General features: G+C 41.2%; 3 protein-coding genes and 1 pseudogene across 4 annotated transcripts; 1 reads left to right on the top strand and 3 right to left on the bottom strand.

The window, feature by feature from the left end:
- Positions 1-4083: 4083 nt before the first annotated feature.
- On the bottom strand, positions 4084-5840 carry LOC308415265 (melanoma-associated antigen 10-like; the record flags this gene model as incomplete). Its single annotated transcript, XM_080910255.1, has 2 exons — positions 4084-4992; positions 5823-5840. The coding sequence occupies 2 exons, from the start codon at positions 5838-5840 to the stop codon at positions 4084-4086; spliced, it is 927 nt and encodes a 308-aa protein (XP_080766381.1).
- A 17926-nt stretch (positions 5841-23766) lies between these two features.
- On the bottom strand, positions 23767-36158 carry GABRQ (gamma-aminobutyric acid type A receptor subunit theta; the record flags this gene model as incomplete). The annotated part of the gene is made up of 9 exons (XM_080909891.1): positions 23767-24519; positions 24768-25018; positions 25514-25666; positions 26021-26155; positions 26615-26697; positions 28305-28525; positions 29375-29442; positions 33997-34085; positions 36010-36158. 9 exons carry the CDS (start codon positions 36156-36158, stop codon positions 23767-23769), a joined length of 1902 nt encoding a protein of 633 aa, XP_080766017.1.
- Positions 36159-57706: 21548 nt separating this feature from the next.
- On the top strand, positions 57707-59448 carry LOC308415296 (heterogeneous nuclear ribonucleoprotein R-like; annotated as a pseudogene). The gene has a single exon. The product of its transcript is annotated as a heterogeneous nuclear ribonucleoprotein R-like (transcript).
- Positions 59449-70115: 10667 nt separating this feature from the next.
- LOC308415713 (ubiquitin-conjugating enzyme E2 variant 1-like) lies at positions 70116-70559 on the bottom strand (the record flags this gene model as incomplete). Its single annotated transcript, XM_080910807.1, has 1 exon — positions 70116-70559. One exon carries the CDS (start codon positions 70557-70559, stop codon positions 70116-70118), a length of 444 nt encoding a protein of 147 aa, XP_080766933.1.
- Positions 70560-72089: the final 1530 nt, after the last annotated feature.

Raw genomic sequence — 72089 nt, 5'->3', positions numbered from 1 at the left:
ATCCACACCCTCATCTCCTTCCATTTTCTCTACAGCATTTGAAATCAAATTTCCCATTCTGCCTAACCCCACGTCTGGGTACTACTTTGTGGGTTCTTCCTTCTTCCACCCTTTTCCACCCCTTTCCCCTCGACCATTTCAACCTCATAACACTAAACAAGAGAAAAAAGGACAGAGAGGAAAGAAAGGAGATCCTTGAATGAAGTCAGAAATCAGAAAGGGGGGGGGATGTTATCATTAGACTACTTCATGCTGATTAGTGTTCCTTGGAATAAGTTTGATCTTTGCTGTCAGGATACCTAATTTCTTCTTGTTGTTTCTTCTTTGTGCATTACTGCTTAACAAGCCAGGACAAAGAACAACTAACCAACAACTCGTCTATCTGGGCCCTAGCATTTATGTGCCCTCTGAAAAGTTCCCAGAATTCCAAATGTCACACAATAGCAGATACTATCTGCAGCTGGCAAAACCATGTCTCTGCCAGAGCATGAGGCAAATCATCTTCAGCTGCTGTGGACAGCCTGAAGCAGTCACATACCTGACACCTGAGATTAAAACAAACACATATAATACTTCTGTGTTTTTTTTTTTAAAAAAAAAACCTTCAAAATGCTTACTACATATGTGTGTGTGTCTGTCTGTGTGTGTGTATATGTGTGGTCTCTGTTAAAAGGAACTGAGGCATATTGGACTAAGGCACACACTAATGGCTTTATTTTACATTTTACATCAGCCCCCTCATTACAGACTCAGTATTCATATATAGGTATAGTCTCAAATACTGGAGGTACAGATTTTTGCATAGGAATTTTATAATTGGCACAATTCTACTTACAATAACAGTGATTTCATTCCAACCATGTCATATACAGTTGTGGAAAAGTTATAAAGAACTTCAGGTTCTTTAACTGTAAAGTAGATTTGTTGGGAAGCAAAGTACACCCAAAACATGCTATATATTAGAATATTAATATGTAACAGATATTACTGTCACACTATTTTCCTACTAGATGATCTACTATTTAATTTGTCACGATCCTTTCTTAAATGGACACAACTGAAACTTCTAGAATTTAAGTACTGTATCCTAGTTAGGGTTTCTATTGCTGCCATGAAATACCATAACCAAATGCTATGCAAGTTGAGGAGGACAGGGTTTATTTGGCTTACACTTTCATATCACTGTTCAATGTTGAAGGAAGTCAGGACAGGAACTTAAACATGGTAGGAACCTGGAGGCAGGAGCTGATGTAAAGGCCATGGAGGAGTGCTCCCTATGGGTTCCTCAGCTTGCTTTCTTATAGAACCTAGGACCACCAGCCCAGGGATGGCTCCACCCACCATGTGCTGTGCCCTCCCTCATCAATCACTGAATAAGAAAGTACTTTACAGGCCTGTGTAGAACCAGATCTTATAAAAGCATTTTCTTAATTGTAGTTCCTTCTTCTTAGATGACTTTAATATGTGTCAAATGGACACAAAACTGTCCAACACACCAACACATTATATATATATATATATATATATATATATATATATATATATATAATTCTTATTTCAATTCTTTTCATACAATATGTTTTGATCATCATTCCTTTTCCTTCTCCAACTTGTTCTAGATCCACCCACCTCCCAACTTTGTTTTATTATTTTCACAAATACACAAATAAGCAAAATACAGAACAAAACCCAACACACATAAGCAGAAGACCAATAAGACAAAAAAAATAGAGAAAAGAAAAAACTCAAACCCCCAAACCAAAGTAACCAAACCAAACCAAACTACCACCAACAAGCAACAACAACAACAACAAAAACAGAGCATTTGGTTGGTGTTGCCCAAGTATACATGGACATGGGTATGGCTGATAGACTCAGTGACCCTTAATTGAAGAAAAAAGAATTTCCCTTTGTCAGCAAGTATCAATTCCAAATAGCTTCTTTATTGGGGGTGGGATTTTTTTGTATCCACTTCCCTCCTCACAGTGCCAGACCTCATCTGGCTCAGTGACTTTAATATTACCTTTTAAGATGCCAGCATCACCTAGGACACAAGCCTCCCGGTATACCTGTAGGGGTTTAGCTAGATTATGTTAGTCTCTGCCCATGCCTGTGACTGGTTGTCTTGATTAAGTTAACTGATGTGAGAAGATTTAATGTAAATGTGGGAAGCACCATTTCCTAGCCTGGGCTGAGGTTCTGACTGAAAGGTTGCAGAACAGGCATTGTCATTCTTTTCTTTGTGGCTGTGGATGCAACTTGAACAGTTGCCTCAAACTCTTGTGTCCAGGATTTCTCCATAGTGATGAGCTGTATCCAAAAGTTGTGAGCCACAATACTTCCTTTCTCAAGTTATTTTTGTTATTTTCTGAGTGTTCTTCCATTTATATCACTGGGTAACTTTTAAAGGGAAATTTCTTTAGTTTTAGAGACTAAAAATACAAGAAACCAAGCTCAGCTCTGAAAAAGACCTCATAGCAGTCAACACTATAGGAGTGTGTGAAAGATGGACAGATCAAGAGTCCAGAGAGTGGTGTAGGCCAGAAGAGGACATTAGATTCTCTGGAACTGGAGTTATATACAGTTGAGTTACAGATAGCTGCTATGTGTATCCAGGGAACAAAATCTGGGTTCTCTGGAAGAGCAATTGAGCCATGTCTCCAATCCAAAGGCTAAGTCTTTCAATATCAGCCTTTGGCAAGAAAATACTTAGAGTCCCATGGTAATTATATCAATTATTCCTAAGAGTACAATGCTCCCAAAGAATTCCCATTTGACTCAACCTCTGCATCACACTGAGGACCACACTTCCTGCGCAAGATCTAGATGGTGATTCCTGTCTGTCATATTCATTTGATATCCAAAAGGAACTTTTTATGGGACTGGAGAGATAACTCAGTGGTGATGAAAACATACCCCCCCCCCAGAGGAGCCAGGTTCAATTCCTAGCACCCACAGCAGGTGTATTGTAACTTCAGAACCAGGATCATCTGACATCTTGGGCCTCCTAGTCCACTAGCACTGACATGTGCAGACCTACACATAATTACTAACAAGAAAAGAAAAATTAAAAACCCAAATAAACGAAGAAGAAGCTGTTCTGAAAATGGAAAAGGAACTACGTAGAATTAAAATATTCACTTCTAGGGCCTAAGGCACAGCATGAAATCATTTCTTTGGCATAAAAGGATGTATCATTTCTTCTTTATATGGCTGCTGCTGATAGACCTTACCATTTTATAGGTAAGGGCAGCTCTATCTTTTCCTGGTATTTCCCTGTGAACATAGGTCATTGTAAAGTACAGGTATTTAATGAATCAGGCAGTAAGTGAGATGACTTATTTGTATTGTAATTTTATTAAAAGAACTTGCAAAGCATAAACATCACACATTGAAATTAACCAGATCCAAACTCTATATATTTCAGTGAGCTTTTCTACAATTTGGAAACCTTGGAGCTTCACACTGGGGGTAACTTATTAGGATGTAATTCCTCATACATTTTCAAAAAAAATAAAGCACATTTAGGTCTACACATGTAACTTAATTTTACAGAGGAACATATTTTGTTGAAGAGGAAAATAAGAATTAACCTTTTCGTTCATTTTTCTCCATTTCTTGACATTGAATATATTACTAAGGTCTTTTATAATTCAGATTAAATTCATATGCAAATGTTACCTTATTACAGACCATAACATAAGATGGGAGGTTTTGCTACATAAAATAACAAAATTGGAAAAATACTAAGAACAAAAAAGTTTCAAGTTATTGTTATAAAATGGTGGGAAAGGATGTTATTTACTTACTTCCCTTAGCCCTACACTGTCTCTTTGTTACTTTAAACACTAACTGCCACTTTCAAACCCAGTGAAGAATTGGAGGCTTTATTCAAGAAGCTTCTGAATATGGTGGCACTAGAACTTGTATTGGCTATGGCAATATGTCACTTATGGTGGCAATTCTAAACAAAATCCTATGTTCTCTCAAAGCCTCTAAAGACAGGGATAGGAAAAATCTAGAATCCCTTAGTTAATCCTGCTGATCTGAGCCCAAAACTCTATGACATCTATACTTCTGGTTTCATCGTGGGCCCTTGGACGCCATAGGAACCCATAGTGGGGGAGGATCACTGTCAGGCACCAGATTATATATCAGGTACCCCTCCTGTACAAAATTTTCAGTGAAAAGCGTCTTGGAATTCCCAGCTACATGGTGATTTTCCATGGAAATTCCTCCTATCACATTTAGTGCTCGCCAGATCACATCTTCGTGGACATGGTGGTTATGCATGCAGGTGACACCTAGGGCCATTATTAGGATACCTGTCTTGGGCATGCGCCGGACATCAATAAGCATTCCATCATAGGTGATCCCCAGGGCAATGGCAAGGGCATAGGTGTGACCCATAGGGTCCACATCTATCACATCAATGCCAAAGACCAGCTTCAAACCCTCAGAAGCTTCATTAAAGATACTACTGTAATGCTGCTCATCATCTTTGATAATGTCTACAATCTCTGCCTTGTTGGTCAGCACCTTCATTCTAGACTTCTGGAGCAGGAACTGCACCAAATCAGTTGCCTTTGAACTTAGTGCATGCTGCAATACTATGGGTTCTTCCAGCTCCATTTGGTTGCCAGAGGCCTCATCAGATGGGGATATTGGAACTTCAGCTATAACAATGGGAGGAGATAAGGCTCTCTGAGGACTCTGGTGATAACTCGGTATTCCACCAGCAGGCATCTTCCTGGGAAAAGTTGGGCTAGTGGAGGAGGAGACATTACTGTCAGCGGACTCTTCCACCTCAGCGAACAGGCCTTGTTCTCTTTGGGCCGGAGACTGACCCTGAAATGTGCACACTGCCTCTTCTGTGGAGAAGACATGACGAGTTTCCTTGCAGGCAGGAGGCTGTGCAGGCTCACAGTGATACAGACTCAGACCTAGGGCAAGGGGAGGGCTGTGTGAGACCACTTTGCTGACAGTTACACCCTGAAACCTCACAAAATGACCTTTTACAGTTTTTTTTTCTTTTGGGCAGTACCATCTTCCTGTCAGTCATCTTACTTATGAGACTGAGGGAAGTAGTGAGAAGTGTCTTCAAAGCATAGCCATGTTACAAAGATTGACACTCCAGGGGAAGAAGGGAAATGTGGAGTCCCTGTGTTCTGGGGTGGATGGGGCCCTTAGTACTTCACCTTCACTCCCAACTCTGCTTGGGCTTCCCCTATGTTTGACCTGAGGATCCTGCCCTAAACCAAGCCCTTCACTTCTGGCCCCTAGAGCTGCTATAACAGATGTAGAGTTGTCTCAGAACTGCAGACTCTTGAGAACACTTGTCCTGATAGGAGAGGGCAGCTGGACTCTGGGGGGCACATCTGCTGTCTCATATGATACTCTCTATAGTCATTCTAGGTTCTCAACTTTGTACTGTCAGGATCTAAAGCCCACTTCTCTACTGGCCTGAGGGCACACTTCTTGCAATGAAAAGTCTACAGCTCTGGTATCAAACAAAGTAATGAGAGGTCTTTTATCCTGCTAAATTTGCCTGGGGTGATGGGAAGAGGTAACACATTTCACTAAAGTCCAGGTATTTTGGGGAGGTGGAGCCTGTCTCATACTTACCTCAATAAATTGCAAGGACTGAACTGCTTCCCCTGATGAGCTGAACCCACCTTCCTTAATGTGGAGGCTTATTTCTATGAGAAAGAAGAAAAGGCAAGTGAGGGTAAGGAATCCACCTACAGTCCCCAGGTTTTTCCTCAGCCAACAGAAGGGATGGGTCCTATATGGTTGGGTGATAGGACTTTCTCAGGTCTTACCCCACTGTCGCCTTCCATTTCCTACCTTTAGTCTTCACAGGAACCCAGTCCTTATGAAGCAGTAAAGCCCCAAACTCTCTGAGATCTGGACGCCGAAGTCAGGAATCACTTGCTTATTAGTGCTATCTGGGCTCAGAGCCAGTGTATAGCTGGGTCTGCCTCCAGAGTCCTCTCGGCCCTTCTTAAATGTTCATCTTGACTTTGAACAGTGTCTGGGACCCTCACTCTGCTGATTGGCTATAAACCCTCTTCCATCTCAGACCAAAATGTGGAAAAGGTATTACTTTACTGGTCACATTGAATTAAGCTTTCCTGGGATGACAATGGGAGGAGGCTTCTGTGGGACCTTTGTTTGATACTAAACTTATCTCCCTCATAATCTGGATCTTTTCCCCTCTGACCATGACATTTCCTTCTTTTCTGGTATCCAAGAAAAAAGCTTTCGTACTCCACATCTGGCCATAGATCCAGATCCTGAGCTTCTTGGAGTTAACAAGGACAAAATGCAGCAATTTATCATTCTGCCTGTGACTCAAGGATCATTCTAGACCCACAGCATCTGATGAGCTCAGTCTGCTATCTGCAGACCAAGGATCTCACTCCAGGGGAAGTGAGCAAGGGGTTCAAGTGTCTCCCTTGAAAGGCCTGCTTCCTTATGGAGCAGGACTAGCAACAACCAAGGATGATTTACTTGGAGGTTTCCTGCATTTGTACTGGAGCTTTCCCAGTCTGTCATCAGAATATTACTGTGAACCCTCACAAAGCTAATGTAGATCTCAGACCAAGACTTTGAATGCCAAAATCTACTGAAGTGGACGTTTATCAGGACAAGTCCCTATATGGTACATAGCTAAAAACAGAAGCATGGTTAAATCTCTTGGTTGGGGGCATTTCCATCAGGGGCAAATATAAATGCATCTCCAGGGTCTCACCATGTTCCCTAACACAGCCCTCTCAGCTCATGGATCTTTTTTTTTCTTACAATTTTATTTAAAAAAGAGAGATACATGTACAGATTTTAAAAAGCATTTTGGCATAACACTATATGAATATATTTTGTCAGTATTTAATTCTTTTAGAGGTTTGATAGCATGCATTGAAATCCCACTAGTTAACATAAGCATAAAGTACATGTAGAACAGAACATAACATGGAAACAGTCAGAGTTTTCTTGGTGTGTATAGGTTAAACATAATGATTTTGGAATACCAAAAATTGCCACAAGGCTATATTCTTAGCTCTTGGATTATTAATGATTTAAGGTCTGGGTGTACCACACTCTGAGAGGGTGCTATACACTTATTTTTTTTTTTTTACCTAAGGACTGAGGCTTTCACTTTTTGGCCTTTGTTTTTCTTGAGTTTCATATGACCTGTGAGTTGTTTCGGGGGTGTTCAGAGCTTTATGGGGTTAGTATCCCATTATCACTGACTGCATATTATGTCTGTTCTTTTGTGACTAGGTTACCTCACTTAGGATGATATTCACTAGATCCATCCATTTTCCTAGGAATTTCATAAAGTCATTGTTTTTAATAGCTGAGTAGTATTCCATTGTGTAAATGTACCACAATTTTTGTATTCATTCATCTTCTGAAGGACATCTGGGTTCTTTCCAGCTTCTGGCTATTATAAATATGGCTGCTATGAACATTGTAGTGCATGTGTCTTTGTTGTATTTTGGAGCATCTCTGGGGTATATGCCCAGAAGTAGAATAACTGGGTCTTCAGGTAGGACTATGTTCGATTTTCTGAGGAACCGCCAGATTGATATCCAGAGTGGTTGTACCAGCTTACAACCCCACCAACAGTGGAGGAGTGTTCTTCTTTCTCTGCATCCTCTCCAGTATCTGCTGTCATCTGAGTTTTTCATCTTAGCCATTCAGACTGGTATGAGGTGGAATCTCAGGGTTGTTTTGATTTGCATTTCCCTGATGACTAGGGATGTCAAGCACTTCCTTAGATGCTTCTCATCCATTCGATATTCCTCAATTGAGAATTTTTTTTTGTTTAGCTCTGTACCCCATTTTTAGTAGGTTTTTTTTTTTTTTGATTCTCTGGTGTCTAACTTCTTGAGTTCTTTGTATATATTGGATATTAGACCTCTATCAGTTGGTAAAGATCTTTTCCAAATCTGTTGGCTGCCTTTTTGTTTTCTTGACAATATCCTTAGCCTTACAGAAATTTTGCAATCTCATTAAGTCCCATTTGTTAATCTTTGACCTTAGAGCTTGAGCCATTGGTATTTTGTTCAGAAAATTATCTCCTGTGCCTATGTGTTCTAAGGTTTTCCCTACTTTCTCATCTACTAGTTTCAGTGTACCTGGTTTAATGTGGAGATCTTTGATCCACTTACACTTGAGCTTTGTACAAGGAGATAAGAAAGGGTCTATTTTCATTCTTCTGCATGCTGAGTGCCAGTTGAGCCAACACCATTTGTTGAAAAGGCTGACCTTTTTCCATTGAATGTGAAAGACCCCCGGAGGGTATCTTCCGTCTGAAGAGACCCCTCCCAAGGAGCAGCGAGACCACTCACTTCGGATGCAAGTAGCAAGAGGTTTATTTACACAGGTACCTGTGGGCACACAGTCTCTCAGAGGACTTGTGCGCCGGACAAAGGGGCAGTCCCCTTTTTATAGGGCTTGGGGGGCAGAAGCAAGGTACAGAAGCAGAAGCAAGGTACAGAAGCAGAAGCAAGGTACAGAAGCAGAAGCATAGCAACAGGGTTTTAATTGGTTAGTTTAAATGAAACCAGGGTGAACTGGGGACAAGCTTCAAGTTCTTCGGAAAGGGTGGCCTTGGCCCCTCCTCTGGGACAGGGTGCTGTTTTTCGTCCTTGTCTCAGCATGTATGGCAAAATATTGTGTCTTTAAAATATTGTGTCTTTACCCCGGTCCAGGTGGTCAACTACAGATATCTTGTTTGGCAAGGACTGTGCTATTTCTTGGCTGACTCTCAGTTTAGTATTTTTCCATCTCTGTCTAATTTAAGCCTTGCACAAAATGGCGTTACTGCAGCTAAGGTGGACGAGGGGTCTTTCAAATGTTTTCAGCTCCTATGTCAAAAATCAAGTGACCATATACATGAGGGCTCATTTCTGGATCATCTATTTTGTTCCACTGATCAGCGTACCTATCTCTGTACCAGTATTAACACAATTGCCTTGTAATATAGCTTGAGGTCAGGGATGATGATTCCCGCAGATGTTTTCTTGTTCTTGAGGATGAATTTCAATATTCTAGGTTTTTTTGTTATTTGAGATGAATTTGCAAATTACTCTTTCTAACTCTATGAAGAATTTTTTTCTTCAGAGATTTGAAGTTCTTGTCATACAGATCTTTCACTTCCTTAGATCCACACCAAGGTATTTCACATTGTTTGTGACTATTGTGAAGGGTATATTTTCCCTGATTGCTTTCTCAGCATGTTTTTCCTTTGAGTATAGGAAGGCTACTGATTTGTTTGAGTTAATTTTATATCCAGTCACTTTGCTGAACTTGTTTATCAGCTGTAGAAGTTCTCTGGTGGAATTTGTGGGGTCACTTATGTACACTATCATGTCATCTGCAAAGAGTGATGTTTTTACTTCTTCCTTTCTGATTTGTATCCCTTTGATTTTCTTTGCTGTCTAATTGCTCTGGCCAGGATTTCCAGAACTATGTTGAATAGGTAGGGAGAGAGTGGGCAACCTTGTCTAGTCCCTGATTTTAGTGGGATTGCTTCAAGTTTCTCACCTTTAAGTTTGATGTTGACTATTGGTTTGCTGTATATTGCTTTTATTATATTTAGGTATGGGCCTTGGATTCCTGTTCTTTCCAAGACTTTTAACATGAAGGGGTGTTGAATTTTGTCAAATGCCTTCTCGGTATCTAGTGAGATGACCATGTGGTTTTTTTCTTTGAGTTTGTTTATATGGTGGATTGCTTACATTGATGGATTTCCATATGTTAAACCATCCCTGCATACCAGGGATGAAGCCTACTTGATCATGGTGAATGATCGTTTTGATGTGTTCTTGGATTTGGTTTGCAAGAATTTTGTTTAGTATTTTTGCATCAATGTTCATAAGAGAGATTGGTCTGAAGTTCTCTTTCCTTGTAGGGTCTTTGTGTGGTTTAGGAACGAGGGTTATTGTGGCTTCGAAAAATGAGTTGGGTAGTGTTCCATATGACTCTATTTTGTGGAATAGTTTGGAGAGTATTGGTATTAGGTCGTCAGTGAATGTCTGACAGAATTCTGCACTGAACCCTTCTGGTCCTGGGCTTCTTTTGGTTGGGAGGCTTTTGATGACTGTTTCTGTTTGTTTAGGTGTTATAGGATTATTTAGATGGTTTACCTGGTCCTGGTTTAACTTTAGGATCTTGTATCTGTCTAGGAATTCATCCATTTCCTCCATATTTTCCAGTTTTGTTGAATATAGGCTTTTGTAGTAGGATCTGATGATTTCTTGAATTTCCTCAGTTTCAGTTGTTATGTCCTCACTTTCCTCTCTGATTTTGTTAATTTGGATACCCTCTCTTTGCCCTCTAGTCTGGCTAAGGATTTATCAATCTTGTTAATTTTCTCAAATTACCAGCTGTTGGTTTTGTTGATTTTTGAATGGTTCTTTTTGTTTCTATTTGGTTAATTTCTGCTCTGAGTTTGATTATTTCTTGCCCTCTACTCCTCTTGGGTGTATCTGCCTTTTTTTTTTCTAGAGCTTTCAGCTGTGCTGTCAAGTTGCTAGTGTATGCTCTCTCCAGTTCCTTTTTGGAGGCACTCAAAGCTATGAGTTTTCCTCTTAGTACTGCTTTCATTTCATTCCATAGGTTTGGGTTTGTTGCGCTTTCATTTTCATTAAATTCTATCAAATCCTTAAATTCTTTCTTTATTTCTTCTTTGACTCTGCTATCGTTGAGTAAAGAGAGCATTGTTCAGCTTCCATGTGTGTATGGGGTTTTTGTTGTTTTTGTTATTATTAAAGATCAGCCTTATACCATGGTGATCTGATTGGATGCATGGGAGTATTTCAATCTTCTTATATCTATTGAGGCTTGCTTTGTGACCGACTATATGGTCAATTTTGGAGAAGGTGCCATGAGGTGCTGAAAAGAAGGTTTATTCTTTTGATTTAGGGTGAAATGTTCTGTAGATGTCTACTAATTCCAATTGGTTCATAACCTCTGTTAGTTTCACTGTATCCTTGTTCAGTTTCTGCTTCCATGATCTGTACACTGATGAGAGTGAGGTGTTGAGGTCTCTCACTATTATTGCGTGGGGTGCGATGTATTTTTTGAGCTTTAGTAGGGTTTCTTTTATGAATATGGGTGCTCTTGTATTTGGAGCATATATGTTTAGGATTGATAGTTTCTCCTGATAAATTTTCCCTGTAATGAGTAAAAAGTGTCCTTTCTTATCTTTTTTGATAAGTTTTGGTTGAAAATCTATTTTATTCGATATTAGAATGGCTACTCCAGCTTGTTTCTTGGGTCTGTTTGCTTGGAAGATTTTTTCCTAGACTTTTACTTTGAGATACTGTCTGTCGTTGTCTCTGAGATGAGTTTCCTGTATGTACCAAAATGCTGCATTCTGTTTATGTATCAAGTCTGATAGCCTATGTCTTTTTATTAGGGAATTGAGTCCATTTATGTTAACAGATATTAAGGAATAGTGGTTGCTGTTTCCTGCTATTTTTTTTTTTTTTTTTTTTTTTTTTTTTTTTTTTTTTTTTTTTTGCTTTTAGAGGTAGAATTGTGTCTGTGAGTCTTTCTTCTTTTGGTTTTAAAGCTGAGGCTCCAGCACTCTACCCTCACTGTCTTAACCACTCATCTCACAGCTCCTCTTTCTTCTCTTTCAGGCAACCTTGTAACTGGGCTCAAACACCCAGAATCCAGTGAGGGAGGAGGCGGGAACAGAATGCCACCCTCTGACACCCTGACAGAGCAGATGGTTTATTTGGAGGTCATCTATCAGAACTGCTGTTTCCTCAACTTATCGTCAGGGTCACAGTGTGTTTTCTCATAGAACTTGGTTCCATTTTATCTCAGTGGACCTCATAAAAAGGATTAAGGCATGTTGTTGAAGCAGATGATTATTATTTATTATTATTTTAGTGTACAACTAGTTCCGATTTGATTACAGACTAATTTCAGAAGAGCATATGTATTACTTGGGACTCCTCTAACCAGAGTGACTCTTTTAAAAAAATTATTCTCTCTTACAATACATACTGATGGTAGTTTTCCCTCTTCCACTCACTCTGAGTCTTTCCCACCTCCATCTCCCCCAGATCCACTCCTCTTCCAGTCTCTTCACAAAAGAGTGAGGCTTTTGTACTGTACCTTAAGTTATCACCACACTCCTAAAGTTCAAGTTTTCTCTGATCCACAAGTCTTAAATGAGGGCCTCAGAATGAAGTTTTCAGTCCCTCCATCCCCTACCTTTGATGAAATTTAGTGGATGTTACATTCCATAACTCACATTAAAGGCAGAACCAGACTCTTTAGAGGACCACAGTCCTTACTAGGATGTTAGAGAATGCCTGAGGCCTAGTCTATTCTATAATTGCACTCATAGGCTTTTGTAGACATCAAGAAATAACTGTTTGGTAACCTTGCCTCAGGGGTCACAAGAGCCATAAAGCTTCCTCTGTCCTGGGTTTTCCGGTTCTTTTAATCTTTTTCTTTAATTCTGACAGTATCTAAGCCACTTTGTTAAAGTTTAAATACTCATAGAAATTCCCCCCCTTCCTCTCCTCCTTTCAAACCCCTCTTACGCACCCTTCATTACTCTCTGTAGTGGCTGGTTTTGTGTCAACTTGACACAAGCTGGAGTTATTACAGAGAAAGGAGCCTCACTTGAGGAAATGCCTCCATGACATCCAGCTGTAAGGCATTTTCTCAACTAGTGATCAAGGGGGGAGGGCCCAGCCCATTGTGGGTGGTGCCATCCCTGGGGTGGTAGACCTGGGATCTATAAGAAAGCTGAGCAAGCCAGGGGAAGCAAGCCAGTAAGTAACATCCCTCCATGGCCTCTGCATCAGCTCCTGCTTCCTGACCTGCTTGAGTTCCAGTCCTGACTTCCTTTGGTGATGAACACCAATGTGGAAGTGTAAGCTGAATAAACCCTTTCCTCCCCAACTTTCTTCTTGGTCATGAGATTTTGTGCAGGAATAGAAACCTGACAAAGACACTCCCCATGGATTTCATGGCTTCTTTTGGAGAATTATATATATATATATATATATATATATATATATATATATATATATATATATACTGTAGCTGTCTTCAGACAGACCAAAAGAAAGGATCAGGTCCCATTACAGGTAGTTGTGAGCCACCATGTGGTTACTGGGAATTGTATTCATGATCTCTAGAAGAGCAGTCAGTGCTCTTAACTGCTGAGCCCCAGGCTTCTTCTTCTTCTTCTTCTTTTTTTTTTTTTTTAGTTATTACACACACACACACACACACACACACACACACACACACACACTCACCACATACCTAAATATACAAATGCAACTTGCTTGGTCCATTTAGTGTAACTGATATGTATATGATATTAGGGCTGTCCTTTGGTATCGTATAACCAATTCAGAGGCTCCTTTTTGGATATGGCTATTTCTCCTGCTCTTAGCATTCCTTGGTAATTTTGCCTCTGGGCAGGGCCCTAGGAAAATTTGCTCTTCTGTGTTAACTGTCTGCTGGTGGTATATTTATTTACAGCTTGTTTAGGCAATAGTATTGGTAAGGTATAATGGGTGTGGTTTTCCTGTCATTTCTAGGAGATACAACCTCCCTGCAGAGTTCCTAGTCCTCTGATTTAGTTTTTCTGCCAACTCTTCCTTGCTGACCCTTTAGTGTTAGATGTAGGAGTTTTGTTGTAGATGTTTTAACTATGGTTGGGCATTCCACCATCAGTTGTTCATTTTGACCAGTTTTGTTTTTCTGAAATGGTTTCTACCTACTGCAAAGAAAAGTTTTGTTGTAGTAAATAATAAAAGATAAAAATTGGTTTGTCTCTCTACCAGCCCTGAGGTCTCACTCCTCAGGCCTGGTTTTAGTTTGGAGCCGCACGCACCTCTGTTGCCTTGTCCAAGCGGACACCAAGGCCCAACTTGTCTGGGCAACTTCCTTCCCCTGGCGGTTTTCTACTGCCTGTTCTCCCCCTCTGTCCCAGGTGTTTCTGTACCCCAAAATCCTACATAAATACAACTCTACAGCCTGATAGGTTTATAAGTTCAACTCTCAATCCACAAACCCTCTACAAAACAAAATTGCATCAAATAGACAAAGATACAAACTGCCTTTCTATATGAGATATTAGACCTGTAAAATCCTTAATGTTCATAGCTTTTTAACACCAATCAATATCACCTGGGTGTACCTGGTCCTTGGGAGCTCCATGTGGCCACAATCTTCCCCCTCTGTCCTCTCACCTCCACATACCTCTCAGCCTTCTCCGCCTACCTCGCCCTACTCAGTAACTGCTTTCCTTTATTTTACTAATTAAAATGGGAAGGTTCAGTTGGAGTCACAGGGACTTGGCAGCCCTTCTTAGGGAAGTGGAATTAACATTAAAATACAAACAGCTTCAGGACAATCTACAAAGTTTATTTGATGAGGGGTATATTTTCTAGTTTTATAGCTATGTGACACAAATTAGAGCTGTTTGAGAACTTCAATTGAGAAAATACTTTAATCAGCCTGTGGGCTAACCAGTGGGACATTTTCTTTATTGATAAGTGATGTGGGAGGGTTCAGCTAACTGGATGGAGCCAATCCTAGGCTGGTGCTCCTGGGTGCCACAGAATGAAGGCTGTGGAACATGCCAGTGAGCAGTATTCCTCCATGACCTCTGCTTCAGCTCCTGTATCCACAATCCTGCCATGAGTTCATGCCCTGACTTCACTGGATGATGGATTATAACTTGGAAGATGAAACAAACCCTTTCCTCTCCAAGTTGCTTTTGGTCATGGTGGTTTATTACAGCAATAGAAATATTTATACATTTATAATTTTAAATATATTATAAATATAAAACACTGTTGTCTTAGGTCAAATCCTAATCAAAAAGGTTTGCAAATGCTTTAACCTCCCTTCTAGCCCAGCACTCACCAGAGGGAGTGGAAAAGAAAGGTTATTAGAATATGGGGGCAGTGAACCTGTTTAGAAATAGCTAGCTTTTTCATGTTAACATGTTTACTCCTAAAATACTTGTTCAGGTTTGTTTAGGGCATATTGGTGAGATATCCCAGGCGAAGTTTCTCTGTAATTTCTAGGAGACAGTAGGTTTCTTAGTCCCAGACAATCCTTCCCAGGGCAAACAGTAGACAGAGACTAATTTTTGGAGGCTCTTATGTATTGAGGTTAGTAGAAGTCCCCAGTCATCATTCATAAGGATCCCCATTTTGACTAAATGGTTCCTGGGACTCTTCTTTGCCCTGACACACTTGAATATCCGTCCAATAATAGCCTTTGTAGATGCTAATTGAGCTTCAGAGCCCATAATAAAAATGCTGGAAAGTCATATTCAAATTTATTCTACAGCCAAATTTGTTCAGTTTTTAAAAAATTGTTTATGTATTTTCTTTCATGTTTGAAAAAATGTATTTTATAAGCAGTGACAAAGAACTGGATTTTGCTACTTGATTTTTTTAAATTTTACTTTATGTGTATGAGTGTTTTGCCTGCATGTATGTATGTGTACTACATACATGACTAGTACTGAGGTGAGAAAAAGACATCAAATCTCCTAGAATTAGAGTTACAGATGGTTGTGAGCTGCCACATGGGTCTAGCTGAGAACCAAAACCAAGTCTTCTACAAAGGTAAGCTAACCATCTCTCTAGCCCTGATTTTATTTTTCACTGGTGTTACTCATTTTGCTATTCCCTCATCTTGTTTCCTAACTTATGTTAACTTAGGTTTATAATATTAATTCTGAGATTCTTGAACTGATTTGGCATCTTAAATGTAATAATAATTAATGAATATTGTTATCTATGTATGTAGGTATTTTGCTTGCATGTATGTTTGTGCACCATGTGCATGCCTTATTCTTTTTCTATATGTGTCTGCCTGTGAATAAAATTGTGAGAGTGAGCTGAACATGGGTATTTAATGCATTTTAACTGCAGATGCAACGTGTGGATTTTCTACCGCGATAGGTTATGACCTTTAACTATGAGCCAGAACAAACTCTTTCTCCAGCATTAGGAAGGTTTTTAATAGTAACTTCTAGACTCCAAAATATGTTTATTGGTGATTTTTGTCAGAAATATAGAAGGTTTTGATCATTTCCAGATTCAGTCTTCCAGGACTAACTCAGCGATTGTGAAGTTTCTTTTTTTCCCTTCAGTTTTTGTCTTGTGTATGGTATTCATCTTTTATTTTTAGTCAGAATTGTATAATTGTGAATATAGTTTGTAACAATTAATTTTTGTTGACAAGTTGACTGGTAAAGCATTGTTTTAGGTGTGTTTGTGAGAGTGCTCTTCACAAAAACTCTAATTAAAATCAGTGGATTAAATAAAGAAGGTCTGACCCCCTTATTCAGCGTGAGACAGCATCACCCAAGTAGTTGAAATTCAGTGGGAGTAAAAAAGCAGAGGAAATTGGAATTTGAACTTTTTATCTTTGCTGGAGATGGGGTGTCATTTACTTGCCTGTGGATATCAGAACTTCATGTTTTCTATCCTTTGTACAACAAACCATATTTGTAGTAACATCTCTTTCCTACATAGCACCCATGTCCATATAAATGGGTCTTTTGTAAACACCCAAATGAGAAAAACATCTGGACTTCTTTAATCTATAATTACCAACTTAAAATGGATGGCACTACACCTCAGGCATACTCGGAGAAATCATGAATTCAAAGGGAAAAACATCTTCCCCTGTGAGTCTCCACAGTCTGCTGGCCTGTCTAATGGCCTCACAGTAGCTTGGCGGCTGTACAGGAGTCTGTGTTCGAGTTTGAACATGATTCTGTGACTGACAGGCAGTTCGGGGGGCTCCTAGCGGATGAGGAGCCAGAAAAAGAGACTCTCCATCAGTCTCAAGGCCTTTTGATTTTTTTCAGCCAGAGTTTGGTATATACAGTTGGTTGTATCCAGGTGAAAAAGAAGGACAAAGAACATGAAAGTAAACATAAAAATTAAACAGAGACCTCATGTTTTCTATTATTTTTAAATATCTGGATATAAAATACACTCAATTTTAATAAGAAATAGGTAAACCAAGGGATAGACAGGTGTTTCAGTAGGTAAGAACACTTGATGTAAGAGCAACTGGACCATGTTTTTTACCAGTTTCTTTTTAAGCTTGTAAAGATTCAGGAAATTCTGAGGAGAGGAGATTAAGACTCAGAAAGCCCCAGGGAGTACCCAAAACTGACCAGATGCTCGAAGACACTCCTTTCCTAAGGTTATACAAGCAGTAAGGATTGCTGAAGAGGGAGAGACAAGCTGAGCTATTTGGAAAAGGCTCAAGACTAAGTAAGATACCCGGAGGAGAAACTCTTCAACCTGTTCAGCTGCCTGAAAGGTGTAGTGTGAGCCCTAGGTTTTTACAGTTTTTTATTAAGTCATCTCTGCTCCTGTAAATGAATCTTTCCCTATATTTCCAGTAGTAACACTATTAAAAGTCATCAAATCCATTTAGATTTCAGAAGGGTAGCAATTATGTAAATATAGTACTCGTGTATTCTTTCTTTGTTCTGTTCTAAGTTTCCTATTTGGAATGAGAAAAGTAATGTTTGTACATGTCTGCCAAGAATAGGTCACAAAACAGACTTGAATTCAAATCTCCAGCATGCAAGTAAATGCCAGCTATGGCTGCATGCTCCTGTAACCCTAGTGTCGAGGAATGGAGACAGGTAGATCCCCCAAGTTCCCTGGCCAGACACTGTAACCAACAACAAGCTCCAGGTTAAGTCGTAGACTCTGACTCAGAAAATAAGGTAGAAAGCCATACAATAAAACACTCAACCTCCTCTAGCTTCCACACATATTTATGTATACACATATATGTGTACCAGACACACAGCATAGAGACATGTACACAGATTTATTTTTGTCTGCTTACCTAGCTTTCAACAAAGCCTCCTGTCTTGGTTCAGCTTTTTCCAAGCTCTGGCAGGGTCTCCCAGAGAAGCACTCACTGGTAATGTTTACCTAGTTGCTGTCTCTAAGCTCTCTCCTGACTAGAATTTCAAAGGTGAGAGAGGATGTGTGAGGTATACCAATGCAGGTAATGAGGGAATGCTATCACTCTTTTTTCTTCACTCATCAATTAAGGTAGTTGTATAGTTAGCCATACCACACATAATGGTATATAGTTAGTTGGTCCTGTTAGGCCCATCATAGGACTATAAACTATACCTGTTGCTCAAGGCCACCTTCAGAAACTGAAGAATCATGGATCCCAGGAAATGGTTCAACCAATAGTGTGCTTGCTGTGCAAACATGAGGATCTGAGTTTGGATCCCCAGAAAATCACATAAAATCACATACCTGTAATCCAATGTGATTTGTTAAACAACGACCCCCATAAATTTATACGTTGTAATGTTTAGTCATTAGGGACTGGCACTATTTGAGTGGGAATAAGAGGTATGGCCTTGTTGGAGGAAGTACGTCACTTGGAGGGAATGGTGGCTTTGAGGTTTCAAAAGCTCAAGCCAGGCTCAGAGGCTCATTCTCTTCCTGTTGCCTAAAGATCCTGATGTAGAACTCTCAGTTCCTATTCTAGCACCAAGTCTGCTTGTGTGCCACCATGCTCCCCACCATGATGATAATGGACTAAACCTCTGAAACTGTGAGCCAGCCCCAATTAAATGCTTTCTTTTTGTAAATATTGTCATAGTGTCTCTTTACAGCAACAGAACACCAAATAAGACATCTAAATATTGGGAAAGCAAAAAGAGGTGGATCACAGGAGCCTATTGGACAGCCAGACTAGCTAAATGAGTGAGCTCAATTGTGAGAAAACTTGTCTCAACAAATATGGTGGAGAACCAATTGAGGAAGACACTCAATGTCAACTTCTGGCTTCTATGCACCTGTGCAGGTGTGTACATGCATGAGTGTGCACACCCCCCCCCAACTACCAAAAACCAGAGATTCTTGAAGAGTAAACTTTTATATCCAGCTAGTTCCACCTCGTGGGTGTGGGCAGAACAGCATAGCAATCTCTGAGAACAGTCCTTTTAATTTGATTAGGCCACAAAAAGACTGATGGAAAAAGGCCTAATGATAATGGACTAAACCTCTGAAACTGTAAGCCAGCCCCAATTAAATGCTTTCTTTTTGTAAATATTGTCATAGTGTCTCTTTACAGCAACAGAACACCAAATAAGACATCTAAATATTGGGAAAGCAAAAAGAGGTGGATCACAGGAGCCTGGGTTCATGTTTTGGGGTCTCACATTTTCATGACAAAATGCTTGGAGATGTTCTGGAGAGGGTGGGTTACAAAAAAACATTCCCTCCACTGCTAGGATGGTTCAGAGGAACTTTACAAAGCTTTTGATCTGGATTAACCCTAAGACATTAGCCCTTCATCTTTCATGGTCTCCACTCTGAACATCCACTTTGGTAGAGATAAAAACAAAATTGTTTTGTATTTTATAAACAGCATTTCTCTTGCTTTCTCTGCTACACAAAGTGAAACTAAGTGTCCACCTCATATTTGACTTGCTCTGTTTTAAAACTTTTGTTTCCTATGACCCTAAATGACTTTGTGCAAAACTGTTAATTATTTAATGCCCTCCTCTTGAAAACCACATATAATGGAAACTAGAAGCTTTCAGACCCAGATGTGTGTCCCATGTAGTATCCACTAATCTAATAAAGTACAGACCCACCGGAGTATTTGCTATTATAGATCTTTATTTCGTATTTTGCTATTTACATGTTTTTAAAGTATATTTTTCAGAAACATAATTATATGCTCTTTCCTGTTTAACTTTCTTGAAGTCCAGACTGGTCAAGGTCTCTTTTTCACCAGAATGTCAATTAATGAGCTCAATATGGGCACCCACTTATCTAGTAAGGCTCTGTTACTGTGGCCCTTGAAGATCAGGTCACTTAGGTTACCTGGGTGTTGGTAATTCCTTTTCTTACTTTGTACTGTCTTGGCCCAACACCACTACTGAAGATTTGTATGTATGTGACTTTATCATAGTTCATATGCTCCCAGAATGTTACTGACTTAATTGCTATTGAAAGAATCCTCTGGTATTATCTGAAGTCCTCTTCTATTACTGTGAGAAATTCTGGTACCTTTACCTTTGCTAATGAATACTGATCCCAGGGATACAGTCTAGAATGATGGTGCAAATTCTGACAGAATTCCACACTGATGATCCTGATCAGCTGGCCTATTGCATTATTGAACTATATCAGAAAGTTATTCTAACATCATTTCCTCCCTTCCCTGAAAACCAAATACTAATAATGTAGACTCATATTAATCTCAGGACACCATACAACAAACACAAACACACTGCACTTTCAGTAGGACAAGTTACAATCACTTTGGATGCTGGGTTGTGGAGTAGCTAGAGAGTTCCTGCTACTAGCATAGGGTCTCATGCAGATGGAGTGCTTAGTGAATGCCTTCAGTAGTTAATAGCTTGAAAGCATTGCTGCTGTATATACAGAGTAAGGAACCCTCATTAGTAATTGTCACGATCTCAGCAAAATTTGGTTCTATGTATGTCAAGAGTTTGCAGCCTTGCTATGAATGAGGATGATATAAATTGCAATAATACATTGAACAAACTCCACTGAAACCCAATAGATTGTTCTGCAGAGACACTCCTCGGTGCAAATCAAATTAGGCAGGAACTACATCACATATTTCTACAATAAAATGATGCACTGGAAAACAGAAAGCTGGCATCTTTCTCAGACAGGAATTCTGGGGGGGGGGGTAAGGCAAGTCAGAATAGAGTAGTAAAGTGGGGTTGCTTCATTCAAGACTTAGTAAGGCTATTCCTTCTGTCCAAGCTGTTGGGCTGGCTGCACTCCAGGAGCACTGTTCAGATGCGCTGCACTTCCACAACTACTCAGTGTTGGAGGAAGTTCGGGAGGAGACATAGGCAGCCAGATAGAGAGGGTGTGCCTGTATGGCTGGAAAGGGGCTGGTGGCAGCAGGAGACAGGGCTTGACAAAGATGAACAACAGACCACACACAGAATACAAAGGGAGATCTGGAAACTTTCAAGTAAGAAAGACCACAGTCATGAAAAAAACCCAGAAGATTCAAGTTCCTGAAAAGCTGTTATTGCCAGATCTCCATGGTACTTTGACATGTAACTTCACATAGTATGAATTGCAGTAGAGTTCAACTGCTCTCATTGCAGCACATTAGGGCAAAATAGTCTTTTTAGGGTATGCTATATCTAGCTATGCGGATATTTACAACTGGCCTATCTGCCCCTTCTCTGCTGTATCTCATTCCCACTACTCTAATCCCTCCTTGTAACTTTACTCCAGTCATGTGTTCAACACTACAAGACTACAGGTATCCAAATCCAAGAACACATCCAATGAATGCTCAGATTCCAGATGAGAACTCTCTGCTCTCCCTTAAATCTGGACCTCTTTGTGCTGGGTTCTCAAAAACAAAAGACAATCTTAGATATTTTGGTGGGACTTCCTTGTTTTGAGTTGTTTTAAAAGTATGTGTGAGTGTGCATGTTTGTTTGTGTATGTATATGTGTGGACATGCCTGTAAATATAACTCAGGGCATATGTATATATGCATGTGTGATGGAGTGGGTATGTGTGTCTGGGTGTGTATGCATAAAGGCTAGAATTATGCCTATGCATGGAGAAGAGACAATACTGAGACCATCTATTCAGTACCTGGTACTCCTTTCCATTTTTACTTCTTTGACCTTTTCCCTGAATTGAGTTAAAGAAAGAAACATTCAAACTTCAAACACAAGGTAGATTTGGGGGCCTATTCAAGCAGCCATGTCTATCCTACGATTATCTACAAACGTACTCTCCCAATAGGTCCACCTGGCTCTCTAGAACTGAAAAGAAACAGTTAATCAGTCCAGCTAAATAAGACTTTCTCCACTATGTCAAAACAGGTCACTAGAATCATGCTGTTTCTTTCAGAACCTCTTATAGGGAATACATGTGGTGTTTGATGTATGCCCTTTTACATCAACTATGTTTGACAAACACAGGTATACAGACATGCACATTCCATGCATGTATACAGAATGCATTCAGCTGTGTTAATACAAGTACACAAGTGATACTCTCATACAGATGCATACATACTATTCACCCACACAGTGTAGAAATGCATTCATATATACTAATGTAAATTGACAATAATACAGCTTCTGAAACGGTTGTATGGATATCACATAGACCTACCTGGATACATACACATTCATCATGAGAGATACACAGAAACATATAAACACATAAGTACAGTTAAAAAGGTGGGTGGACAGAGGAGTATAGGGCTGAAGGAGAGGCTGCCTATAGAGAAAGGGTGGATATAGGTTTAATGCTTGGAAAAGCTCACACATGACCTCCATCAATGAGCTGTTGCTTCCTGGAAAGCTGATGTGCAGACTCATCCTACCCTTATCAGGAGCCCTGCTGAGTAGGGTCCATGTTCAGTGGCCTCTTTATGTAGAGATGCTCCAGGTGCTGTCGAGTGTGCTTGGCAGCCCAACAGGTAGATTCTGTAGGGGTGCCCCTTTGAGTATAGGGAAGGGGCAGTTAGTTGAGAGTTAGGTAGATAAGGAGAAAAAACAAGCATCTTTAAGCATGGCACACAAGCTCCACATTTTCCTTGGAACACTGGGGACAAGGTGCTTTGTCTTCCCTGGCTCACAGGGCTCCTGTGAGGATCCAACGATGTGATGGGTCAGGGAGCTCGTTGACACTTAATATGCACTAGACAAATAGAAAGGATTAGTATATATATTCACAATAGTTGTTCATATGCTATTCTAGACCGATGGTGAAATAGCAATCTGAACTTTCTCAACTAGTGCTTACTCACCAAGTGTCTGTCTACTGCAACTAGTAATCAATCCAGCAATTGATAAAAACCTAACTCATAACTGAACAGAAGTACTGAGTCCCTACTGTCAGGCAATGTGAAGGAAAAATACTGGCAAGAGAAGGTCTAGTAGTAACTTAAAAGAGAATAGCTGAACATGTACAAATTTAGCCTGACATTACTCCTGTCTTACATACCTCTGCTGGAAGCATGCTTTCTCAGTACTCCGCTTATATCTTTGGCAGTCCCTCCTACCCATCTGCCCTTCCCAGTCCTGTATCACAACTCTGCACTCAAAGTACAAGGTCTTTAAAAATGACTCTCAACTTTCCTTTGTCAGAATATCCAAACCATGCCTAGCTCCTTCTCTGCATAACCCAGGCCAACTTGGTTTGACTTCCTCTCCCAAAGCCATTTTTAGCAAGCAGACAAGGTGCATGATACCCAGGAGGAAAGAAAAAAGTGATGAAAAAGCAATTTCAACAATTTTAGGGGACTAAAAACAAAGGTCCCAGGGATGTTTGTGAACCAGATTATCCTCATTCCACAGCATGGCCCTTCTCTGTCCTCTAAATTCCAAGGGCATTTCTAGGCTGATGGACTGTTTAAAGTGAAAAGTGAGAAGTTTTCTAGCAGGAGAAAATCAGTGTGCAATTTATCTCCAAGTCTTCCCCAATCTTTCTCTTCTGGCTACATGTTTTTTCCATCTCCTTCCCACCTCATAAGAAAGAGAAGTGCCCAATGGATTTGATTGCCCCTTCCAAACAACCCACCCCCACAAACCAAAAAAAAAAAAAAAAAAAAAAAACAAAACAAAACTTTGCCAAATAAAGTGAAAAAGGGTAAGCAGAAAAGAAAACTGAAGAAACTATGAAGGAAACACATCATAGTAACCCTGCTGCTGTGGTGTGTGAGAAGCTAATAGATGTGGTATAACCAGTAAACCACATTGAACAACCCAAAGGAAAGAGGGAAGAGGAAACGGGACCACCTATCAACCTTAGGGACCCTGTTAGGCTTAAAGAGCTGAAAAGAGAACCCTTCATTGAAGGAGCACCCAGGGCTTGGGGGGCAACTCTCCTCAGACTCTGCGCTACTGTCGTTCTCTTGGTCACAGGCCATGAGCTCCTCATCAGTAAGGCTCCAGATACTGTCAGCATCCCCCTTGTATTGTTCATCAAGGCCAAGCCAGCTGCTCTTGATACTGATGTCATCCTGTAAGATCTCAATTTTATCAAGGTCCCAACTTGCTTCTCGAACACACCTCTGGCTAATCTGGAGCGTGAGGCTTCCAGTGGAGCTGCTTCCATGGCCATGGCTCTCCTCGGAGCTTAGGCTTTCTTCATCATCAAGGGCATCAGAACGACTGTGGATTTTGATGGGGATAATACTGTCATTAGTGAGAAAACCATGAAAGTGAACGGTACAGTCAGGCAGTGTTTGCTCAGAGGTGGAGGGCAGGTCACTCAGGCTTTCTCCAGTGGCCAACTGGGCCTGGCTTGAGGCAGAAGAGAGTGGGCTGAGGCTTTCTGAGGTAGCCAGCTGGGCCTGCTCTGATGTGAACACAGAGGATCCTAGACTTTCCTGGCTTGCCAGATGAGCCTGCATGGAGTTGTCAGGAAGGGGAGCAGCTCTGTCTTCTACTCTGTCTTCCACGTTAATCAGGCCATCCTTGAAAGAGATAATGAATGAGCTGATTAGTTTCATATCACTTAGTGAGCATGCATGGGGGAGAGTAAAAGGAAGCAATTTTTCTGGTCAGTGCTTGCAAAGCCAATGTTGACATCTTTGATAGACAGAGCCTATTGGGCTCTCTGAGGTGCTGAGAGGGGTTGACAAACTGAACCAGGAGGTTGTTTTAGCATGAAGAGAAGGCCATAGGTGCTGGGAAAACCTGGTTGTCAGTCAAAACGTCAAACCTGCACATTTGCAACCACCACTTCTTCGTATCGGGCAACGACTCTCCTGGGCTTCCTGCCGCTCTTTTTCTTACGCTGAGGTGCTTGGCTGAAGAAAAGGTAGTTGATGTAGACATACTCCAGCAGGGACAGGAAAACGAAGAACAGGCACACAAGGATGTAGATATCAATGGCCTTGATACAGGAAATATGGGGGAGTTTATCCCGCATATGTGAATCGATGGTAGTCAGGACAAGGATTGAAGTTAGTCCTATAAACAACACAGTTCAGGTTTAGTCTCCTTCAATATCTGCAATTTTAGCTTTTGTGTCTGTACCTCAAAGGAGGTGAGCAGAGGCACCTGTGGGGTGAAGGTTTACCCATGTCCTCTCCTTGCTCCTGCTCCCTGTCCTTTATCACGTTGATTGCTCTGGATCGAGCTCAAATTTCTAGCCATAGTTTAAGTAATTAGCATCTCCAGTTCCATAAAGTCTTCTTTTAGTATCTGAAGTTTTCCAAACCCTAAAATATTACACATATATGGCTATAGTTGTGTCCCTAAAGGAAAAGATATAGACCATTCAGCTCCACAAAAGGTAAAAACAGGCCAAGTACCTCAATATTCTAGGCTGTTCCTTGCTCGAAACATTTGATGGCTCCCCCAAACCTAGACCTGAAGTTCAAGATCTTCTCTGTTCTATCTTTACTTGTTTTCTAAGTAAAATGAGCAGAGTTTCTTCCTGAGATGGAGATCTGGAGAACTTACCAATAGTTACCCTGGCTGCAGAGGAATCATAGTTCATCCAAAATGATATCCAGGAGAGGATGGTGGTTAGGACTGTGGGCCAATAGACTTGCACAAGGTAACTGCGGACTTCCCTCTGAACCTGGAACTTCACTATCAGGCGCATGTAGGAGCCTGTAAGCATACACATCAGTATCAGGCCTATGTGAGTCAGCTCTAATTTCCCTCCCGCCTCACTCATTTCCACTCGAGTTTTCAGGCTCCAGACAGATGGAGGGTGAAAGGCCAGCCCCATGAGGAGCAGGAATCATTTCCAGCTGTAGAGTGTTGTCAGCCTGCCCAAGCCTTCCACACTTATTCTCCATCTGCAGGGCTTTCTCAAGGGGGAAGGGAAGGTGAGATATGTTCAGAACCAAAGAAATGGGAAAGGATGGAGGCAACTATAAGGATCAAAGGCAGATGCCCCCAAGAGTGTGTACTGGTGTAAAGGGGACAAGAAACAGGAGAGGAAGAGGCTGTCTGGCCCACCTGTGTAGAAGTACACCTCCTTGCTGGTAATTGTCCTCCCCAGGTAGGTGTACTGAGGGATATGCAGCTCATCAGTAATGTGGATGGCATTTTCATCTTCCCAGGATAACACAATGTCTTCAACGGTGTAGCCATCTGGGAGGTGAAACAAAGAGTTAATCCAAGCAGATTTCACTCCACAAAAGTCTGTGAAAACCAAAGCATGGTTGGCACTTGGAATTTGGGGACTACTTTGTGGCTTTCTGAGTGTGAGCATGGGGGAGTGTAAAGACTTGCACTTTGGAATTCTTAGGCAGGAAAGAATGTGTAACCAAATGATGCTTGAACTTTTACCCATGATGCATAGGTTCTCAATTGAATTACCTACACCTAAAGGCCACCTACTCCCAGATGCCAGGTAAATACAGCTATCTGCCAGCTTAGTATGCAGCCACCATCACCTCTCATTTATATACTGCCTGTGAACATATCTGGGGAGAAAGGGGGAAAAGCATAGCAGAGGAGCTGTGCTGTCCTTGGTGTCAACGGTACTCCCGCTTTTCTGACTGCTGCAGCCCAGCTCAGGGATGAAGGGTCCAAAGGAGAAGTACGCACAGCTCTCCACCTCCAGCTTGCAGGATTGTTTGTCCATAGGGAACTTTTGCAGCTCCAGGGAACAGGCTGCTGTTGTGGTAAGTCTGCCAAGGAAAACAGAAAATGAAGGGAGCTAATTCAAGCTTATTCCTAAGGACTCTGTGGGGGGGGGGGCATGGGTTAGGTGGAAGGTTGACACATACGTATGCAATTGGGGGAGGCAGAGAAAGAGAGAGAAAAATTGGGATTTGATAAAGGATCTACAAAATTTGGCAGAGCTGAAACAAAGAGCAGATGTATGTCTTGCCAGTAAAACCACAGAACATCAGAAAGTGAAGAGCCCTCGAGGAAGCAATACAGACACAGAAACACCTGGGCTTGTTAAAGTATCAACAAAGCTGTTGAGAACACTGTGCTATGTGTAACGTACAGCTACATAGCCACTGGGGAGAGCAGGTATGTGGTGTGCAAATATAAATGTGGGCAGTGACCCAGGGCAGCCTTATACCATATCTACACCCATGTCAGTAGTGAGGGCCTACATGACAGTGAGACCTACAAAGACCTCAGTGGTCACAAAATGCTTACCGATGGATGATGCAGACTGTGCTGACAGGAGGTACAGCTAGAAGAATTAGCTTGCCCTGCTGCGCACTCAGGAGTGGAATCTGAGCAAATGGCCTTGGCGGGGCTAGGGAGACGACTTGTGCTTGCAAACAGTATAATGAAAAGAAACTCTCCACTGCCTCACTTCTGTCCTATGTAATTTCATTCCTTCCCATCTGCTAAGCTGCTGTAAGCCCCGTCAATCCTTGGGGGGATTTCATTTGGGAGACTGGGTAGTGTGTACCTCCCACATTACAAAAATGAATTCCCCAAGCATTATTCATTAGCCAATGCCTCCTTTACACAAAAGTGATTATTGATCGATTTCATGTAAGCATCGACAATCCATGGTTCCATGTGGATGGAGGAAAAAAGAGGAAGAAATAGGGAGAGAGTACCCCAGAATAAGAGAAACCCAATGATTAGACCTGTCAAACAAACCATGATAGCTACCACATTTTCTGGGCTAAGATGACCTATCGGCTTGAATTACTGACAATCCGAGCTGAAACTGTAAAGTAAGCTTTGGTGACTGCTCTATTACAAATGGATTTGTCGCAGGTGGTCAGTGTTCTCCGTATAAAGAGAGCAGGAGCTGAGAGGCAATACCATAGCCCACTTACAGCACCAGCTCCCTGTCTCCTGACACCTTGCATGGAACACACATAAGGAAGGAGAGAGGTGGAGCCCGGCTTCAGCATGGACATAAGAATTCAACACACATAAGAGAAATGCCCAGAGAATCAGGATTTCTGAAAAACCTTATAGAATTACATAAAAATTTAACAAAAACAGTGTTTCCTCTCACAAATGATAGGCAACATTATCAACTTTTTTCTTAATTGTCCACAAAATAAAGTAACACGGTTCCCAGTGAACTCAGATTCCTTAACATACCCTCCCATGATAGGGCACATTTGCAAGGGTAGAAGTCGGCTATAGTATCTAAACTTGAACCTCATATTTTTTTTTTTTACATTGAGTATTCAGACATAGAAATTTTGAGGATTTCCTGAAGATGGGAACATTTGTACGAGGGATTAGAAATGATGTGAACGTGTGTGGGATACAAAGCCAGAACTGCCCAACCCTTGAGGGGACTCACCGGATGCCATATCGAACCGTCCCATCTGGGTGAAGTTGAAATACACGATTCTCCACAGTTACATCATGCACAAAGGCATCTTTGCTATTCACAAAGTAGCAGTCAGGAACCCAAAGCTTCTCATGCATCCGATAATCCAGAGTCAGGTTCAGGTTGGTCTCATGGTAAGCTAAGCGTGTGTCCTTCCAGGTCTGATGCAAAAACATTGTGATTGTATAGTCCTTGGGGGAAACAGGCAAATGTTAAACAGTTGTTAGATTGTCCAGCTCTCTGTCTTCTGTATACATATATGCTGCCATATGAAACATATCATTCAGATGGGTGCATTAACATGCTTAAAAAGGAACAGCAAAAGTTAAACTTCTATAATTAATATCCAGGTTAAGAAAGTTCCAATGTGTGCTTTTCAGAGCACATTTTCTACAACAAGCAGGAAACATTATTCAAGATTTTATGGTACTATTTCTTATGCTTCAGGGTAGAGTTTCATTGTGCCCATGTGTATTTTTAGAAAACACAATGCAATTAATTGGACTTCTTTTTGGAACATTGTCCAATTAGAACTAATCTATATGTCTGTAACCGCCCTTCCCACACAGTATTGTATTTGTGAGGTCCATTAAAAGTTGCTGTGTGTAACTATAATATGCTCTCCTGTATTCCTGGGGAATATTTTCATATACGAACATACAGTATATATAACTATGTAAAAAGAGAAAACATGCCCCAAACAGGAAGAAATGACAATAGCAGCATCTGCTTTGAGCAATGAGTGTCTTAGGAAATAAATCTTAACTACTGGTAGTACAAACATAGTATGCTATTACATCTTTTCAAAGATTCATTGATTGTTTTTGAGTTGATAATCTACATGCAAGTGGATTTTTGGATATGCTGTGATATGGACCTTCAATTGACCCCCCCCCCCATTTCTAAAGGCGGTCACATTTGAACCTAACCTTACTCCCTTTCATTCGAGTTCTGTCACAGGTCAGAACAATTAGAGTTGGCTTATGACTGTGCTTCTTGTCCCTTATATCCAGCACCATGACTGGAACCTATAGACTTACCATATTTATTTCTGAGATCTGTTCAATACTGGAGACATAGATAGATACTGACACAGGCACAGGGGCTCCTACAACACAGGAAGATACAATCCCATGAACATTTGGGTAAAAGTTAAGGACATGTACTTATGACCCAGCTATCTAGGCTAAAACTGGTTTGGGGGTTTGCTTGTTTGGGAATTGTGTGATCTTAAGTCACATAACCTCTCTGAGCCTGAACTTCCCCATGGGTTTGTGTGATCCAGTGTGCTGTGTGGGCATATTTGTGTGATCCGGTGTGCCCTATGGGCATATTTGTGTGATCCGGTGTGCCGTGTGGGCATATTTGTGTGATCCGGTGTGCCATGTGGGCATGTTTGTGTGATCAGGTGTGCCGTGTGGGCATGTTTGTGTGATCAGGTGTGCCGTGTGGGCATGTTTGTGTGATCCAGTGTGCTGTGTGGGCATATTTGTGTGATCCAGTGTGCTGTGTGGGCATATTTGTGTGATCCGGTGTGCCATGTGGGCATGTTTGTGTGATCAGGTGTGCCGTGTGGGCATGTTTGTGTGATCCAGTGTGCTGTGTGGGCATGTTTGTGTGATCCAGTGTGCTGTGTGGGCATATTTGTGTGATCCAGTGTGCCGTGTGGGCATGTTTGTGTGATCCGGTGTGCTGTGTGGGCATGTTTGTGTGATTCAGTGTGCCCTATGGGCATATTTGTGTGATCCGGTGTGCCGTGTGGGCATGTTTGTGTGATCTAGTGTGCCGTGTGGGCATGTTTGTGTGATCTAGTGTGCCGTGTGGGCATGTTTGTGTGATCCAGTGTGCCCTATGGGCATGTTTGTGTGATCCAGTGTGCCGTGTGGGCATATTTGTGTGATCCGGTGTGCCATGTGGGTATGTTTGTGTGATCCGGTGTGCCGTGTGGGCATGTTTGTGTGATCTAGTGTGCCGTGTGGGCATGTTTGTGTGATCTAGTGTGCCGTGTGGGCATGTTTGTGTGATCCAGTGTGCCCTATGGGCATATTTGTGTGGTTCAGTGTGCCGTGTGGGCATATTTGTGTAATCCAGTGTGCCCTATGGGCATATTTGTGTGATCCAGTGTGCTCTGTGGGCATATTTGTGTGATCCAGTGTGCCCTATGGGCATATTTGTGTGATCCAGTGTGCTGTGTGGGCATGTTTGTGTGATCCAGTGTGCCGTGTGGGTGACAACATTTGAGAGAGTTCAAGTGAAACATGAGGACATTTATCATAAAGTCACACATGTATGACTATGAGAGTTATGTGAAGGAGTGTACTTACATATTCATTTCAGTGGAATTAGGATACACAGGTATGTAGATGTACTATGCATACAGTAGTATATAAATGAATGTTTGATCCTACATACTCATATATGGGTGTTTGTGAGCTTGCCTATTCGTATGAACAAGTTTGTATGCATATTGAATGTTTTTATATGGTAATGAGTGTATGTGATCATATTTATGTGAGTGAATCTTGGGTTTTGTGTGATCTTGGTCATGTGTGGTACTCTAAGTATATGTACATAAGGATGCTAGTGTGTAAAGTAAATTTGCTAATGTGTTTGTGTCTGCAGGCATATTTGAGTGTATCAATAGGTACAATGTTCATCTGTGTATAAATGTGTCACTGTTTGTCCATATTCGTGAGTGAATCAGTGTGTTTGTTGTGGAAGGAAACATCACTGTGAGTTAATGTGTGTGGTTGTATAAGTTTGATAATATATAATATGACAGAATTTATAGGCATATTTGAATATATAAGCATGTTTGTGTATTAATGTGTTACTGTGTATTAAAGTGTGAGTAGATTTTTAAGTATATGTATGTGAATACTCATGTTTATATATACATATGAACACATGTAAGTGCTGATGTTTTGTCAATGTGTCAGAATATTTATGTGTATATGTATGAGTATATTGATGTATTTTCTCTTATGTAAGAATAAATTTGTATGTTTGTATGTGAGTATATGAAAGCATATTTGTGTTGAGTGAATTGTGACTAAGTGTGTTCATATTTAGGTGTGTTTGTGAACTTGTCTCTGTGTATGAATGTACCTGTCTGCACATATAAATGTGTTTTCATGGCAATGAACATGTGAGTGAGTATGTTCATAGGTATGAGTGTGTTCATGTAAATGTCTCATTGTGTGACTGAACTGTGTATTTCTGTGTGTAAATAAATTTTTGTGATTATTTTTGTATGTTTGTTCATGGGCAAGTATTTTCTTCATATATACACGTATATCTGTGGCCATTTTATATGAGTGTTAATATATGAGTTTGGGTCATGTTTGTGTGCATTAATGTGCCAATTTAAGTGAATGTATGAACATGCTTATGTGTATCCATGTGAGTGAATTCATGAGTGTGTTCATGTGAGTTAATACTGTGTAATGATCTTGATATGCAAGTGTGACTACATATGTAATTCTGTGTCGGTGTTTTGCCTTGTTTTTTTTTTTTTTTTTAACCTTTGCCTGGGTATTTACAGTGTTCATTGGCAAGACTCAAATATGATAATGGTTATGAAAATAGTGAGCTGTAAGATACAATGGAGAAACCTATGCTATTCTCTCACCAGCTTACAGCAGAGTATATTACACCACACTGCTGCTAGAGAAATATGTGTGCGTGTGATGCCTGCAATTCAACCTGCTGGTTTCACTGCAGGCTGATCATAGAAGCTGAGCTAAAGAGAGGAAGATGTATTATTTCAAACCCAGCACCTCAAAGAGCAAAGTGCTTTGGGGAATAAGTATATGAATGGCAGCTGAGAAGCAATGGGGTTGTGTTAAGGGTGTAGCCCAGACGCTAATATGCAGGGCTAGTTTGAAAAGCCCCAGGAAAATGCTATGTAGTGACAGAGGTTCCTAGAAAGCCTGGGTTTGATTGCTGCCTTTCAGGCTGCCCTCCCTACACTTTTAGCAGATGGTAGCTGTGTTAGTAGGCAACAAGCCTCAGAGAAGCCTACGTGCCAGCTCATTTCTCCAAAGCCCGATTGCCAACCCCTCCTCCAAGGTCAGGCTCCTCTAGACCATCTTAGCAATCCCCTTACTCATGTGGAAAGTTGTGGAGTGAAAGGACAGGGCAGAAGCCTGCCCAAGAACTCTTAGCTGAAGAGGTAGTAGGTTCTGAAATGCAGAGCACATTTGCCTTGCTAAGCCATGATATGGCACAGAGACACAACCAGAGGAAGGGGACATTACTCTTATTTCTATAGCTAAGGAGAAAACGCCCCATGTCCTTTACAATGTTGGGTGTCTGTCTCATGTTCTTGTGAGGGAGGGAGTCAGGAACATTCTTATGTGTGAAGATTAAGTCCTAAAATTTTATTCCATATTAGATTCAGAAGGTACTATATTTATTAGAGACTATCTGGAAAGCCCTGGGTTCTCTAAATCCAAAGCGCTCTAGCCTGGCTGTCTCATCAGTGGGTCTCCCACCATATTTCTCCCATGCAACAGTTCTGGCCTTACGGCACATGGTCCTAAGTTCTCCTGGTCTCCTCCTCCTACTGCCCCCCATCTGTTTGGCAAAGTAATTGTAGGGGATCATATTTTATCAGATGCTTCAGCCTGGCATTATCACAATACTTGCTGTAACATGAAAGTTGTCAGCAAGAGGCCACAGGCCTACTGTGGACCTAGAGTGGTGGATAATATCCAGAGATGCACTCTTGCCTCTGTTCCCTTCTTTTAGTTGAATGGTGCAGTGAGGGCACCCTGAGCCTGGACCAGTGGTGAACATGTGCTCACTGAGTGGAAGTAGCTACTGTCTGGCCTTTGTGGACAAACATTAAAATGAGGAAGAGGCATCCTCTGGGGCTTGGCACAATGATTCAGAGGCTAGTACCATGTTAGGGGTATTAGCTGTGCTTTACCTCCTGAATTTTCCATGCCACATGGAAAAGCTGCTGCTGCTGGGGCCTCATTATATGCCTTCTGACTTTTTCAACCCTGTTTTCTATGCAGACTCACCTTGGAGCCCTTGGACTGAGCCTTCTGCCTTCCTGTAGTAGAGGGGAGTACCAGCTAATAGTTGCACCTCTTCAAATTGGGGCCAAGGGAAACTTCCTTGTCTTTGAAGGTGGCACTTTTAGAAGACAGTTATAGATGAGCACAAATGTCAATAGATTGTGTCCCATCTTACAGGAAGTTGTCCTGTTTCCTTGTCACTTTTTAGCTCTGCTAGTGGCCACCAGGCTGAATTTTATGAAGAACACATATAACAGGATGCTAAATGAACTGAATTTGGTGAGAGCTGAAGGCTTGGAAAAACAGCATTATAGCAGGGTTCTAAGCCTAGGTGGGTAGGGTGACAGAGGCAGAGAAGGCCTCAATTAACTCCTAGAATTGCTTAAGGGTGGCAAAACCTTTAGAAGTGAATGAGGAGGAAAAGGTTTCTGGTGTAGAGAGTCAGGTACATTGATCCACTCAATGAAAGAGAGCAGAAGGCCTGAAATCTGAGGGTGCGCCCTGCAGAGCTTGGCAGATTCAAGAAAGTAGAATCTAGGGGCAGGGGCAGAGGTGTAGAGCCTGGTTAGCTTCCAGAGTGGTCCTGGCTTTATCCCATCTAATAAAAAAGCCTCTGGTGTCTCAGTTTGGCTTACCTCCAAAATTTGGTCTCAGTCGGACATCATATGTTGACAGCACCCTGTCCAAAATCTTTTGAACCACAGCTTCATTTGCACAATTTTTGCTGAAACAGAGAAGCCATGAGTAAATGCTGGTTGACTTGTGGCCCACTTACCAGTGGCTGGTTTGCCAGGGCCATCACCAGTCCTGTACATACGCAAACATGTGCAGTCATATGTGTGTGCTTTCACCCTCCCTTCCTCCCCTCTCAGCCCACAGTGAGTCAGCTAGAAGCACAGCAGTGACGCAGACTCTTTTTCCCCTTCCCCTCCCCCTTCACAGCTTTTATCCAGAGGGTGGGGCCCAAGGCCTGGATCCCTGTTCCCAGGAAGAAATAGTGGTGAGGAGAAGAAAGCCCATCATAGGAGAGGAGGAAAGGTGGGGAGATGAGACCCTTAGAAAAACTGCATTGTTTTAGTTCTCTGAGACATTGCACCTTGAGGTACCCCTGGATGCTGATTGTTGGCAATCTTTTCAGTGGTACCTCATTGCCCCTGGAAGTCAGCTTCCAGTGGCTAATGTGCCCCTGAGTTGAGCTTATGTTTTCCATCTCAAAGCCACATTTCCTCTACCTGGTCCAGACATTTCTCCCCTTACACTTATGTCTACTTAGTGTGTGAGAGAGTTGGTCTATGACACATGACGCAGAGAGAGGTGGGGGAGGGAGGGAGAGTGTCTTGCTCATGTAGCAGAGATTTATGACTCTCATTGAACCATTTCCGATTCCCAGGTTTAGAGCTGTCTTCGAAAAGACCCATCCTAGGAATAGGCATCCTATTCCCTACACATGCGCTTTCAGCTGCAGGTAGTAGGCCTTCCTAGAGGTCTCTGAGATGCTCATTGAAATTAATTTAGACTTTCATTCCCCAAAGGGCTTTTAAATGACGACAGGCCCCAGACATCATTATCACTGGGGCTCCTTGAATCTTTGACGCATCGTCCCTGCAATCTCTGTCTCTCTGGGTGTCTCTTTCTCGCTCTTTCCATCTCTCCCTGACTCCCCCTACACCCTGTGTGCTCTCTGACGCAGTCTGGAATGTTGGGTTGTGAGCACTGCAGGGCTGCCTGCTGGAACCTTGCCCAGCTTAGCCCCTCCCCCTTTCTGAATACATGTTTATTTCTAGTTTGCCACTTAAAATTATTACTCATTTCCTTCGATCATAAAATTTAATTTGGTAACATTTAAAAGTGTGCGCATGAATTATTCCCAAACTAAAGAAATACATTCCCGCCTGTTTCTGTCCAGTTTCCCATGGGCCAGCAGACCTGCAGCCACTTGAAAATACACATTTTTGTGTGTGATCAACATTTCAAGGATGACAGTTTATCCTCTCTTCAGATACTTGCAGACCTAAAGAAACTTTAAATCAAACACAGAGAAACACTGAAATCTTCGAATGTTTTCGCAGGAGTAAGCACAAAAGCTTACCCCACTTAAGCCTGACGTTATATGCCATTTACAGCTACTGATTACACAGTTAATCATTTCAATATGCTGTATTTGAAAGAGCCTATCACCCCCTACCCCCGAGAAGGGGGGGGGGCAGGCAAAGACAGAGACAAAGACAGAGGGAGACAGAGAAACAGAGACAGAGAGATATTGTTTCATCAAATGGACTAAAAATCTTTACTCAAACAGGTGTCTTTCCTGTTTTTTGAATTGCCTTTGTACACTCCAAGTACCAGGGCATCAGAGAACACGACTGGGAAAAGCTGCTTGGGACTTCGGTCTCTGAGTATGATCAGGTAGATTCTGGGGGTGAGGGTACTTCTGGCCTCAAGAATTGGGCTGACAGTAGGCACAGCAAGGCACAGCAGTAACAGGTGGGTTGCAACTAGAAGTATCATTTCATGGCTGTCCCTATGCTCTCTTCATCCCCTAGACAAACCCGGGTCCGAGTCCCTTGTCTCTAGTCCACTCTGTTCAAGAGGCCAAGACCTTCTTTTGCCCCTGTCCCTTCCATGCTCAGCCAGGCTGGGCTGCTTACCAGTTGAAGAGATCCAGGATGACTTCAGGCGTGCTGGAGGAGAGCTCGAAGTGGAATTTCGGGGTAGGACTCGGGCCGTTACTCTCTGCCAGCCAAGTCCTAATGAGCAGCAGGAGCGCGGCGGCTCGCAGCATGCCTCGGATGCCCATGGCTGAGGTGCCTTAGGGGACCGCAGCGGACAGCTGGAAAAGGGGACTGGGTTGGGGTGGGAACGAATCAGTACCGGGCAAAAGGGGGCGGGATCGCTAATCCTGCCGCAGAATCTGAACCCTAAGGAGAGATCTGAAGGAAGCAGCGAGTATGGGGTTGCCCTGGAGCCCAGGGCCTGAAAGAACAGCTGCTCCGCAGCAGCTCTCCCCCACGCAGTGGTCCACAGGGCGTGCCACTGCAAGGTGCGCTTCGTCTGGCACCGCTCGGGGCTCAGACTGGGTGCCGAGGAGGGCGGGACGCACGGCTGGCTCCGCCCACTCCGACGGCAGCACCTACTGAGCCAATCCCGCAGGCGCCAGGAGCCTCACAAAAAGGCGCGCGTTTGAGCCTCCGCCCCTCGGGCTGCTCCCTGTCAGGCCCCGCCCCTTCAGGTCTCTGCAGCTTCACCCTGACCAGCACTAGCCACCTGGATGGGGTCCAGCCATGAGAGAGGGAGGGGATTAATGCTGAGACTGGATCACAGGGGAACCCAGGGACTTCTGGCTCTGGGCCTCTTCTTTGCAGAAGGAAAATGATGTGTTTCTTTTAGAAGACTTTGTGTCCAAGAGTTTGCATTTTGAAAGAAGTTTGACTGTCATGGCTGGATGTGCGCTCTGAAACACTTGCACATTTTAGAATCAGGAGGTTGTTCTCAGATCATTGACACTCCAGTGTTTAACCCAGTGTGCTTCATCTTTGGGTGGGCTGCTGGAATCTCTTACCAAAGGGTCTCAATGCAGGACGTTGACCATAGAGGATGGAAAGTGTCTTCTTGGAGCCAAATTTCCCAGAAGGTTCTTTTCCTCAACTTTAGGGTCTCAAGAAAAACAAATTGAGGGAGCTGAAAGTTTTCACCAGCTAGAGTCTTCCTGATCAATGGTTCATTGATGTAGACAGGGAGTGCAGTGTGGAAATGAGGACCCAGGCTGATGCTATTGAAGGGAAAAGAAAGCAAAAGTCATGCTTTAGATGTCACCAGAAGACCCTGATGCACCTGAGTCCGAGTGCTATCACAAGGAAGGTTGGGGATTTTTTTTTTTTTTTTGTTAGGAGGGTTTTATTATTTACCCTACCTGGAAACCACTTCTGTCATGAAACAGAACAAACAGTATGGAATGGCGTCACACTTTCCCCTGTGCCCCAGCCTGGGTCCATGAGAGAGCTAGTGCCAAATGAGGCGTTACAAGAGCCCATGTACCCAGCAATGAGAAAAAGGGCTCAGTCATGTCCACTAGCATTACACCATAGAGAAGGGCTGAAGTAAAATGGATCTCAAGTCCAGCCTTCCTTTACTAGGCTCAGACACTTAGAAACACACCCTTTCTGCTTTCCCTCAGTATGAGGTAACACAAATTTAGGTTGGGTGAACAAAGAAAACCTTCAGTCTCCTAGTTTTCTCAATGCCTTACACAGTTTCTAACTTAACTTTTTTCTCTTCTTTTGAAAACACGCTTTAGAAACAAACTATTCCATATTCCAGAGTCTTATGACTTCTCCCAAAGTGCAGAGTACTGTTACATCTTCCTTAGAAAATGCCCCACCTTCTCCAACTGTTGCAGAAAATGGTCATGAAAGAGAAAAGGGAATAAGATTTACAATATTGCTAACCACAAATAAGAACTGAGAGGCACGCCTGCGCTCACACTGTGAGTCCTGTCATTTCAGCCAAACATCCTTACAGAGGTTCTTTTTCTTTTTGCCTTAACAACTGAATGTAATATGGGTAAACTGAGGTTCGGAGAAAGAAGAGACATTGACCCAATGTCACATAGTAGTAGAGATTTAAGCTAGAAAATCTATTTGTAGGTTTGCCTACTTCCCCTGACTGATGGAGCAGATTTGTTTGTTTTATTCTAAAACGCTGCAGAAGTAGGACAACTAACTGCTATGTCCTGTTATTTGGTAGGAAACATTTTAGAATAAAAGTTCTGCTCTTATCTGACCCTGTAACTATGGATTTTTCCAAAAGGTTGATGTTAATTATTTATTTATTGGCCTTACATCCAAAGGACCCACTTCTGACTTCCTTGGAGGTAATGCTTTGGAATTTCTGAGTCATAAGACCAAATAATGCCTGAAATGCAGCTAGATTTATACACATATTGCTGCAGTGTACCGAATGGGCCTTTGTCTCAATGTATTTTTATACCCACAAACCTTCGGGCTGAGCCTGATGAGATGGCACAGTTGGTATGGGGACTTGACTCCAAACTTGATGACCTAAATTTGATCCCTGGAATTCACATGGCAGAATAAAAGAACTGACTTCAACAAACTGTCTTCTGGCCTTCATAGGTAATCATAGCATGTCTCTACCATACACATATGCTAAAATAAAGTGAACAATATAGTTTGCTAGTAAGACAAGAAATGATGAAGTGGGGCCGGAGAGATGGATCAGTGGTTAGAGCACTTACTGCTCTTGCACAGGACCTGAGTTAAGTTCCTAGCTCTCATGTCAGAAGGCTTATCATTGTCTGTAACTGTGAAATAACTGTGGTTTACTATATTCTAAAAGCAGCTTGAGAATATCTGTAAGGAACATGCAACTGCCAAAAGTGTTACAGAAATAATGAAAAAAAGGAATTGAAGAGAAGGCTTGTAACTCAAACCACTAACAATGAACCTTGAGAACTGAATGAATGTCTTGGCTAAACAGAATGCCAAACACAACTGGAAAAATAATTAAATTGGAAGATATGTTACAAATAAAAATCCAAAGTTCAGGCTGGAGAAACAAATTACATGGAAACTTTAAAATTGAGCAGGAGATTAAGAAGAGTCACTCACTGTGTTCTATAACTGCTGCGCAGGGAAGAAGTTCCCAAACAGCTAAACAGGGAAAGTGAGACCTCTTCTCATCACTAGAGACTGACTGAAAAAAAATGCCCTCCAATCAGCAACAAATAGAAGGTTAAATTCTCTTCCATATGGGAAATCTCTCTGAATTTCTTTGTTTGCCTCAAAATACTTCATGCATTGCTCTGATTTAAACAATGCTCTCATATGCCTCCAGAGAAAATCTGCAAGAGTGGAGAATAGAACATCAGGCCATCAGAATGCTGTCTGAAGATGTAAACTAGCCTTCGTTGTAGCAAGTAGTAAGTAGTTAACAATTTCACCAAGTGTTACAAAGGAAGAGGGCTCTGAATTTCTGATCTGGAGTGTCCACATTTTCTCTTCATTTTGCTAGGCCTTGATTGTTTATGTCCTTCTTTAACATGTTCTAAGCATATCTCCTTTTCTTACAGTAAACTGCAGGAGTATAGAGGATGTCCCTGAGTATGGGTTGTGACACCCCCTCCCCCTCAGGGGTGTCACATATCAAATGTTTACATTGCAATTTCTAAAAGTAGCAAAATTACAGTTATGAATTAGCGACGAAATAATTTTGTGGTTGAGGCTCACTCCATAAGTAACTGTATTAAAGAGTTGCAGCATTAGGATGGTGGAGAACCACTGCATTATGGGACAGTGTATATATATTTATACTAAAAGTGCATTTGAGCGCAAACCCGAAGGTATAGGTTAAAGCTCTAGAGCTAGTTCAAAGAAGTGTGTCTCAGCCTTTCATCTGAAATATGACGATGGTAACCATACCTACTCATCAATGCCTGTGACAACCTAGACAGAAGGAAGCCCTGTCTAAACTGCCTGCTCTGGCGCAGCCATCTCTTTGTGCTTTCATTTGTTCATTTGGAAGAGCTACGGCTAGTACCACATCTAGCCACGAGGGGGCACCAACGCTCTTGGTCTGATGTAGAAGGAGCTTTTCTGTTTACCTAATTGTCTTCTGAATCCAAAGCCAGACTGATAGGAAAAGAACGTGCTCGAAAGCTCAGTGAAACAGATGGAGATAAACATCCTTTTTAGGGAGTGAACGTTAACCAGCACACGGACAGGCTTCTGTTTCTTCCCTTTGTGTTTGTGTAGTGTTAAGGTTGGGTCCATTTTATTTTGTTTTCAATTTTGTTTGATTGAAATCAGCTTTCTTCCCTCTACACTATATCCTGATCATGGTTTTCCCTCCCTTCACTCCACCCAGAGCTTCCTCACCTCCCCACCCACACAAATCCATACCCCCCTTTTCATTAGAAAACAAATAGGCAACTAAAACCAAATGAGCATAGGACAAAACAAACAACAGACAAGAGCCAAAGAAAAAGCATAAGAGATACATACAGAGCACGCACACACGTGCACACACACACACACACTTGCACACATAAAAATCTCATAAAAATATAAAACAGAAAACTATAACATATAAACAAAATATCTTTGGATTAAAAAAACCACCCCCCAAAATCAAAACAACAAAAAACCCCAACAACACAAAAACCCCTCCAGACAAAGCATTATATAACAGCAACAACAAAAGTCTCCAAAACAACCACTGAGTTCATTTCCCATTAGCCATCTACTGCTAGACATGAGACCTGCTCTTAAGTGTGGTTTGTATACTCAGAGGAACTCTGTTCGTGAAAGCAAATTTTCTTTCTCTTTTTGGGCAGTAATCAGCTGGAGATAGCTTCCGGGTTAGGGAGGGAGCATGTGTCCTTCTCCTCTCTTGGCACTGGGACCCCATCTGGCATAGACTTGTGAAGTCCCTTTGCATGCTGCCACTGCCTCTGTGAATATATTTTAATTGAAAAATGATAATTATATGCTCTTATCAGAGAAATTAACTTATCAATCACTTCAAACTGTTTGCTCCCTGTGTCATGTATACTTAAAATTCTCTCTTCTGGGTGCCTTTAAATATGCACTCAGTTAATAGTTATATTATTGTGCTATAGAGACCAGAACTCAGTCCTCCTATAAAATATATGAGAAACAGCTGTTTTCAATAGTAGCCATACTGAGTTACATTCTCACAATGTGTAAGGGTTTCTCTTTAGTCTCAATCTTACCAGAATTTGTTATCCCTCTCAGGCAGGCTTGGTGTGTCTATGTAAGTGAGATGAAGAATAAAGACCAGTCAGGAGGGAGTTAATTATTTGAAGAAGGAGAAGAGTCAGAGACATCCCTACTCCTACCAGTCCAGAGTTTGGCTTATAATGGGTGCTCGGGATAACTGTTAAAGTCTTGACCCAGAGACGAACAGAAGAAAAATTTCAAAGGGTAGTAAAGTACCTACAAAAGTAACTGACAAGTAATTTTTAAAGACTAGATAAAAGAGAAAAATATTTCAAAAGCCTAATGAACTTCCTATAATGGGAGCTGTCCGAGGATATCATCTCAGAGAGTATTACAGAGAATTCTGTGTCTGCTGAAAATTCAGTTTTTTAAAAATGTTAAATAACCAGGACTTTAGTCCTTTCTTTTTTTTTTATTAATCATTGTATTCATTTACATTTCAAATGATATCCCCCTTCCCAGTTAACCCTCCACAATCCCCTATCCTACCCACTCCCCTTTGCCTCACCCACATCACTGCCCTACATCCCCTCCCTAACCCAGAAGCTATCTCCAGTTGACAACTGCTCAAAAAGAGAAAATTTATTTTCACGAGCAGAGTCCCACTGAGTATACAAGGTGGGCGCATCAAACCTCCACAGGACCAAGGGCTTCCCCTCCCATTGATGTCAGACACGCCATCCTCTGCTACATACGCAGCTGGAGCCAGGGGTCTCTCCATGGTGGTTTAGCCTGTGGGAGCTCTGGGGGTCTGATTAATTGGCACTTTTTTCCCTTTCAGCTCCTTCAGCCCTTCCCCATGCTCTTCCATTGGGACTCCTGGGCTCAGTCTGATGGTTGGCCATAAGGTGCCATGCTCTGCTCATTGATGCCTTTTCTCAGTGTTCTCTATGTTTCATTTCCACCACTGGCAACACTCTCTGCATATGTATTCTCAATTAAAAAACAAACTCTTGGTTCACCATGATTTCTTTTCAGAATCTTTACTTCATTCACTAAATAAACAAGTCAACCCAATCAAGGCTTGTGTACATTGTAGTGAAAAGTAATTTTAACACCTGATATCCTAAAATGAAAACTAACTATGTCATTTCAGGAACTAATTGACAGTGTAGAAATCTGAGTCAAAAAAACAAGGAACCCTATTTGCTTCTCCTTCTTCTGTCCTTTAGAAATACCAAGCCCAAGGGAAAGGTTACTTAAGCTATTTATTCAATTCATTTCTTAGCTTCTGAGTTTGACTAGCTTAAGCCTTTGGTTTGTTCTTGGGGATTATGGGATTTTTAAAGAATTGAGCCTTTCTCTAGTTTATTCCTTAGAATGTGGGCATGTTGCATACATTTAATCCCTTTAATTTACAGAATGAGCTAGCATGGAAGCCAAAGGTGAACAAGACATTTACACCTTGAATTTCTAGATAGTGCAGTAACTGGAGCCTACCTCAGTTCTTGGAGTTTCCCTCTCCCTGAGGTTGCTTTATGGAAATTGCTCAATATAGTGATATTGGCCTCATCTCTAAAGTGATATAACAGTAGACTTTCATCATAAAATGTGTATATATATATATATATATATATAATCTTAAGTAATCGATAAATACATAACTGTGTTCAAATAGTGGAAAACAATTTATTTTTTAAATTTCTGATGGAGTTAAGTAATCAATTTCCTGTGAGAATGGAAGGAAGGAAAACATGGGCTACTGGAATAGAGCAGTCTCATCTATAGTCCCAGGATGATTTATTTGTTTCTTGTTGGCGGTAGGAATAGAGTATAAGAAGACTGCAGAAGGTGCAGAGAGCCACAGGTAAGCAATAAGGCAGAACTTGGAGAACTATGCAAAAGATGTGAATCAAGGACTGTAGGAAGAAGAAGGGTCGAGGACACCAGGAAAACATGGCTTGTGGAATCAGCTAAGCAGGGCTTATAGGGGCTCACAGAATCAGTGACCTAGCCACTGTGCATATACATTATGGTTGTTTAGCTGGGTGTTCTTGTGGACTCCTAACAGTGGGAGTAGGGTTGTCTCTGATTCTTTTGCCTGTGCACGAGACAGTTTTCCTCCTACTGGGTTGCTTAATTCATCCTTGATATGACAGCTTGTGCCCAGTCTTATTGAAGATTGTTTTGCTATGTTTGTTATCTCTGGAAAACAGAGGAAGAGTAGATCTTGGGGAAATGGTTAAGTAGAGGGATGGGCTGAGAGGAGTGAAAGGAGGGGAAAATGCAGCTGGGTAATATATGGGAGACCTTTAAAAAAATTGCAGAATGCTGGCCTGGAGTAGCTAGTGTCTGATGTGTGCCCTAATTATGTTAACTCCATCCACCATCTCTTAAAACACAGTAGTTGTGAAAGGGTCTTAAAAACAAGCAAGCAAGCAAACAAGGACAAAAACCAAAAGCCAAACCTAGACAGGCTAGAGTCCAGAAGATTTGATGATCTTCTGTAACACAAAGTAAAAGCTCAATTAATCATACTTTATTTTTCACCTACTAATTTCCTAATTTAGTTATGGCAATTTAGAAAACATTTGAGCCATCCTTATAGATTTCCATTGACATCTGAAGTTACTTTATATGTGTGTATAATATATTTTGAACATATTCCTCATCCATTACCCTCTTTTGTCCGCCTCCCACTTCCATTAATATCTTCTCAGACAACCCTCATTCCACTTTTGCATTTTACTGTTTTGTAGTCTAATGAGTTTCATTTTGGTTATTTGTTTGAATGAGGGTTTGTTTACAGGAGAATGGGCACCTTACTAGTGGCTACATGACTGATGAAAGTGTGTCTTCCTCCCCCACCAACCATTAACTGGGTATAAATCCTGAGTCAGTGACCTATAAGCCCATCCTCTTTTCATGACAGTGTGCTGAAAAGGTCAATCTGGTGATGATCTTCTGCACATAATCAGAACTGCTATGAGTTTGAGAAAACAATAAACATGTGTATTAGTCAAGGAAGTCAGCTTTTTACCTCTTTCACCCCCTCCTTTGGCTCTTATATTCTCCTGCCCCCCTTCCCACTGTGCTCCTTGAGCCTTGGAGGGAGTTACATAGATAGAGCACTTATAGCTATAAAACAGCCACTTATTCTTAGTACTTTCACCAGTTTTGAGCTGTTGCTGTTATCATTGACCAGGGAACAAAGGAGCTTTTCTGACCAAAGCTGACAGTAGCACTAATGTATGGGCACACGCATAGTTATTTAGAAGGTGCTTTGACAGGCACATCATACCTATTTATCAAAATAACAGCAGTAACTTTTCGGACAGGGCCCCATTCTCCTATCTACAGGCTTTTAATGAAGTTTAATGATATCAGACATAAATTTACTCTTGTGAAACAGGCATTGGATCTAACCAGAAAGCAATTGGTTACCCCTACAATGGACTTGCCACTTTTATACCACTCAGTCCATCTTGTCAGACCAGTTGTTGCATACAGGGTCCACAGCTGAATAAGACTGCTGTTAACAATTCTCTCCCAACAGCCTGCAGAGCACCTTCTGTCATTATTAGGGCTAACCAGCAGGGAGGAGGCATCCAGCCCAACTCTAGTTTGATTTCTCTGTGTCTTGCAGCCACGGTACTTGTTTGGTTTCTTTTTCTTTATCACTGAACATTATAAATGCTTCAGAATGGTGTCCAGAGCTTCCAATCCGTGTTGAATTAATTGAATCTTTATTTTCTTTCTAGCCATAGTCTCAGGGCAGTTTCTATAGCAGCGTCTTTCTACCCTGCTGCTGTAGCTGTTTCAGATGTTGATGTAGATGTGATGCTGATTCCCACAGGGAGCACAGGGAAAAATACAGGATTACAAAAAAAAAAAAACAACACACTTCTGGTTTGGTATAATGAGATATAATGTTTTTTTTTTGAAGACCACCCCCTCCTGAGTACAAAGGAGAAATTCAGTTCAATATAGCATTTCTTGTCTTAAGTGAGGTTAAGACACATCCAGCACTTGGTGTTATGTTACAAATTGTGAGTATCTGAAGAGATTCACAATACTTTTTGAAAGATGCATCTGGCGTGAATAAGAAGTCACAGGTGCATAGAAAGGGAATCAGGTCACTAAATGGGGGTCAATATGATATGGCATTGCTTCTTCCATTCTTTTTCTTCCTTTGGTGAGAATGGTAGTTTAAGGCAGGAGAGGTGGCTTTGTGGAAGAGATTGCTCGTTGTGTAAGCACGAGACTCTGGATTCACATTCCCAGTATCCACACAAAGCAAACTAGGCATGGTGCATGCTCTGTAATTCTGTTACTGTGTGGGGTGAAGTCAGGAAATACTTGGTACTTAATGGTTGTCAACCTAGTTCCAGATTCAATGAGAGTTACCGTCTAGAGGAAATGCACAAATCTACATCTACTAACAAGATGTGGCTGGAATCAAATTCAGCATTTTAGGAAAAATTCCTGCCCCAGTCTTCAGTGCAGTTACTCTGTACATCACTGACTTCAGGTGCTAAGCCAGGCTGTAAGCAATCCAGCCCAACTCAATACCACAAGTACTATGAGCTCATTTCTCCAATGGCACCCAGGTAGGGTGGCATGCTGGATGGTGCTAAGTACCCACAAATCACTGATGAGAGCATGTCTAGAACCCTTGCTTCTCAGGAGAGTAACATGTCCAACCACTCTGAGATTTGTACCCCATGTACACCTGTGGCCAGGAAGGCACATGGGGAGAACAAGGTATGGGTGGCTTCTGGGATAGTGCTTTCTTGCAAGAGCCCTTTCTGTTGAACACTATATGATAACACTTATTTTTTGTACTTTGAACAGTTTTGAGTCTCTGTTGTTATGTTCTTTCTGTCCCCATTTTATGTGTGGGTCCATACACTACAATCTCTCTCTCTCCCTCCCTCCCTCCCTCCCTCCCTCCCTCCGTCCTTCCCTCCCTCTGTCTCTCTCTCTCTCTCTCTCTCTCTCTCTCTCTCTCTCTCTCTCACACACACACACACACACACTTGTTTTATATACATAAATAAACTGTTAAACATCATTTGTTTGCCACACAAATTACTACTTAACAGTTAGGTAAGACTTTCACATTCAACTTACTTAAGAAGCACCAAACTACTTTCCATAGAGAATGTATCATTTAAAATTCACATGAGTAATAGATATATAATACACACATATATGTATTTTAAGGTCACCTTTTTCTACAGTTTCATCAGTACTTGTCATTTCAAATTTTAAGAATTATAGCCATTGGGTTGAATAATCAGGATTGTTAGTTTGTCTGGTTTGTGAATCACAAAGGGGATTATAAATGTGTAATTTTGATTGGGAGTCTGAGGACATTTCCAGAAAGGATAACAAAGGAAGGAAGGCTTGCCCTGGATGTGCGTATTTTATAAGATGGGAACCTAGATGGAATAAAAGGAGAGAAAAGCAAAAATCAGCTATTTCAGGCATCTATTTTCTCTGCTTTGTAACGGCTATGAAATGAATCAGTTTCTTCTACCATGACTTTCTACCATTATGTTTTTGTTTTACCACAGTCCCAGAAGCAATGAGATTAGCTATGGACCAAGTATTCTGAACTGTGAGCCCAAATAAGTATCTTCTCTTTTAAACTTGTCTTTCAGGTATTTGCCAGCTTGACCGAGGAATAATCAATATGCAACAACACCCATATTTGATGAATTTTAGTTGATGTTTCAAAATAAACATAAGCCATCACCACAATCAATGCAGAATTCTATACTCAGTTATACAAAAGAAAAAACCTTCACAGCAACAACAAAAGAATAAAATACTTAGAAGTGAACTGAACTATGCAGTACAGTGCCAATCACTTATCCTACTTTTAAAGAAATGAAAGTCTACAAGAAATACAGAAGACAAACATTTTCCTAAAATTCATGATGATGATATTATGGAAGTAGGAGGGAATCCTAAACCAGACATGAGCATTCAGGAGGAAATTTGGGAGGTTGGGAAGGGATGGTGGTTAGTTTTATTTTTCATTTTTTAACTATCTTTTATCAACAAAACTTGCCTCAATATGTAACTAAGTACTATCTTAAATCCCACTACTTTCAGCATTTTCATTTAGTTTCAGTTGTAATTAAGCATAGTATTGTTCTTTTATCTTAAATCTGGTAGAATTCTGGATCCTTTCTCTCACTGTGAAATAAGTTCCAGGAGAACCTTGTGTGACCTTTTCAGTGGATTCTAGGAAAAGATGTGATCCACACACATAGAGAAATTAGACAGAAATTCAAGATAAATAAGAAATAGGGAAGATTGGATATTTTTTGAGCAATGCTGGAATATTTAAGAAGTGTTAAGAGGCAAAAAGCCAAAGACTGACAACTCAAATCACCTGAGAAAGGTGCCATTTCTGAAGAATATTCTTGCAATTGTGAAATAGAAATTACATATGCAAGCAGTGTGAAAACCAGCCAGACTTGTGTTTGCTAGGCGTGCCGTGACATTATCATTATCCAATTAGAAAGCTCATTCATGACCTGTTGTACAGCTCAGTTGGGATTGTTGCCTATAAGACTAGTACCTATCTCAGACTATTCATCTAGAGGGTAGTAAAATAGTGTGCTGGGGTTCGCGTAACTGCAAATCCTCACTGTAGTGGATTCTGATACATATTCAGTCCATGACCAGAAAGTCTGCAGTAGAAATAAAAAGGGAAAAGACACAACCCTGGACAGTAGATAGGACGCTATTCAATTAGAATCACAGGGATGGCTGGGTGTAGACCTTTCAGAAACACAGGAATGGGCTGCATAGTTAATGAAGCAAAGGGACAAAGGATTCCAGGGTATCAGGAAAATAGAGGACTTTTAATATATATATATATATATATATATATATATATAGGTATGTGTGTGGGGTATGCATGTGGATGTAGTATCTGTGGATGCCAGACAAGGGCTTTGAATCCCCTGTAGCTGGAGGTATAGGCAGTTGTGAGAGGCATGGAATAGATGCTGGAAACTGAATTTATGACCTCTGCAAAAACAGTACGTTTAGCCATTGAGCTCTCTCTCCAACTCCCGAGTTTTCTTTCCTTAAGCATCATTTAACAACAAATTACCTTACTATACTTCTTCAAAAAGAAAACAAAAGTCTCCAACTTCCAACTGGGAATACACTCAATCTTGTCACCAAGTTTCAACTGCTTGTACATCAGAAATAATCTACACAGGGAATGCACTGCTGGGATGGGGGTTGAGTGCAACTGATTGTCTGTGGCTCAGTCTTTTAACTATGTAATAACCTATTGCCTTGGTACTTTTCCACATGGAATCAGAACTATTCTATCCACGCAGTCAGAAATGAAGGCAACGACAGGTGCTACAGTTCCATTTCCCAACCTTTCTGCATATCCAGGTTTCCTCATCTGTCTCTCCCACACTACATTTTAAATGTATAATGCTATTTTAAAATATTTATTTTATTGAATATATGTGGATGTTTAGCCTGTGTATATGTTTCTGCACAATGTGGAGGCAATGCCTGGGAAGAAGGTATTGGCTCCCCAGGGACTGGTGTTACAGACTATTGTTAGCCACTATATGAATGCTGGGGATTAAATTTTTATCTTCTGGAAGAGCAGCCAGGATTCTAATTGCTGAGCTATCTCTCCAAGCCCTTTGTATTCTGTTTTGAGAGTCATTTTTTTTTAACATTCTGTTATACTTTCATTATAATAGTTACTTCCTTTTCTCTATACATCAATTACTGCTTGTATGCTTCCCAGCATACATCTTTACACTCATTTGAAGATGTAATGATTGAATCATTACAATCCTGAAAATATATATTTTAATTAATTGATAATTTTGTATATGCATATTTACCCCATACTTCTCCCATCAACTCCTCCCAGACCCAGCTACAACCTTTATCCATTCTCTAATTCTTGTCCTCTTTAAGAAAATGGACACTAAATCCAGTTAGTACTTGGAAAAGGTATTTTAAATGTTATTTAATAACTCTATTATCAACATGATCCAGCAAGCCCCCAATAATCGAGGCAGAGTGTTTTGGATTTTTAAAAAAATCAGCTATAGAACAATTACTGGGAAAATTATCCCTAATTTGTTTGAGTCTTCCTCGGGTTATTTCTGCTCCTCCTGTCTGTCCTCAGTGGGTATTTCACTCAGCCACTTGTTCCTGGTCCATCATGTCTAATGGAGACCTCCTTTTCTCTCCACCTCCTTTCTTGTTCTTTATCTTTAAACTTTTCTCCTTCTCCCTCTTCTTTCTCCCTGTGGTTCCTACGTGAGACCCACAGCCTGGTAATTGAAGCCCTTCCTGCCTCTATTCTCCCCTAGTAATTGGCTGTAACTATTTGTATTTAACCAATAGCTTTAAATTGAGGAGCAAAATTTACATAGCATGAAAATGATGATAATGAACACGAGGATCCGGCCTTTGGGGGCAACTAGACCTTGGGGACCAGTATTTAGCATTTGAATTCATAGCAGCACTAGACCAACACCCAACAACTGCATATACTCCAGAGTATAAGCAGTCCACTGGGGGTATGGTTGATGTATCAGAGGTCTTGCTGTTAAATCATTAACCACCAGCTCCACCACCATCACCACCCTCCTGTCATATCCAGAGGACACTTTTTTTCTAAAGTCCTCCTCAACTTCGGACTGAAACCACCCTTCTGTTCCCTCTTCTTTGATGGTCCCCGAGCCTTGAGTGAAGGGAGTATGATTGTGGACAGGCACCAATTTTGAAAATAAGTTTCTTCAATTAAAAAGTGCTAGAATGTATCTTTATCATAAATAAAGATGAGTTGCCTACATTATATATAACTGTAGGCTAACTGTTTTTTTTTTTTTTTTTTTTTTTTAAGTTAGGGCAAAAGGCAAACCAAAAAAATTCTCTTAGATCATCTTTTCGTCAAAACCTTAAAGGCTATGTTCACTGCTAAAACAAAAAAGTATCCAGAGTCTACTCAAAGTCTCTGTTCTGATGGAGGGACGGATTCATTTTCAACATTAACACTATAAAGGGTTTCAACTGTGAGTATATCAAAGTATTGCATATTACTTGAACAATTCTTGTGTAATACAACATAAATATAACTAATGTGAATATTTATGTAATCACTCCTAAAGTGAAAAAAAATATAGTCAATCCCCCAGAAAGTTCCCTCTGGTTCCTTTTAATTTTATTTTACAACACTAGCTCCTTTGATTACTGTACATATGTTTTTGAGATAGAATATCACTATGGAATTTAGACTGGCCTCTCAAATTCAGGCATACACTATTATGTAATATATGGATATTTTTAAGTTTGAGCTCTGAGTTAATTTCCTTCAATCTAATGGAAGATTAGTATTATGTAATTTTGTTTCTGAATAATTTGGTTTTATACTGCTGTCTTTATGCTGTTAAATTCTGTGTAAGCATTATGGTCAGGAAACCTAGATTTAATGATATTCATTCTTGGGAGTTTAAATGGGCAGTATGAATATTCCTAAGGATACTGTATTTTGTTTTTGTTGAATATACACTCTCATATTATCTAATAACTCAAATTTATTATTGTTTCTTTGACAGCACTAGAGATTTTTTGTTTGCTTGAATTTTCAGTTTCCAATAGTGATAGGTTAAAATTACTAGCTCTGATTAATTTCTTCTGACAGTCTTCAAATTCCTTATATAATGAGTCTGAAAGAAGAGAAAATTGTCATGATTATAAGGAAAAATAAGCCATAATAGCCCAAATAGATATTTTAAACACACCCTTTTTAGTAACTAATGAGCAAAAACAATGAGTAACTAAATATTCAAAACTGTAAATTGCTTACCAAATTTGATGTGAAGATATATAGTAGGTAGCTATTTATAGCTCTATCTCATACTGGACTGAATTGGAAAAAAAAACACCTTTTATTAGTTAGATTGTATCTGTGTATTATTCCATTCATCCATCTATTATTTGAGCTGTCCTAGTTAGGGACACTTTTGCTGTAATAAAACACCATGACCAAAAGCAACTTAGGAAGCGAAAGTTTAATTTGGCTTAAAGATCTAGATATCAATTGAGGGAAACATAGGAACACAGACTGAGCAGGAACCTGGAGGCAAAGGCTAATGTAGAAGCCATGGAGGAGCGACGGTCATTGATGTCCTCCACATGTCCTGCCACCACAAGTAGTGGATTTCCCAACACACCAGAAAAACAAGATTAGGACTTAAAATTATACCTCATGCTGATGATAGAGGGCTTCAAGAAGAACATGAATAATTCCCTTAAAGAAGTACAGAAGAATGCAGGTAAACAAGTAGAAGCCCTTAAAGAGGAAACACAAAAATCCCTTAAAGTGATACAGGAAAACACAACCAAACAGGTGAAGGAATAGAATAAAGTCATCCAGGATCTAAAAATGGAAATAGAAATAATAAAGAAATCACAAAGGGAGACAATCCTGGAGATAGAAAACCTATGAAAGAGATCAGGAGTCATAGATGTAAGCATCACCAACAGAATACAAGAGATAGAATATCAGGGGCAGAAGATGCCAAAGAAAACATTGACACAATAGTCAAAAAAAGGCAAAAAGTTAAAAGCTCCTAACCCAAAAACATCCATGAAATCTAGGACACAATGAGAAGACCAAACCTAGGGATAATATGCATAAAAGAAAGCAAAGACTTCTGACTTAAAAGGCCAATAACTATCTACAACAAAATTATAGAAGAAAACTTCCCTAACTTAAAGAAAGACACACCCATAAACATGCAAGAAACCTACAGAACTCCAAATAGATTGGACCAGAAAAGAAATTCCTCACATCACATGATAGTCAAAACACCACATTCTGTCCTGCACAACCGTCTCGCGAGCAAGAACGACGCTGCACATGAAACAGGATTCTTCTTTTTTTTTTTAAATGACTTTATTTTACAAAACAAAGATAAATGTACAGATTTTAAACATTTTTTGCTTAAAATTATACATTTTTGTCAGTACTGTTTTTTCAGATATTAAAATAATTTTTACATAAAACTCTGTGAATATATTTTTTAGTCAGTACTTGATTTTTTCAAGGGCTTGACAGTATGCATTGAAAACCTAATAGTTACAATGAGCATAAAGTACATGCAAAACAAAACGAAACATGGAAACAGTCAAAGTCTTCTTGTTTGTAAATATATGTATATTTTTTTGTTTTCTTTATTTCTTGGACTTCATACAGTCTGTGAGTTGTTTCTGGGGGAGTGCAAGCCTCTGGGGTTAGCATCCCACTATCAGTGACTGCATATTATGTCTGTTCTTTTGTGACTGGGTTATCTCACTCAGGATGATATTCTCTAGATGCAGCCATTTTCTTAAGAATTTGGTTAAGTCATTGTTTCTGGTGGCTGAGTAGTATTCCATTGTGTAAATGTACCACAATTTTTGTATCCATTCATCTTCTGAAGGACATCTGGGTTCTTTCCAGCTTCTGGCTATTATAAATAGAGCTGCTATGAACATTGTGGTGCATATATCTTTGTTGTGTATTAAAGTGTCTCTGGGGTATATGCCCAGAAGTGGAATAGCTGGGTCTTCAGGTAGTGCTATATCCAATTTTCTGAGGAATCGCCAGACTGATTTCCAGAGTGGTTGTATTAGTTTGCAACCCCACCAACAGTGGAGAAGTGTTCCTCTTTCTCTGCAGCCTCGCTAGCATCTGCTGTCATCTGAGTTTTGGATCTTGGCCAATCTGACTGGTGTGAGGTGAAATCTCAGGGTTGTTTTGATTTGCATTTCCCTGATTGCTAAGGATGTTGAGCACTTCCTCAGACGTTTCTCAGCCATTCGGTGTTCCTCAACTGAGAACGTTTTGTTTAGCTCTGTACCCCATTTTTTAATAGGGTTATTTGATTCTCTGGTGTCTAGCTTTTTGAGTTCCTTGTATACCTTGGATATTAGGCCTCTATCTGATGTGGTATTGGTAAAGATCTTTTCCCATTCTGTTGGTTGCCTTTTTGTTTTCTTGACAATTTCCTTAGTCTTACAGAAACTTTGCAATCTCATTAAGTCCCATTTGTTAATCTTTGACCTTAGAGCTTAAGCCATTGGTGTTTTGTTCAGGAAATTTTCTCCTGTGCCTATGTGTTCTAAGGTTTTCCCTACTTTCTCAACTAATAGTTTCAGTGTATCTAGTTTAATGTGGAGATCTTTGATCCACTTACCCTTGAGCTTTGTACAAGGAGATAAGAAAGGGTCTATTTTCATTCTTTTGCATGCTGAGTGCCAGTTGGACCAGCACGAAATAGGATTCTTCTGCGGTAAAGCTTTAATGCTCTCGAGAGGCAGAGCATAAGCTTGCAACACATGAAGACAAAGACCCCAAACTATCTAGCCTGTCCCCTTATATAGGAATCAGTCCTCGCCTTGGACGTGGAGCCCTCTGATTGGTTGAAACTCATCAGGCCCTATGACGCCACGGGAGAGGCAGAGCTCAAGGAGTGGAAAGTTACCCAGTGCGTGCGCACATGACTTGTTTACTGCTAACTCCAGCCGGATGTCAGCGCCATCTTGTAATGGAGAATGTGCAGGCAGTGCCCCACATCTCCCCCTTTTATTCTTTAAGCAAAGTAGGACACCCATATTAGGAGGGCGGAGATAGAAGTCAAATCCTCATTAAGGTGTATAAAGACCATGTACAGGAGTAACCGCTAGGCTTTTTGTAGCCCGTAGTACTCCTGACCTGTCACTCTGCCGTTTTTCTGAGGGAGGGAAACTGGGGCAGGCAACCCTCATGCAAAATGACATATCTCCCAGAGATACCCCGCGGTGAGGGGCTCTCAGTGCGATGCTTAGCTCGGCATCCCTCATGGGCTGCTCAAGCCAGACACTTTAATCCTGTGCAATGAACCGAAGTTCTAGGATTGCAAGAGCTGTCTGGCTGGCGACCTACTGCTTAAGCATAGACAACCAGATATCAGCTGATGCTCCATGTTCTAGAGCGACAAATGCTTGGGCAATAACCACCTTGTCTCTCTTTTTGTTTGGGCCTTGAGCTTACAAACCAGCCAGAGAAGCAACACAAGTCCGCAGCAAAGGATTGCTCCAAAGAGTCCCACCCCCGCCCAAGTTGATATCGGTGGTGAAAAGCTTAGGGAAGACTGTAGCATCATGTTCCACTGGAATTGGTTTCGGGAATGCCGACAGAATCGCCCATCTCGCCTCTCCTCTGACTCTCTGGTTCCAAAGCATCAGGAGCAGGGCTGTCATCACCATTTTTTGAGTGAGCCTCTCGGGGACCCAGAAGGGATTATTTTCATCCTGAGGGAAAACACAAACAGCTCCCCTGGATCTTATCAACACAAGATCTGGTCCTTTCCATTTATTAGTTATGACATTTTTCCATTTCACCATCTCTCTTGGTTTGTCCATTGGTAGGCAATGCCTTTCAGCCATCGTATGGCCGTGGTCATCAAGATTTAAAAACTTTAAGGTGAATAGTGCCATGGAAGTTGCAGTTCTAGGCACAGGGGGTAGAGCTTGCATAATTCCCCCTTTTTGTTTTATTAAATAGGATTTGAGGGTGCGGTGAGCACGTTTGACGATGTCTTGCCCTTGTGGGTTGTAAGGCAAACCTGTGAGATGTGTCACGGCCATGTGGCTACAAAATTGTTGGAATTTTTGTGAGGTATAAGCAGGACCATTATCTGTTTTTAAGAACTTTGGTTTACCCCAGGCACTTCAGGCCTCTAGGCAATGTTGGATGGTGTGCGAGGCCTTCTCTCCAGATAAGGGAATGGCTGCAATTACACCCGAACAGGTGTCAATGGATACATGTATATATTGCAGCTTACCAAAGGAAGAGACATGGGTAACATCCATTTGCTTAATAGAAGGAAGGGTAAAGGCAAACCTAGGCCTATCTTGAGAATGTAAAGGTATGGAAAAGAAACAATCTTTAATATCTATTATCATTAAAGGCCAATGTTTTGGAAGCGCCGTGAGAACCGGTAGGCCACGTTGTATAGGGCCAAGCAAATGCATTTGTTCATTGATGGCTCTCAAGTCAGGCAACAATCGCCATTTTCCTGATTTCTTTTTAACCACAAAAATGGGGGTATTCCAAGGTGAAGTAGAGGGTTCTACATGACCCAATTGTAGTTGTTCTCTAATTAATTGGGTAACAGCTTCTAATTTTTCGGAGGTAAGGGTCCATTGAGGAACCCATACCGGATCCTCCGTTTTCCATGGTATGGGTCGTACTGCCTCAATGGCGCTTAGGCAAAGCCCAGACCCTGCCTTTCTTTGGGTCTAAGCCTTCTCGCTCATCATTATCTGAAGTCTCAGGGCTATCAATGTTAAGAGCCTCAAGGTCATCTACAGGGTACAAGCTGACTTCCCTTTTCTTAATATTAGAGGGCATAAGGGAATGACAATCTGAAGGTTTATGGGTAACAACTCTCCCGCTGTGCAGCGTACCTGGAGGTCCGTTTTCCTGGGGGGGATGCCTTTTTCTGCACGCGCCCATCGTCTCGCTCTGTTCAGCTTCTGATAGTCTATCCTGGACTTCACTCAATGCCTCTTGCCCCGCAGCAACAGCGGGCCTACAACTCTCATCTTTTAAACAATTTTGTACCATCGTCCAAATGGCCATGGTCCCGGACCCAAGGTCTCCGGCAGTCTGCGCACGGCCTAAATCTCTACCCAATTTTTTCCATGAGGCTGGTGAGAGAGACCCAGAGACCGCAAACCAAGGGGCAACACGCTCTACCTCTTTTACAAAATGCTGTAAGATGCGGGTGAGCAATTCTAGATCTCTCTGCTTAAGAATTGACTGCAGGGCTGTAACGGTCGAGTGTGAAGAGCCCATCACGGTGATGTGATGTCCGAGGCTTATTTATGTTGCGGCACAAAGTGAAACTGAAAGGCGAGTAAGCACAAAACTAACACCAGCCATGATGGACACAATAGGAAATTAAGAGGAAGAGAATAAAAACTGCACTGACAAAGACCAGAGCCTCTACGGACCCTTCCCACAGCCGTGGAAGATTTAAACCAAATTTAAAGAAAGATCCAGGGTCAGACATACCTTGCCGAACTTATCTCCCCGCAGTTCTGGATCCTCCCTGCCCGGAGACAGGGTGTCTTCGCTGGTGCAGACGATGGAGTGGTCAAGTTCCCAGGTTCAGGCACCAGATGTCCCGTGCAACCGTCTCGCCAGCAAGAACGACACGGCACATGAAATAGGATTCTTCTGTGGTAAAGCTTTAATGCTTTCGAGAGGCAGAGCATAAGCTTGCAACAAGTGAAGATGAAGACCCCGAACTATCTAGCCCATACCCTTATATAGGAATCAGCCCTCGCCTTGGACGTGGAGCCCCCTAATTGGTTGAAACTCATCAGGCCCTATGACGCCACGGGAGAGGCAGAGCTCAAGGAGTGGAAAGTTACCCAGCGTGTGCGCACATGACTTGTTTACTGCTAACTCCAGCCGGATGTCAGCGCCATCTTGTAATGGAGAATGTGCAGGCAGTGCCCCACAACATTCACAAAATAAAGAAAAGAAATAATATTAAAAGCAGTAAGGCAAAAAGGTCAAGTAACATACAAAGGCAGACCTATCAGAATCACAACATATTTCTCAACAGAGACTATGAAAGCTAGAAGATCCTGGACAGATGTCATACATTTCCTAAGAGAATACAAATGCCAGCCCAGGTGACTATATCCAGTAAAACTCTCAGTCAACATAGATGGAAAGACCAAGGTATTCCACGACAAAATCAAATTAACACTATATCTTTCCACAATTCCAGCCCTACAAAGATTAATAGATGGAAAACTCCAACTCAAGGAGGGAAACTACATCATAGAAAAAGCAAGGAAGTAACCACCTTGCAACAAACCAAAAAGAAAATAGCCACACAAACATAATTCTTTCTCTAAAAACAAAAACAACAAGAAACAGCAACCACTATTCCTTAATATTTCTTAACAACAAGGAACTCAATTTCACAATAAAAAGATGTAGACTATCAGACTGGATACTTAAAGAAGACTCAGCATTTTGCTGCATACAGGAAACTCATCTCAGTAACAAAGACAGACATCACCTTAAAGGCTGGGAAAAAACTTTCCAGGCAAATGGCGTTGTTAAAAGATAAAGTTCCAGGTTTCAGCACCAATGTTAGGAAAAGGATGAAGAGAGTGGGGGGGGGTGGTATGGCCCATGGAGGTGTGGTGAGGTGTAGGGGCAAGGGACATGCCTCTGGGAGGCCCATGTTTGGAATCCCTTACCCCTGAGGGACCAGCGACATGATGGTATAATAAGAATAGAATTTATTCAGGTCATGGGGGAGTTAAGAGGGTAGTTGAGGCAGAGAGAGAGAGAGAGAGAGAGAGAGAGGAATAGAGGAGTAGAGGTTGGCCATGAGAATATGGAGAGAGAGGGGGGAAGGGAAGGGTAAGAGGAGGGGCAAGGGGGAGAGCAAAAGCAAGAACAAGAGAGAGCAAGAGAGAGAGGAGGGGGCAAGCAGTCCCTTTTATAGTGTCAGGTCACTGGGGTAGAGCATAACTGGCTATTGCCAGGTAACTGAGGGGTGGGGTGTTAACTCAAACAGAACACTACAAGACACTGATAGAGGCAGGCCTCCTACAGAAGGTGGCAGAAAGATTGAATGAAATATTTCAGACAGGGTTGGTAACTTATATCGATCTTGATGAAAGAGCAATTGATGCTCTCAGGGAATTTAATGAAGAAGGGGCTCTGTCTGTACTATAGCAGTTCAAAGAAAGTGACTTATCTCATGTTCAGGTAAGAAGAAACGTGCATTTTTATGTGGAGTTATGAAGACCTGCAGGCAAAGAGAGAAACAAGACAGCAAGGTACAAGAGTCCATGGAAGGGCCTGATGGAGCAAAGATCAAGGCCTCCCTTGAGAGGACTGGTTATACTTTGGATGTAACTCCAGGACAGAGGAAGTATGGTGGTCTTCCATCAAACAATGTATACTCAGAGGTCTTCGTAGGTAAGATTCCAAGAGACGTGTATGAGGATGAGTTGGTGCCCCTTTTTGAGAAGGCTGGTCCTCATGATGGATCCACTCTCTGGTCAGAACAGAGGCTATGCATTTTTCACCTTCTGTGGAAAGGAAGCTGTCCAGGACACAGTTAAGCTGTGTGGCAGTTATGAGATTTGCCCTGGTAAACACCTGGGAGTGTGCATTTCTGTGGCAAACAACAGACTTTCTGTTGGATCCATTCCAAAGAATAAAACTAAAGAGAACATTCTGGAAGAGTTCAGCAAAGTCACAGAAGGTTTGGTAGACGTTATTCTCTATCATCAACTTGATGACACAAAGGAATCATGGGTTCTGCTTCCTTGAATATGAGGATCACAAGTCAGCAGCACAAGCCAGACGCTGGCTGATGAGTGATAAGTCAAAATGTGGGGAAATGTAGTTAGAGTTGAGTGGGCTGACCCCGTTGAAGAACTGGATCCAACATTATTTGTGAGAAACCTGGCTACTATGGTGACAGAAGAAATATTAGAAAAGTAATTTTCTGAATTCAGAAAACAGGAAAGAGTAAAGATTTGAAAGATTATTCGTTTGTTCATTTTGAAGATAGAGGAGCTGCTCTGCTGTTAAGGCTATGGATAAAATGGATGGAAAAGAAATAGAAGGGGAAGAAATTGAATTTGTCTTAGCTAAGCCACCAGACAAGAAAAGGAAAGAGCGCCAAGCTGCTAAGCATGCGTCCAGAAGCACTGCTATTATTACCCTCCTCCTGAATGCCACCTCCAGTGAGAGGTCGACGTCATGGAGGAAGAGGTGGGTATGGCTATCTCCAGATTATTATGGTTATGAAGACTACCATGATGATTACTATGGTTATGATTATCATAACTATTGTGGAGACTATGGCGATCCTTACTACGGCTATGATGATGGCTATGCAGTAAGAGGAAAAGAAGGAGGAAGGGGGATGAGGCGCTCCACCACCACCAAGGGGGTGGGGAATACCACCTCCAAGAGGTAGAGCTGGCTATTTACAGATGGGAGCACCTTTGGGACCACCAAGAGGCTCAAGGGGTGGCAGAGGGGGTCCCGCACAACAGCAGAGAGGCCGTGGTTCTCGTGGAGCTCGGGGCAATAGAGGGGGCAATGTAGGAGGCAAGAGAAAGGTAGATGGGTACAACCAGCCTGATTCCAAACGTCGTCAGACCAACAACCAACAGAACTAGGGTTCCCAACCCATCGCCCAGCAGCTGCTCCAGCAAGGTGGTGACTATTCTGGTAACTATGGTTACAATAATGACAACCAAGAATTTTATCAGGATACTGATGGGCAACAGTGGAAATAGACAAGTGAGGGCTTGGAAACGATTCTGTCAAGATCCAATTGGCTCTAGATCTACACTCTTCAAACAAAACTGGCGTAACTGTTTCATCTTTAAGTAGCAGTTTGCTGCCATTTGTGCTCAGTTGAAAAGTCACTATTGTGTATATACTCAAGGCTTCTTATTTTTCTTCTTTTCTAAATGCTCTTGGACATTATTGGTTTTGCAGAGTTCCCTTATTCTGGGGTTACAATGCTTTTATCGTTCCAAGCTTCATCTTAGCATCAGAACAAACTGTTAAATCATAATCTTGCAGCACCTTTGTGTGGACAGTTCTGGGTTTTTTTTTTTTTTTTTTTTTTTTTGGATTTGGAATAGATTACATAGGAGTATGAAGTATGCTGTAAATAAAAGTACAAGCCAGTGCTTTGTCTTACTAGTTTTAAGAAATTAAAGCAAACAGACTTAAGTTTCCTTGTATTGAAAATAACCTATGACTGTATGTTTTGCATTCCTAGAAGCAGGTTAACTGTGTTTTTAAATTGTTATAACCACATTTTTTTGAAAACTGCCCTACAAAATTTGTTTGGCTTACAAAATTTGTCAAAGCTGTGATAATTTGTTCTTTGATGTTATTGTACTTCTAATTTCTTGTTCATGTAAGATTTCAATAAAGCTCAAAAATCTATTCAAAACATCAAAAAATGAAAGGGGTGACATAAAAAGTACAGAATTCCATCAGACCTCCATAGAAGACCTAATGCCAATACTCTCCAAGCTATTCCACAAAATAGAAACAGAGGGAACCCTACCCAATTTATTCTTTGAAGCCACAGTTACGCTCATTCCTAAACCACACAAAGACCCTACAAGGAAAGAGAACTTCAGACAAATCTCACTTATGAACATTGGTGCAAAAATACTCAATAAAATTCTTGCAAACCGAATCCAAGAACACATCAAAACAGTCATTCAACATGATCAAGTAGGCTTCATCCCAGGGATGCAGGGATGGTTCAATATACGGAAATCCATCAATGTCATCCACTATATAAACAAACTCAAAGAAAAAAATTACGTGACTATCTCTCTAGATGCTGAGAAAACATCTGACAACATTCAACACCCCTTCCTGTTAAAAGTCTTGGAAAGGTCAGGTATTCAAGGCTCATACTTAAACAAAGTAAAAGCAATATACAGACAGCAAACTAGTAGCCAGTGTCAACGTACGTGGTGAGAAACCTAAAGCAATCCCAATAAAATCAGGGACTAGACAAGGTTGCCCACTTTCTCCTGAACTATTCAATATAGTACTGGAAGTACTAGCCAGAGCAATCAGACAACAAAAAAAGGTCAAAGAGATACAAATTGGAAAGAAAAAAGTCAAAATATCACTATTTGCAGATGACATGATAGTGTACTTAAGTGACCCCAAAAATTCCACCAGGGAAGTTCTACAGCTGATAAACAACTTCAGCAAAGTGACTGGATATAAAATTAACTCAAACAAATAAGTAGCCTTCCTCTACTCAAAGGACAAACATGCAGAGAAAGAAATTAGAGAATCAACAACCTTCACAATAGTCACAAAGAATATAAAATACCTTGGTGTGACCCTAACCAAACAAGTGAAGTACCTGTATGACAAGAGCTTCATGGAAATTGAAGAGATTTCAGAAGATGGAAAGATCTCCCATGTTTATGCATTGGAAGGATCAACATTGAAAAACTGTCCATCTTGCCAAAAGCAATCTGCAGATTCAATGCAATCCCTGTCAAAATTCTAACTCAATTTGTTGGGATTCTGTAAACTCCATTCCTCAATTACCTGGCAGTGGCCAGATATGCTCTGCCCCAGTGACCTGACACTATAAAAGGGGCTGCTTGACCCCTCCTCTCTTTCTTGCCTTCTGGCTCTCTTGCTCTCCCACCCCTATCCCTCCTCTTCCCCTTTCCTTCCCCCCTCTCCCTCCACATGCTCATGTCCGGCCTCTACTTCTCTATTTCTCTCTCTCTCTCTCTCTCTCTCTCTCTCTCTCTCTCTCTCTCTCTCTCTCTCTCTCTCCTCTCTCTTTCCCTCTCTGCCTTTACCACGCTCTTAACTCCCCCATGACCTGAATAAGCTCTATTCTGTACTATACTGTTGTGTGACTGGTCCCTCAGGAGGAAGGGATTCACAACATGGACCCCCCCAGACATCTCCCTTGCCCACAGACCTTACTACACCTCCATGGGCCATATGCCCCCCACTCTCTTCATTCTTCTCCTAACATTGGTGCTGAAACCTGGGACATCATCTTTTTACAACATTGGTGGCCTGTGACATTTCCTTTCAGTGACTTTTCCTTTCACAATTCTTCATAGAGTTAGAAAGAGCAATTTGCAAATTCATCTGAAATAATAAAAACCCAGGATAGTGAACACTATTCTCAACAATGAAAGAACTTCTGGGGGAATCACCATCCCTGACCTTAAGCTGTATCACAGATCAATCATGATAAAACTGCATGATATTGGTACAGAAACAGGCAGGTAGATCAACGCAGTAGAAATGTAGACCCATAAATAAACCCACACACCTATGGTCACTTGATCTTTGACAAAGGAGCCAAAAACATTCAGTGGTCTAGCATATCTTGTAGGTGAGAAACCATTGTAGATCAAAGGGTTTGTCAGCCTGCTTTCTTATAGAACTCAGGACCACCAGCTCAGGGGTGGCCCCACCCACAATGAACTCCCCCATCACTAATTAAGAAAATGCTCCACAGTCTTATCTATGGCCTGAACTCATGAAGGCCTTTTCCCAATTGAGATTCCATTTTTTCCAATGACTTTATCTTGTGATAAGTTGACATTTTCTATCCTCCAGCTATCTGTCATTTATAAATGATGTCGATTTACCTTAAAGTGTCCATAGTATTTACCACAAAATTGACATGTAGGTCTAGAAGAAAGTCTCAACAAATTTCCAGCAGTTGAATACATACAGAACAGGTTCATTGACTGCGGTAGAATGTAGCTAGGAATAGTAAGAAACTATTAACTAGAAAAATTCCTACAAGTTTGAAAAGAAATTTTGTTTAAAATAACACAGACAACTAGGTATTGTGGTTCATGGTTGTAATCCCAGCCTGCAGGATGTTGAGGCAGGTGAACTGCTGTGAGTTGAAAACCATTCAGGGTTACTAAGTAATACTCTCTTAAAACAAACAAACAAACAAAAAAAGCCAAAAGACAAAAAACACACATGTAGTTAAGAGAGTTTAAAAATATTTAAACTAGGGAACTCATAGAGTCCCCTTCCAGTAGACAGGACATCAAGTGGAGGGATGGGGTTGTCATCCCACAGTCAAAGGCTCTGACCCAGACTTGTTTCAATCTGAAAGAACTGCAGGGACAAAAATGCAGAAGAGCCTGAGAAAATGGCTGTCCAGTGACAGGCCCAAATTTGGGATCTAGCTCAGGGGGAGGCCTCAAGGCCTGACACTATTACTTAGGCTATGATGTGCTTACAGACAGAAGTCTAGCATGGCTATCCTCCAAGAGGCCCACCAAGCAGCTGAAAAAGTCAGATGCAGATACTTAAACCCAACCGATGGACTGAAGCCAGGGAACTCTATGGTTGAATTATGAAGTGTGGAAGAAGCTGAGGAGGAACTTGACCCTGTAGAAGGACCATCAGTCTCAACTGACCTGGACCCCCAAGCTCTCTTAGACACTGAGCCACTGACCAGGCAGCATGCACCAGCTGGTATGAGACCTCTCACACATACAGCAGAGGACTGCCTGGTCTGGGTTCAATGAGAGAAGGTGCACCTAACCTTCAGGAGACTTGAGGACCCAGGGAGTGGGGAGGGCTGGTGGGGTGGAGGTGGGGTGGGGACATCCTCATGGAGATGGGGAAGAAGTTATGGAATGTGGAACAGTCAGAGGATGGACCTGGAGGGGGATAATGACTGAACTTTAAAAAAGACTAAAGATAATTTAAAAACAGAACATCAAGGAGCAAAATTTGTGGAGTGCAATTAAAATAGTGATCTAGTTTCCTGTGAACTAGTTCCTGACCTTCCTTTCAATGTGTCTTACTGTCAGCAAGTACATTAGCCATTCTGTAGTTTGTTCCTGTCTCTATATAAACCATGTTCTCCCACTGCCACTTTCCAGATTTGTAATTTACTCTACCTCTGGCTGTCAATGAAACTTAACTAGTTTTGGATCACAACCTCTTAGCATTTCTCATTCTCCTCATTCTCCTTCTCTCTGATCCCTCTTCCTCATCATCATTGACTTGAGATAGTAAAGTCATTTTTTTTTTTTGTTTTCAGACAGATTTTATAAATTGTCAGTGCATTCAAAACCACTGTTCTCGTTTACTTTCAGCATACTGGTCATGGCCCACATCCAAGTAATTGTTGACTCTCAATTCTATAAACTTTGCTAGCTCAGAGATTTGAGACACTAGATTCTTTGTGGGGTACTTGAGTGACCTTTAGGTTAGGGACCATGTCCTGGCTTTGGAACCTCTAGATAAGTTACATGGAATGTGCTTTTTTAAAAAATAACAAGTTATTTATTGGTTGGTTGAACAAGTAATACTTCTTTTTTTTTTTTGACTTCAGTGTGGTCCTCATAATAGCCATTATATGTAATAAAACAACTCCTCAGGATTTAATGTGTGTTTTTTTTTTCCAGAACCAGGTAGAGCTAAATGGAAAGCTCATAGGAATGAAACCTCTTATTTTGTTTTTCTAATTAGCTGTAATCCAACTAGATCGCTGTAAAGGCTATCCAGAGACCCTACTTGTATATATTACTTGGTAGGCAATATTCCCTAAAAGAATCCTTGAGTTTATCAATGAATCTTAAGAGAACAAGGAAGTGATCTGAACTTAATATGCAGATGTCTCTTGGAAGTCTGAGTAATTAGAATGCACGAAGGGGACTGATTTCAAGGAAACCCATCTAGATTATGAAATAAGCAGGCAAACTCTCCCATGATTTAAGATCCAATAAATAATGCATAGTTACAGTAGCATCAATGTTATTTACTTTACTCAGCAACATACTGTGCTCTAAGGCCTAGCCTCACTGAAAGATAGTTATGTGAACTGCAGCAGTGGGGAAGCTTGCAAGACAGTCTCTAAAACTAAGCAGGGAGGGCAGACTTTAAGAAGTGCAGATGAGACCAGCTGAAATGCCCAGCAAAGGGGACGAGAACCTGTAGACCATATCCAGAGGTTTGGCAAGGCACCCAGTTGGAGGATGGGGCCACCCACTCCCTCCCATCTCACCACCCTGGCATTCTCCTACATTGGGGTATCAAGCCTTCACAGGACCAAGGGCTTATCCTTCCATTGATGTCAGATAAGGCCATCCTCTGCTATATAAGATGCTGGAGCCATGAGTCCATCCATGTATATATACATTTAGGTTGGCGGTTTTGTCCATGGGGGCTCTGGTAGGGTTTGGTTGGTCGATATTGTTGTTTTTCCTATGGGGTTGCAAACCCATTCAGCATCTTCAGTCCTTCTCCTAACTCCTCCATTAGGGACCCCATTCTCAGTCCAATGGTTGGTTGTGAGCCTCTGTATTTGTCATGCTCTGGCAGAGCCTCTCAGGGGACAGCTATATTAGACTCCTGTCAGCATGCACTTCTTGGCATCTGCAGTAGTGTTAGGGTTTGGTGTCTGTATATGGAATGGATCCCCAGGTGGGCAGTCTCTAGATGGAAGGGGGAGGAGGATGGGATAGAGGGTTTGGTGAGGGGAAACTGAAAGGGAGGATAATATTTGAAATGTAAATGAATGAAATATCCAATTAAAAACATTTAAAAAAGAAGTGCAGTCTCTAGTAGGTATTGTTCCTGTATATCTGATTGGATAAGACTGCCTCAGGTCTAAATGATACCTGCAGCTGGGAGCTCAAACCTTGGGTGACAAGGAGACAAGAATGAAACACAATTCTCACAATTGAATGAGACCTCCACAAAAGTTCCCAGGCTCAAACAGAACAAACAATGGGCTATATTTGATGGCCAGCAGCAGGAACAGTTCATGATCACATGGTCACAAGTAAAGATAATGGCAGCCATGAGTAGACAGAAGACTGCTGGCAGATAGAATCAGACTGAAACTTTCAGGTTCAAACTGGCCTGCTGGCCTTTGATGACAGTACTCTTATTCCTTCAACCACGGTGACAAGAAGGGAAACAGCCCCTGTCTTGATTGAGAACTCTCTGGGGGGTTTGGCTCTTCCTCTTTTCTCCAGATTTCACATATTTTTCATGTTTGGTTCTCATTCTATACCCACTTCCATACAAATAGCTACATGGGCCTATGGAACCCGTCGCCACACTCTGCAGTCTGTTCTTAGGAGAAGGAAGAATGCAGATGATTGCTCCTGACTCTGACACCTGACCTATATACTCTGTCTGTGCTGGCATAGGTATTTGCTCCTATTTTGGCCTCTAAAACTCTGGGCTCCAACTGCAGATAGGGAATTTGTTCCTATTTTGGCCTCTAAAACTGGGCTCCAACTGCAGACAGGGAACTCACTATTGCTTAAGGAATGGACTACTATTCCTATTATCTGAGAGCAAAAGTGCTTCTGCTCTCTGTTGACTTGTTTCAGAAAGAAACTGTTCTTGATTGGCATCCTGAGGCTTGCTGTGAAGCCAGAGCTGTAATGCTGTGGAGTATAGCTGTTCTGTTCTGCTTTCTCACTTAGCCTTCTGAAGCTACAAGTTGTCTTGGTATTTTTTTCCTGTAAGCAACCCCAATACAATTTATTGGTTCAAAAAGTTGGACTTTGGTGGTATCTGTACTTTGGTTTGTTGTTATATAACATACCTTGGTGTAACTCTAATTAAGCAAGTGAAAAATCTATATGACAAGAACTTCAAGTCTCTGAAGAAAATAATTAAGGAATATATCAGAAGTTGGAAACACACACACACACACACACACACACACACACATACTTTTGTATAACAAGATTTTCCTAGGGAGAAGCAGCACATACATCTAGTCACCCCAAATTGAGATTCTACAACAAACCAAAGGGTATCATTTCCTTAATTTCATAGCCTGTCTATCATTTGTATACAGTAGGGCTACTGATTATTCTTTAAGTTGATTTTTGTATCCACCCACATTGCTGAGGGTGTTTATCAGTGGTAGGACTTCTCTGGTAGAATTCTTGGGGTCACTTATATCTACCATCATATCATATGTAAATAGCAATACTTTGATTTCTTCCTTTTCAATCTGCATCTCCTTGATCTCCTTTTGTTGTCTTATTGCTCAAGCTAAAATTTCACACACTATTTGGACAGGGAGAGAGTGGGCAGCCTTATCATGTCCCTTATTTTAGTGGAATTGCTTCAAGTCTCTCTCCATTTAATTTAATGTTGGATATAGTTTGCCATAAATTACCTTTATTATGTTTAGATATGCCCCTTGTATCCCACATATAAATGTGTGTTGGATTTTGTCAAAAGGCTTTTTCTACATCTCCTGAAATGATCATGTATTTTTCCTTTCAGTTTATTTATATGGTGGAATATACTGGTAGATTTTCATATGTTGGACCCTCCCTGAATCTTTAGGATGAAGCCTGTCTGATCGTAATGGATGGTGCTTTTGGTGTGTTTTTGGATTCAGTTTGTAAGTATTTTATTGAGTATTTTTGCATCAATGTTCATAAGGACAATCCCTTTGAAATTTTCTTTCTTTGTTGCACCTTAGGTATTAGGTAGCCTCATAGAATGAGTTTGGCAATGTCCCTTCTGTTTCTATTTTGTGGAATAGTTTGAGGAGTACTGCCATTAACTCTTCTTTGAAAGTCTAGTAGAATTCTGCACTAAAACAATCTGTCCTTGTGCCCTTTTTTGTTGGGAGACTTTTAAAGACTGCTTCTATTTCACTGGGGGTTACAGGTATATTTAAATTGTTTATCTGCTCTTGATTGAGAAAATTATTAATTTCTTTTAGATTTTCCAATTTGGTGCGAAATTGGATTTTGTCTGTGTCTGTTGTTATATCCCCCTCTTCTTTTCTGATTTTGTTCATTTGGATATTCTCTATGTGTCATTCATTAATTTGGATAAGGACTTGCCAATCTTATTGATTTTCTCAAAGAACAAACTGTTTCATTGATTATTTGTTTTTCTTTGGTTTTGTTTCTAATTTATTGATTTCAGCCCCGAGTTTGATTATTTCTCGACACCTACTCCTTTTAAGTGCGATTTCTTCTTTTTGATCTAGAGATTTCAGGTGTGCTGTTAAGTTGCTAGTATGAGATTTTTTCCCTCCACTTTTTTATGTAGGCACTTAGTGTTTTGAACTTTCCTCTTAGCACTTTTTTCATTGAGTTCCATAAGTTTGCATATGTTGTACATTCACTTTAACTGAATTCTAGAAATTCTTTCTTTACTTCTTTGACCCATTGCACATTGAGTAGAGAGTTGTTCAGTTTCTATGAGTTTGTTGTTTCTGTGGTTGTTGGAATCTAGCTTTAGTCCATGGTTGTTTGATAAGATGCAAGGAAGAAACTATTTGAGTCTTCTTGTATTTGTTGAGACTTGCTTTGTGTCTGAATATATGGTCAATTTTGGAGGAAGGATCTATGAAGTGCAGAATAGAAGGTGCTTGTGTTTGGGTAAAATGTTCTGTAAATACCTGTTAGGTCCATTTTTGTGTTAGACATAATTGCCTGTTTTTGTTTGTTTTTATCTGAATGTAACAGTCCTTCAACTTTGTCCTAAATTCATAATATCATTTCTTCTGCTTCATTTATTTTTCTGGTGATTATCATTTAGCCTTTAAATTTGATTTACTGAGTTTTTAATTTCCAAGATTTCAAATTTTCATAATTTCTAGCTTGTTGATGAATATTTTATTGAAGTCTTATTTTGACTACAATTTATTCATCTGTTTATCTACTTTAATATGAGTTTACAAACTTTTGGCTTTGGAAATTTTGTCTAGCATTTCAATTTTAATCACCTTTAAAATTGTTTGTGTATTGTATATATGTTTGTGCACACAGTGCACATGTGTGTACAGGTACACTTGCCTGTATAACTGTGTATGGAGACCAGAAGATGATGTTAATCTGTCTTTTCCCCAAGACTTCTCTATCTTATCTGTTTTAGATAGAGTCTCTCAGCAAACTGGAGTTCTTGTTAGGTTAGATTTGGTGGCTTGCAAGTCTCCAGAATCCTCTTATTTCTGCCTCCCAGCGCTGGAGTTGCAGGCACCCACTTCCATGCCCAGATTTTATTTAGTTTCTGGAGCTCTAAACTCAGGTCCTCACACTTACATAATAAGCATTTTTCCCATAGCATCATCTCCTCAGCCCCTATTAGTTTTGCTATTGAAGTGTTAAACCGTTTTTGAGTAATCACATTGCCTTAATTTGTCATATTTTTGTGTTTCTTCACTCTTAAATTTGTACATCCATTGAGATAGGTATCTCTTTGACAATATGAGAAGAAAAGAATGTAGGATGAGGGCATGGGGGACAATGGTGTAGTCATTAAAAAGAAAATATACTACAAAGAAGACCAGTCAATATTTTGTCCTTGCTGAGGCTCCACCTTTCCCCAGGCATCTCATCTTACAGTTTATTTGGAAGTTCTGGCAGTACCCCCTTCCCCTTCCTCTTCCCCTCCTCCTCCCTCCTCCTTCCCTCCCCTCCCTGTTCAAAACCTCTTCAATGTATAAAAGCAGAGCAATTATGAGAAAAGGAACCAACTCAGAATCGTGTGCACTGAGCACTCTCTGCACGGCCTTTCTCTAGGCATATATCCACCAAGGACCCTGAGTGCTGGCCAGTCTGAGTCGCCCTGTGATTGCTCTGTTAACCTCTAGACCTGAGCTCAACACTCAAGGGCTGATGGTGGCGGCAGGGCCAAGGACCCGGCGCTCCCTTTCCAGGCTGGTGGCAGGTGAACGAGTGTGGTCCGAAGCTAAGTGAGGGAGGCCAGGCTGTTCCAACCTCATCTGATGGCTTCTGGCCACAGCAAGTGTTGGGTGACGATGGGCAACAGGGGACTCGAGGAGGGGGAAAGCAGCACCCCTTGATAAAGGTGGGGAGACGGGAAGCCCTGAATTCCTCACCCACGGCCAATTTCAGTGGGAGAAGAGGTTACAATCTAAGCTTTGGCCAAGGGTAGGAGTGGAGGAGTGAGGACCATGGCTTGGGTGGGGCATCACTTAAGACTTAAGAAAGCAGGGGTGCAGCCAAAGCGCCCTAAGCATAGCAGTGGTCAGTTCCACGGCTGAAGCCTCCCCATCTATTCTAAGGGCCAACATACAGCTGTGGTGGAGGGCAGGGCGTGCAAAGGCGTACCCAGGTCATGTGCCAGCAGCAGGTGATTGTGTGACGTGTCTGTTCACAGTTGTGTTAGCTGTGCCCACCTCTCCCAAAGGAAACCGATTTCAACACACCTTCTTGATCCCAGAAGTTCAACCAGGCAGACACCGGTTACACCAGACAGATGATGTTACACAGCACAACTTAAGGTATTTCAAATGGACAAGAAGTTAGTATCAGAACAGTGCCTCAGGATGAAGTCTGAGTGGGGCTCCTCTCCAGTACTTTGAGGTCTACAGATGTATCTAGAAAATTCACTACTGTGGAAAATGAGGACTTGGGTTGGATGGGGAGGGAGGCCGGGGCCTTGGTGACTAATTGCTGTAACACTGTCCTTCTGGAGGCCGTGGCAGCTTCATGTTCTCTTTTGACATCATCAAGCACCGTAATTCCTGCAGGATGACTTTGATGCTGTGGGAATTCTGCCACTTTGCCAGCACTGCTGTGGCTCTTGGATCCACCACTCCACTCGAACTGCTCACGCCGCTCATATTGACCCTTGTTACAAATCTGACAGACGGGGGTGCTTCCGGGTACTTAGGCCCATATTCTATTTTAAGGTTGTATATCCGGATTTCATAAATTGTTCGTGGAGGCCCAATTATCATGCCTGTCCATCTTGTAAGTGTCATGTCCTCGTCGTCTTCCAGACCCCAGATAACTGTGCTATTGCCTACTCCTTTATGGCCTTCTTCCATGTCTTCCAACAGTCGGAAATTTTGAGGGACTTTTACTCCCAAGCCTGTGGTGACTGACATCTTGTGTCGCTGTCCACATCTCTCATTTTAAACTGGATCTATATCCCTGAAGTTCACTGATGTTCGTTTCTACCTTTGCTTCCAGTTACATTGAGGGGAATTTCTTCCTTTCTCTAGTGTATCTAATAGTACCTAATGTTGGGCTCATTTATTCTTTTTAGAAATCTAAACTTCAATAACTTTATGCTTAACTGCTAGGTACCTGGGAGTTTCTCTGTATCCATGTATTAGATTCATACAAATTCAGGAATGTTTTGGTGTCTAATCCTCTACAAGCTTTCTCTTTATTTTACAGTTTGTAAGACAAGGATGGCATTTAAAATTAGGTTGTGGGACCAATAAGTACCAAAATCAATAAACTAAGGATGTTGGATGGGGACAAGAGAAGAACCAAATTTTAGGTGTCTCTTGGGTGAATGAAATAGTGTTTTGAATCTTGTTTTATACACAAACTCATGTGTTCATTCGCTTTTGGTTGCTGTGATATATTACCAAAGAAAACATATGAAGGGAAGGAGGATTTACTTTGGTCCAGTACATGGTTGATTGATTCTCTTGCTTTGGCTAAGAGTGAGGACAATGAATACAGTGGTAGGAGCGTGTGTTTGAGGAGGCTGCTCAAATCATCCTGGACAGGAAGCAGCGATAAGCCTGGAAGGGTTCAAGAACAGGGTAAACCCTTTGAGGCCTTATTGAAACAAACCAGGCTCCACCTCCTAATATTTGTATCACATCATAATACAATCATATTATGAATCCACCAGTGAATAAATTCATTGATGAAGTCAGAGGACTCCTGACTCAATCTCTTTCCAAAAGGTAGCTCAGCTGGCTATCAAACTTCCAGCATATGAACCTTCAGTGAAAAATTTCAGTTTAAAATAATAGTGACTTTGGAAATGACTTCATCGTCTCCATATTGTCAAATAAACAAACATGTTATGTTGCTTTGATTGAAAAAGTTAAATTCACACCTCAAAACCAAAGTCACTAGAAGACAAGTAAAACATAGTATTTGACTAATCTTTTGTGCAAGAATCGTATGCATGCCTAACAAAACGCCACTTTCTGAGAATTCTGAGCTCTTAGATTTCTAAAATATGTGTTCCTTTTTACTCTTTGAGGTTGTAAACACCTGAAAATAGGTAGTTGTTTAGAATAAAAGTGATTATTCAGGTCTATTTTTAGTAGTGATTGCTATGGAAAGCTGCTCTTGACGATGGCCCTACCTTGTTTCCTTCTGTTCTAGTGCAGAGGAATGAAAGGCAAGTTTTCAGCCAAGTACCTTCCAAAGATTGAGTCATGATCATAGAGAACATCAGGGTATCTTAAACATTCCTAACTGTGTAGGGAAATCATCGTTTCCCTAGAAGATGCATGAGGAAGTGTTGAAATTCTCACCTAGAACATGACTTCTAAGTGTGAAGAGAGAACAGAGAATAGGGAAAATACATATGGAGATGGGTAGTTGGGAAGAGGCATGAAGAAAACCAAAATAAAATGGAGCTTAGTCCCCTAATGAAACCCATT

Source organism: Micromys minutus (assembly GCF_963924665.1).
Source record: "Micromys minutus genome assembly, chromosome: X".
Taxonomy (NCBI): Eukaryota; Metazoa; Chordata; class Mammalia; order Rodentia; family Muridae; genus Micromys; species Micromys minutus.
This window is presented reverse-complemented; position numbering and strand designations above follow the sequence as displayed.